This window comes from Syzygium oleosum, unplaced genomic scaffold (genome assembly GCF_021117445.2).
Source record: "Syzygium oleosum isolate NSW1041296 unplaced genomic scaffold, Sole_v2.1 Sole_v2.12, whole genome shotgun sequence".
NCBI lineage: Eukaryota > Viridiplantae > Streptophyta > Magnoliopsida > Myrtales > Myrtaceae > Syzygium > Syzygium oleosum.
Genome location: NW_026607496.1, coordinates 6,147,203 through 6,219,140, shown reverse-complemented (window position 1 = coordinate 6,219,140; position 71,938 = coordinate 6,147,203). Strand labels below are relative to the sequence as shown.

General features: G+C 40.4%; 3 protein-coding genes and 1 pseudogene across 7 annotated transcripts; 2 read left to right on the top strand and 2 right to left on the bottom strand.

The window, feature by feature from the left end:
• Positions 1 to 9,633: 9,633 nt before the first annotated feature.
• Positions 9,634 to 10,339, top strand: LOC115672218 ((+)-cis,trans-nepetalactol synthase NEPS2-like; annotated as a pseudogene).
• A 2,472-nt stretch (positions 10,340 to 12,811) lies between these two features.
• Positions 12,812 to 20,062, bottom strand: LOC115672178 (uncharacterized). 2 transcript variants are annotated; one of them, XM_030593953.2, is made up of 2 exons: positions 19,985 to 20,062; positions 12,812 to 15,138 (listed from the first exon to the last, which is right to left on the bottom strand). In XM_030593953.2, exons 1-2 carry the CDS (start codon positions 20,011 to 20,013, stop codon positions 12,963 to 12,965), a joined length of 2,205 nt encoding a protein of 734 aa, XP_030449813.2. In that variant the 5' UTR covers positions 20,014 to 20,062; the 3' UTR covers positions 12,812 to 12,962. The 2 variants fall into 2 exon arrangements, with proteins under 2 accessions (XP_030449813.2, XP_056172246.1); XM_056316271.1 differs by lacking the exon at positions 19,985 to 20,062 and adding an exon at positions 15,258 to 15,517.
• An 8,057-nt stretch (positions 20,063 to 28,119) lies between these two features.
• LOC115672338 (uracil phosphoribosyltransferase) lies at positions 28,120 to 54,410 on the top strand. Of its 2 annotated transcripts, none has more exons than XM_056316750.1 (12): positions 28,120 to 28,293; positions 28,420 to 28,515; positions 28,952 to 29,030; positions 50,039 to 50,097; positions 51,135 to 51,212; positions 51,489 to 51,570; positions 51,994 to 52,042; positions 52,658 to 52,719; positions 52,915 to 52,982; positions 53,791 to 53,846; positions 53,946 to 53,993; positions 54,072 to 54,410. In XM_056316750.1, the coding sequence occupies exons 1-12, from the start codon at positions 28,153 to 28,155 to the stop codon at positions 54,121 to 54,123; spliced, it is 870 nt and encodes a 289-aa protein (XP_056172725.1). In that variant the 5' UTR covers positions 28,120 to 28,152; the 3' UTR covers positions 54,124 to 54,410. The 2 variants fall into 2 exon arrangements, with proteins under 2 accessions (XP_056172725.1, XP_030449989.1); XM_030594129.2 differs by lacking the exons at positions 28,120 to 28,293; positions 28,420 to 28,515; positions 28,952 to 29,030 and adding exons at positions 48,322 to 48,529; positions 48,668 to 48,763; positions 49,217 to 49,295.
• A 5,781-nt stretch (positions 54,411 to 60,191) lies between these two features.
• Positions 60,192 to 65,821, bottom strand: LOC115672283 (PRA1 family protein A1-like). Of its 3 annotated transcripts, none has more exons than XM_030594055.2 (8): positions 65,442 to 65,821; positions 64,592 to 64,632; positions 64,380 to 64,458; positions 61,291 to 61,377; positions 61,127 to 61,215; positions 60,920 to 60,991; positions 60,666 to 60,812; positions 60,192 to 60,466 (listed from the first exon to the last, which is right to left on the bottom strand). In XM_030594055.2, the coding sequence occupies exons 1-7, from the start codon at positions 65,597 to 65,599 to the stop codon at positions 60,709 to 60,711; spliced, it is 630 nt and encodes a 209-aa protein (XP_030449915.1). In that variant the 5' UTR covers positions 65,600 to 65,821; the 3' UTR covers positions 60,192 to 60,466; positions 60,666 to 60,708. The 3 variants fall into 3 exon arrangements, with proteins under 3 accessions (XP_030449915.1, XP_030449916.1, XP_056172439.1); XM_030594056.2 differs by having other exon boundaries at positions 60,670 to 60,812; XM_056316464.1 differs by having other exon boundaries at positions 60,685 to 60,812.
• Between the last annotated feature and the right edge of the window lie 6,117 nt (positions 65,822 to 71,938).

Sequence of the window (71,938 nt, the reverse complement as noted above, 5' to 3'; positions counted from 1 at the left end):
CCTCAGCCTTATAACGCGATGATCGACATACTATCCAATACAAACTACAAGGCAAGCAGTTTTGAATTGTCTGTGACCTATTGGATCAGGAAGTGTTCGTACAGAACGCTATGATAAGGTTTTATTCTCTCTATGGTGTCTAGCTATGCGTGACATGACCGGGAAGAGATGCCTTTGTGCTGTTAAATAAGATGAAGGAAGCAGGGTTACAACCAGATGCGATCACCTTTGTTGGAGTCTTGAATGCATGTAATCACGCTTGGATTGTGAAAGAAGGTTAGCTTGTTTTTGAGTCTCTCAGAAATTTAATACCATAAAGAAACAAGGTTAGCCATAAATTCGTTTCACTATGCTTCATGAAAAGATAGAAAATCCATTTGGCTTATTTATTCATTTAGCCGTTTGGTCATTTGGAGGGCCATGATGATGATGTCTAGCTGATCTTGTGCCTAAGACTGCCCAGCTTATGCTACAGGTGGTCATTTGGCTATATTTGATGTTAGCATTTGTCATATGAGACTCTTCATCCTGTAAGAGGTACTTATGGTGGCTTACTGTCTCTGGAAGTCTCCTGGTGCAGCAAACTATAGTTGTGCCGAGCTTCCAAGACATGTGTGCATGACTTTCATCAACTTTTCATCAACAAGACATCTGATTCTATTCTGCTAACCTTTTCAAAATGTTTTTAGCACTATTGATTCAAAGGACACTAAGGCCTTGGAATAGAAGGAATGCATGTGCAAGTTACTTTTCTTCTTTTCATGATATTTTAGTGTGCTTATACATTAACGATATGCTTATATTTGGAACCAATATGACTGGAGTCATTGAGATTAACAAGTATCTGACTTTCATTTTTAAAGTGAAAGATTTTGGTGAAGTGGATACTATCTTGGGTATTAAAGTTAAAAACATAGCGGGGGTTATTCTTTGAGCCAATGTGATTACATTGAAAAAATGTTGAATAAATTTGAACATCTTGGTTTCAAAGAAATGAGTACTCCATTTGATTCCTGATAGAAAGTCTTTAATGTGAGTGCTATAAGGTTTTTAATGTATGTGATGCATTGTATTAGACCTGATATTGCTTATTCCGTGTGTAAGTTGAGTACATATATTTGTCATCCAAGTATAGAACATTGGAAATCTATTACCCGAATTTTTTGTTGTTATAGAGAACTAAAATTTAGGACTGTTCTATAATAAATATTCGGTTGTATTAGGAGGATACACCGATACTAATTGGATTACAAGTGTGAGTGATAAACAATCCACTATTAGATGGATTTTCACATTTGATGGCTGTGCTGTTTCTCGGGCGAGCAAGAAACAAATGTGTATAACTCATTCAACTATGGAATTTGAATCATTACTTTAGCAGCAACTGAGAAAGAGGCTGAATGGATTAAGAATTTGTTGTTGGATATCAAATTATGACCTAGTCCTATGCCTCATATTTCTATCCATTGTGATAGTTAGGCTATTTTGGCAAGAGCTTATAATAGCACTTATAATGATAAGTCTACATATATTAGTCTAAGACACGGGTATGTGAGACAATTGATTAAAGATGGTACCGTAACAATTGTCTACGTGAGGTCAAGCAATAATCTAGCTGATTCCTTGACAAAGGCTTTACCAAGAAACATGGTAAATATGACCTCACAAGAAACGGGGTTGAAACCCTTTAATTAAAATCACCAGTAATAGTAACTCGACCTTTTTCTAGAACATCACTAGTCATATGGTTTAATGGGTAAAAACAAGTTACTGAAGTAATTGTTTGATACTGACATGAACCCGAACATGAGAAGTCAGTATTGTCTATTACGTTTATAGGTTGGAGTAAATTCTTAATGAAGTATGGTTCAAATGTGTTAATAGTAACACAAACATATGGTAGATACTTCACCTATATGAGCTTAGAAGTGGTGTCGCTTCTTACGAAAGTTAGGGTTGCTTTCTAGAGAGCTCATGAAACAGGTACAAGCACAGGGCCATAATAGTGCTGAGTAATATAGAACTTCTCGCTGAAACAAGAGGTTATTATATGTGTGGTATGTCCGATTCTATTATTTAAAAGAACAAGTTTAAAGCCAAGCTACTTGTCACTTTGATAGAGTTTTGAGATACTTGCACTAAGTAAAGGTTTAACTCGAAAGAGACCTTTATGTATGTATATTAATCTCACGGAAATTTTGGTTGTATATTTTTAACGTTTTATTTCAATTTTGTTTTACAAACAACGAGGTGCCTTGTCCCGCATCGAAAGGATGTGAGTGCGCACGTGGACGAGATTTGGCACTAATCAACTATCATTTTTTAATTTATTTATTAAATTTCGAATTTATTATTATAAAATAACTGTTTTGTTATATTGAAACAGTGTGACTGTTCACAATAGCGTGGCTGTTATTTTTTTAATAATTTAATTTCGAATTTTTATTTTCTATCTAATGGTAATTAGGCTCTCTTACAACCTTTGAAAGGTTGTGTATGTTCGAACATAACTTCTTCACATTCGAAAGATTGTGTTTGTTCAACGTATAAATATTTCAACATTTTTGTTCATTAAGAAGAACAATTTCTCATTTCTTCCAAGAGAAGTACAGCCATCTTTTCTAATTATTTTCCTTGAGAGACCTTGGAGAAATACCATAATTGCTATCTGGTATTCTCATTGAGACTTTGTTGTATCCTGGAGGATTTTTGCCAGTAGCCATTAGCAATGTTGTGGGGCAAATTATTCCTTAAAGAAAGTGATATCATGCCTCAAAGTCTGACTTTATTGTTCTTCCCGATTCACGTTGATATTTTCCCAACAGTGATGATCACATGTGCGGCACGTTGGCATCTTACGCGTAGACGCTTTGAGTGGCACGTGAGGGCACGTGTAGAGGTTTTCGGCGACATGGTTTGCTGGGTTGGACTCGCTAGAGGATGAGGAACCTATTTATGGTGGCGGTTGTTGACAATATCCAACTAATGACTTTGAATAAGGCACTTATGGACGACGGCGTCGGTGGGTCCGTGGTGCGGCGGTGCGTGGTGGTGCATGCGGCGGCCACTGGAGTTTGTTGGTGACGAATTTTCAGGGTCCGACTTGTCTGAGCACAGCTAGTTTGATGATGGTGTTTGTTTTTCAAAATAAGCAACAAAATTAGTTGAACAGCAATCAAGGGTGGCGGTTCAGTGATGAATGGATACCAGCGCGGCTGTGGTACGTTGCTATAACACAGTATAACTCAATCACCACTTCCTCATACAGCAGTAGCTCTGATACCAAGTTAAGAATAAGCGGAAAAGTGAATTGGGGAATTTCTGTATATTTCTCTATACATATTACTGATTATACATAAGCCTCTTTATAGGCTGTTCTAGATAACTATCTAAAGTAATAAAATATTACAATATCAAATACAATCAATTAGAATCAATCTAGGAGGATAATAATATCTCTAGAAGATAACAACATCTCTAACGGTCACACTACGTTTTAATGAGAATAGGAACGAGATAGCATGTTTTAGATTGGAATCGAATTGGCTCTATTCGAGTTTGTGTTAGTAATGTTCTTTTTCAGAGCATTGCTTCACTTTTATGTGGGTGCTAGACTAATTCTTCCTTAAGCAAAATGGAAAAGTTAAACTAGGTGGAGATTATTTGTAAATAACCTTTTTGTATGTTCATAAGGCATCACAATGAAATCAGAACTATTGGATTAGCCTTTGTTAGATTGACTTGATGTGATAACCCTCAAGTGATGGGGAGACTTGCTCCTACTAATTGAAATGGGTTTCTTTGGGTTAATTTCCTGAGTTATTTGAGCATGACTCCATTTTATAGACAGAAAGGTTACCACTAGTGACCGAGAAGGTCATGGGGTTGAGTTATGGAAACATTCTTGCAGCAATGCGATGGAAAGGTTGCATATGATAGAACCAATATGATTGGAGTCATCGAGACTAAAAATATCTAACTTCCATTTCAAAATGAAAGATTTGGGTGAAGTGGATACTATCTTAGGTATTAAAGTTAAAAACCGTAGTGGGCGTTATTCTTTGAGCCAATGTGATTATATTGAAAAAATGCTGAATAAATTTGAACATCTTGATTTCAAAGATACGAGTACTCCATTTGATTCCAGTATTAAGGCTTTGTTCGTTTCATGGAAAATGTTTTCCCGGAAAACATTTTCCATAATTTTCGGTGTTCAAGGGGCGGAAAATGAGTGGTCAATGGAAAATATTTTCCGGTCAATGAAAAACTTCCTTTGAAAATTGAGGAAAATGATTTCCGGATCCGGAGGAAAGGAAATCATTTTCCCTTGTCTCACGCCCTCTCTTCTCACCCTCACGCCCTCTCCTCCTCTCTCTCCTTTTCCCATCGTTCTAAGCAAAGTAGGGTTTTCATCACCAGAGCTGCTACTGCCTCGCACTTCATCTGCTCCTCTTCCGCTACTGCCTTGCGCATCCTCTTGTCCCATGGTCGGCGAGCTCGAGCGAGATCGAGCCTCGCCTCGCCAGATCTGGTGATGCTCGGTGGAGCTCGAGACTGGCGAGGTGAGGCCGAGCCTTACCAGATCTGGCATGGCGAGGCGAGGCTCAGACTCGCTCACCCGAGGCCGATCGCCAACAACAGCGAGCCTCGTTAGCCTCAAGCGAGCGAGGCCTCGCTTCGCCTCGCCTCGCCAGATTCGGCAATGCTCGATCAAGCTCGAGACCAGCTCAGCAAGGCGAGGCAAGGCTTCGCTCGCCCGAGGCCAGTCGCTGGCCATGATGAGCCTCGCCGGCCTTGGGTGAGCTAGGCCGAGCCTCGCTTGTGGCCGGCGACCGGCAGAGGAAGAAAGAAAGGGAAATAAAAAGGAGAAAAAAAGAAAAGAAAAGAAATATTAAAATACAAAATAAAAAATTATTAAAAATAATTCATGAAGGAAAATATTTTCCATATGGAACAACGGAAAATATTTTCCAAAACTTTTTCAAATTTCAACCGAACACCAGAAAATTGTGTCATTTTCTAGGAAAATGGCTTCTTGGAAAACATTTTTCGAAAAGGTAACATTTTTCGCGAAACGAATGGAGCGTAAATTAAATCATAATACTGGTAGAGCAGTAGCACAACTTAAATATGTGAGTGCTATAGGATCTTTAATGTATGCAATGCATTGTTTTTAGACCTGATATTGCTTTTTCCATGTGTAAGTTGAGTAGATATACTAGTAATCTAAGTATAAAACATTGGAAAGCTATTACCATGATTTTTTTTGTTATCTTAACTAAACTAAAAATTTGGGATTGTTCTATAATAATTATCTGGCGGTATTAGAAAGATACACCAATGCTAGTTGGATTATAAGTGTGGGTGATAAATATTCCACTTCTAGATGGATTTGCACATTAGGTGGATGTGATGTTTCTTGGGCAAGCAAGAAATAAACAGGTATGACTCACTCAACTATGAAATATGAATTCATTGATTTAGCAGCAACAGGGAAAGAAGCTAAATGGATTAGAAATTTATTGGTGGACTTCAAATTATGGCCTAGTCCTATGCTTCCTATTTCTGTTCAATGTGACAATCAGGCTACTTTGGCAAGAGCTTATAATAGCAATTATAATGGCAAGTCTAGACATATTAGTCTAAGACATGAGTATGTAAGATAATTAATTCAAGATGATACCATAACAATTGTCTACGTGAGGTCATGCAATAATCTGGGTGATCCTTTTGCAAAGGCTTTACCAAGAGACGTGGTAAAGATGACCTCAAAAGAAATGGGGCTGAAACCCCTTTACTAAAATCGTTAGTGATGGTAACTCGACCTAATACTAGTAAATCACTAGTTATACTATTTAATGGGTAAAAACAAGTTACTGAAAGTGATTGTTTGACACTGACATTAGCCCAAACACGACAAATCAGTATCGTCTGTTATGTTTTGTAGGCTGAATTAAATCTTAATGAAGTATATTACAAAGTGTTATTAGTAACAGAAACACATGCTAGATACTTCACTTATATGAGCTTAGAAGTGGTGCTACTTCTTACGGAAGTTAATGTTGTTTTCTAGAGAACTCATGAAACAATTACAAGCATAAGGCCATAATAGTGCTAAGTAAATTATGATCTTCTTTTGAAACAAAAGGTTAGTATATATGCGGTATATCCGATTCCATTATTAAAGTGGCAAGTTTAAAGCATAACTACTTGAAACTTTTATAGAAGTCTGAGATACTTGCACTAAATAAATGTTTAACTTGAAAGATACATTTATGTATGTATATTAATATCATGGAAAATTTGACTGTAATTTTAAAAAATATATTTTTGTATTTTTGTTTGGGGGATTGTTGGTAGAGGTGCCTTGTCCCACATCGAAAAGATATGAGTGCGCACGTGGACAAGATTTGATACTAATTAACGATCATTATTTTTTATTTATCAAAATTCGAAATTATATTTATAAAAAAAATGACCTTTGTGTCCTATTGAAACAACGTAACAGTTCATAAAAGAGTTATGATTATTTTTATTATTATTTAATTTCAAATTTTTTTTCTGCCTAACGGTTATTGAGCGCTTCTGTGTTTGTTTAGACATAAAGGTTGTGTTTGTTCAACATATATAATTTTTCAGCGTTTTTGTTCATGATGTAGAACTACCATTTTCATTTCTTCCAAAAGATATCCAACCATTGTTTTCAATTGTTTCTTTTGAGAGATTCTGGAGAATTACTAGAATTGCTATCTGGTATTCTCATCGAGATTTTGTTGTATCCTGGAGGATTTTTGCCAGTAACCATTAACAACGTTGTGGGGCAAATGATTCCTTAAAAAAAGTGTTATTGCGCCTAAAAGTCTGACTTCATTGTTCTTCTTGATTGCTTGATATTTGCCCAACAATATCTTTAGGTATGGTGCAGATCTTGTGTATTTTATATCCGGGTTTTTTTTTTTTTTGCTCAAAGTATTTTATATCTGGTTCGACCAGTGGATGGAGAAGGAATTTGCTTTCTGCGATATGATATTGTTAGAAAACATAGAACGAGACTTGTAATCTGGCAATTTATGTCTGCTGCCAATTGTTGGGAGAGAATCTTCCTAAGCAGGTTGCAGCAAAATTGGCTGTTGCATCTCAAGAAAATATATCTTTAGTTCTTCCTGTTGGACATCCAAGGACAATGAGCTCTTTGGTTTCTACCATATGCACAATGCATGTAAACAAGCGTACGAGTTTTGGAGACATTTGACTATCCATATTCAATTTCGATATTACAAGCCTAGTGCAGTATTTTTCTGGTGATGATTTCTTTGTTTTATGATGGGTCTGTACTCTAGAGATTTCTCCATTCGAATCAGGTTGATGCATTCCACTCTTGGTTTAAGGTCTTCTCTGTTTCCTAATGACCGGGAAGATGATATAGTACTCAGCATTAGGATTTCAGGTTCTACCAGCATCATAAGCTTTGACAATTGCTTGAAGGGTCAAGCTTTATGCAGTGATCTGAGCTCATGCTCGCCCATGATCACCTAAACAGACTCGAGCGGCCGCACTTAAAATGAAGAACATTATCCTCGTGTTCACGTATCATCTGTGGTCCTATAAACATGAAGATGGTCCTTTCTTTGGCCTAATCCCCTGGACAGGACAAACGATGATGGCCCTTTCTTGGCCTCCTTTGTGTGCCATCAACCAAGTGAAAGTCTAGCTCTGGCAGGCATCTTTTGCTATGAAGGTGGTGATAGCTCTGAAGTTGTAACAACCCAGTCCGACGAGCGCGGAGAGTGATCACTCGGGCCAAAGGCCCTAGTAGGCTTTTTAGGATGGCGAAGGGGACAAAAATGAATCGAACTGTTTACCGAACAGGGGAAGAGGGATTCTGAGATATATATGAAAACTAAAATTAACTCAATGAGGTGCCTTTTGTCGTAATGGCAATACTTAGCTTTGGAACTCCAAAGTTAGACTTACTCAGATGGGAGGACTACGGAGATTTCTTAAAGAGGTTCCCACATGTATGCGAAAGGACAAATCCATTAAGCTTGGTATGAGACGGGCTAAAGTGGACAATACCTCATTGGTGAAAGTCATCTTGTTCTCTCAACCTTTCAATTGATGACATATAACCATTTTGAAAGTTCCCATATCATGGTGCTAGGTTTGTTAATGAATTAGCGAAATATCTCCTTGGAACTATGGACATCCAGTTTTTATATATATATCATTTTTTGACAAAAAAAGAAGAAGAGAAATGCGCATAAATCTTACTATTACCATATGATAACATCACTCGTGAATATTGACTCTCTTGTATACTGCCAATAAAATTAAAACTCAGAAAATATAATTGAAGCACCAAAAATATATGGGATTTGCCCTGCCGAGAGACAAGGTGTTGTTGGAGCCAGGAAGTTCCGCCGTCGGCGAGAAGACGAATGTGTAGGAAATAATGATTAAAACTAAAATTTGCACACCCATCAAAATATCCACATGGTTTTGAACTAATACTTTGTGTGCATATATATAAAGGTTAATACCGTAAAAAACCTCAAATTGGTATGCCTGTGACAAATTTACCACAAACTCATTTTTTGACCACAAAAAGCCTCAAACTGGTATAACTATTACAAATTTATCTCAAACTAATTTTTTGATCAACAAAACCCTAAACTGGTACATTTGTGACAAATTTACTATCCATTAAATTGGATTAATAAAAAAAATCACAAACTAATACACCTGTAACAAACGAAGGGTAAAACTTCGAAACTAGTACATATGTTAACTACCACGTGACATTTAACTCAGCAATTTGATAGTAAAATTTAACGGAAACTAATGAAAGGTAAATTTATCATAGGTGTACCATTTTGGAGTTTTTGGAGGTCAAAAAATTAGTTTTGGGTAAATTTGTCACAGGTGTATCAATTTGGGATTTTTTAACTGTATTAACCCTATCTTGACCAAAAAAAAAACTGTATTAACCCTATATATAATTATAAAGACTCGATGCATTATTAATTAAATTCACCTGGAGATACCCCGTCCCCGCTCCATGTATCACGTGGTGTATGTTTATGTACCCTACTCTCACAAGCCAAAATAACAGAAATACTAGTCTAAGAAAAGAAGAAGAAAGAATAAAAGAGTCCACCGAAAAGGTTTAATTTGGAAAATTTTCATTGGTTAACAAATGAGGAAAAATGACTAAACAATTGAAAGTATGCATTATTAATATTGGTATCTATGGAGAAAATAAAAAACTTTAAAATACCAAAATTATACAACGCATATAAAGAAATCAACTTAAGCATATGAATTTCCACATTTTGAGGATATGATCGTAGGTGGTGGCAGTGTCCGGCGAGATGGGGCCGACCATACTTACATCCATCTAGGCCCACGTGAGGAGAGGAAATTCGCCCCATCCTCACACCAAAACCCATTAGTTGCGAATTTCATCCGTCCTAATTAGAGCAATGTAACACGCATTCAACAGAAAGTCAACATCGAATATTCAATGTAAACATACTTGTCCTCAAGTTCTATATATGAAGTGGCTCTGCACCTCACTCGGCACAACTTCATAGGCCATTTCTGTTTTTAGTTTTGCATTCTCTGCCTGCAGAAATGACAAGCCACGCCACAAACAAACTTGACGGCAAGGTAGCTATCATAACCGGAGGCACAAGTGGCATCAGTGAGTGAACAGCCTGACGGTTGGCGAATTACGGCCTTGTATATCATGATTGCCGATGTCCAAGACGAAAAGAGCCAAGACCTCACGACATCCATAGGATCCCATCGGTGCACCTACATCCATTGCGATGTCACAGACTCTTCAGTCAAACGGTCGCCTAGACATCTTGTTCAGCAACGCAGGCATAATGAATAACATCAAACATGACATTCTCGAGTTTGACATACCTGCTTTTGAAAGCCTTTTTGCTGTCAATGTTCGGGGAATGGCCGCCTGTGTCAAGCACGGGGGCACACGCCATGGTGGCGGGGGGCATAAAAGGAAGCATAATTTGCACGGCAAGCATCTTGGCCAGCAACGGATACCGGAATCACATGGAGTATATAAAGTCTAAGCATACGGTGCTGGGTTTGGTGAGGTCGGCGATCAAGCAACTTGGAGCATATGGCATATGAGTGAACTGTGTCTCACCCAGACCAGTGAGAGGATGTTTGAGTCTAGTTCAAGCCTGAAAGGAGTGCTAAAAGCGAAGCATGTGGCTGATGCCATGGTGTTTCTTGCTTCTGAAGAGGCCGAATTCATCGACAGCCATGATCTGGTGGTCAATGGAGGATCAGCATAATGGTGTCACACCCCGTATCCTACGGAAATAGGGGTAGTGACATGGCCGTCCTTCCTCTCGAAGGACGCAGCCTCAAACCATACCCAAAAATCAACTCCCAAATGTTCCCATTAAAAGCGCTCTCGAACTATCGGCTACTGACCGAGGAACCTAAAAAACACGAAAGATGAAAGGAATGAGCTACCACGGCCTAGTGAGTAGTATATTTCTTCCAAACAGATCGAACAATCACTATACATCGTTATAAAATGATATCAATCTCATCAGTTCAAATTCAATATGCGATATACGTAAAATATCGAAAATGTATGATAATTTTCACACAAAACTTTATATGTACAAGATTAGTCAACAAAACTTATTCAACAATAACAAACAACCATCAATGGTCTAGTCCATTGACTAATCTCATCAAATTACACGTCGATGATCTACTCCATCAACTAATTTAATGCTCATCATCAAACTACGGTCACACTTAATGCTGAGACGAAGGCGACCAAGTTTACCCCCCTTGGCTTGGTCTACCCCCTATATCAGCTGGCGGTTCAACCCAAAAGGACGTAACATTATGCATACTCCCCCCCCAATGGGTTCTCATCATAACGATGTGAGCAATATCAACCAACATCTTTCTCCAACAATCCACAATCAACACCAGAAAGCCATTTCATAAAACGGTTTTACAAACCGAATCATATAACCTTTCACAATTCTATTTATCAATTAGAATGGATTTTGTAAAACATTTCGCAGACAAATACGTACAACTTTTGGCAATTCCCTTCGCAAAACATTTAACCAAAGTATTCACAAATGATCATTTCAAACTACTTCATAAGACTTTCCAATGCCTTTTCATTCAACTAAAAAGATAGTAAAAGTTCGATCCAGTTTATGCAAGAAACATGCTCTTAATAACTCATACTATATTAAAACTCTATCATTTTCAAGATATGAGTTTGTAAATTCATAGAAGAAATAGTACCACTCACCTGAAAAAAGCCGAAAACCAACTTACGGTGGTTACTCGAATCAACGCACTCTCATTCCTATCAATTAATTGAAAAATGGTATTCAAAACCGAGTAATACACAACTCTAACAAATGACTCGACTAAACCATGTTTAATCATCGATAAAACGACTTCTACATTCTAACGAGTAACCTCGTTTAAAGTAAACGTTCATCTTTTTCCTTACGCGTATCATCCATTACGCGTAACTCACACGCGAACTTCAGAATTTCGTTCCAATCAACCTGTACTTCGGAATCGATTTTCGTCGAACCCCACGGCTCCGCAATGTCTTAAATTATCATTTCCACAAAAATCATAGCCTAATAACTCCTCAATCGAACCGCGTAGTTCAAAATCGACGTCACTTCGAACTCGTGCCCTTAATCCGAAAATTACTCCAATTAAACGAACAATCGGCTTGATTACTCACCAGGTGTTGCGATTCGTAATTGATTCAACTTGTCAGGACGTCCGGATTGTGAACGTGCGGAAATTTTCTTCGCTCCCTCTTTTCCCCTTTTCCTCTCATCTCCACGATCGCCTCTTAGTTCCTGTTTAATCCGCCGCTTACTGCTTCTTCTTTCCTCTTAGTTCCTGTCTAATGGACTAGTTTATGGCCCATATATTACAAATGGGCTATCGAAGACGAAGTTCTCGACCTGAACCTCAATCACCGGCGGCACCATTAGGGGAGACAATTGCAAACTGATTTTTCTCTTCTCCTTTTTCCAAACCATCTCTCTTTATGCAGGCTGAGAAGTTGCTAAGGATAAGGACTTCAAATTACTGTGGCCACAAGGAGAAAGTGAAGTGTTGGATAAGTGCGTGATATTCAACTTTCTTGATAATGAATTCTAGCTACCTGTCTCTGTACATTCTTTTAAGCACGTGAATAAAAAAACAAAGGTGTTTAATTCTTGATCTCAATGTACAATTGTTGAGATATAAAGATATTATAAATGTTACATTTTGCAAGAAAACAATACAACAATAAAAAATAATAAATAAAGAGATCGTTCTATTACAAGAGTTGTCAATCCCTTGATTCTAGCATCTCCAAGAATTAGGTTGCAATTTATAGATAATTTTCCTATATTTAAATTTTTTCACTTTAAATATTGGGAGAAAGAATCGCAACTAGAAGTTATAAATAGGCAAAAATCGGCCCAGTAAAAAGTTATTAACCACATGCACAAGCCAGCCACTATTGAAACTTATGAATCACTCTAAACAAATTACTAGTCTCATTCTCGCTAATAGACACATACTTACTTTTCTAAAATTAAGAACTTACAAATCGGTTGAAAATTGATTGAGGTAAGGATTTACTAACCAAATCACCATATGTAAAGTTACTAACCACGTGGAGGAGTGGCTAATTGCGATAGGTCTCAAGTTACTAATCACTTTGAGGGACTCAAATTTTCCGTCCCAATTTGACTGGCTTCAGTGAAATACCTCTGGTAAATGACTGATACACAGTTTCATTATTTCCTGACAACTCCAAGTACAACAAAATATCGAAATAAGTCCCTCACCATCTCAAGATGACGAGCTTAACTTATTAATATTACCCAAATAACATTAGGTTAACCAAACGACACATTCCACCGGAACTTCTAGTTCATGATCAGTTTGGTGATGCGTTTTGCTCCGGGAGTTTGTTCTGGCAGAGCTATGCCGAAATGCGCCATGAGAAGCCAAACATGGCTGAGAAGCTCTCCTCCTCTGCTCAAGCTCTCGCAATGTTCGTAGCCTTTGCTTTGGTAAGCCGCCGACATCAGTATTATCGCCCAGACCTTGCCGATCACGTCCCATTTCCTGGGGACTTCAGTCAACTGGGACGCGAGATAGCATGCGTCAAACAGCACCGACATGCTTTTCTCTCCGCGCATCTTCCACGCGGGGAGGTCACGATGAGTACTCACTTTGAACAGAAGATGGCAGACTTTGCACAGATCTAGCGACTCTCGAGACTTGTGCTCTTTGTTGCAGCCGTAACCATCAGTGTGGCGATGTGCCTCTTTCTCGAATAATCTCTTCGCCCACTTGATGACCGATAAGATGCGGCCTTCCTTCTTTGACAACACCGCTTGCTTGTCTTCGAGGTACTTCTGAGCATCGACCAAAGTGTCTTCGTATTGGAACACCCCTATCCCTGTTGGCAACAAGGAAGGATGGAAAACTAAAAGATAGAGCATGTACCGGGAGACCAACTTACTCATCTTGAAGCTCAAAATGTCTTCCAAGATTTCGTTACTGCCGCGGTCCTTGTAGTAACAGAGCTCAGTGGCGATGTGCCAGATGAGGATGCTCTGGTCAAACTCCACTTCCACGCTCCAGAATAGCTCCATGCAGTTTGACTTCTTCAGTACCTCGCGCGCCTCCAGCTTAATACTGTCCAACAAGCTCTTCGATCTGCGGGCCGGTTCCAGATCTCTGACCGTTTCCCGCATATGACTGAAGATCCATTCTTTGACGTTGTTCCTGAACTCTTTTTGACCGATATAAAAGTACTTCTCCACCTTCTTGACTAACCTGGCTTGCCACGGGCACTTGCGGAAGATCCTGTTTCCTTTCTTGGTAGAAAATCTCAAGAGGCTGAACTGGGCCACCGAATTCCTCCATCTTTTTTTCGGGAAGAACCGGAGAAAAATGATGGCAGACGAAATTGTGGATCTCTTTGATTTCTCAAGCCGCCAGCAGTCGACCCAATCGGATGAAAGTGCTAGAAGAAGCGAGTAAACCTCTAAAAGTATAGTCACGCTTACAAGCAAGAAAGTTATACAGATGTCAACTTTGGGGTAATCTTTCTTATCCCGTAAGGAGAATAATACCAACACTGCACAGGGCACCGAGAGACTAATGGCCCAACGAATGATGCTCCAAGCACAGTTCAGCAACTGTACCTTGGTGTAAAGCACATCGTACATGAACCCGAGCTCGATCTCCATGATTGTAAAAGCCGTCACCGAATCCATGTCCAAGTCCATGAAAATGCGGTTACTGGCGACCAGGTCGCCAGAGTTGAGGATCAGGCTCATGAAGACAAGCTTGAACATCTTGAATAATTTATAGGCTTTGACCAGAGTCTTTTCATCATCGGAGGCTTGACCGCTCACTGAGAGACCCTCCGGCGCTGAAAACTCTATGACCTCATCGAACCTGACCTGGTAACCCTCCTCTTTCTTCAGAACGTACTGCTCCATTTTCCTGGGGTATATGGGACCAAAATTGGGAGGCGAACGCATCGAATCTTGAAGATGATCTTTGCTCGCCCAGTACAAACACAATGTCTTCTCAGCATATTTGATGAACCCCACCAGGATCATACCCTTTGCTATCAACGACAGGGTAGACCCTGACAAGGCCATATAGTAAATGTAACAAGCTAGTCCTACCTGGACGCAAAGCCGCGCCAACTGCCTCAACCATAGCTCGTTGTCCGCCAGGGCAAACGCAGTGATCGTGTCGGGCCCGCCCAAGTGGAGGAGAAGGAACGATGCCCAGAACGCTGTGATCTGGCTCTGTGGATCAAATGTCCCCTTCGTTTCCTTGATGTTGGCCAGGCGGTTCGAGAGGACGCCGAGCGTTACGGTTGCGACAGACTCGGCCGATAGGTACATCGTCCAGACCACGAATTGGATCCACGTACTGGAGATGGATTTCCTCTTGTTGCCTTTAGTCGCAAGGGTCAACTGGAGAAACAAGCTGAGGAGGATGAGCAACCGCAGCTCCCACTCCTTCCACAGTTCACGAGTGTTTCGGAGGAGCAGCGAAAATCCCATGGTTGAACTCGAAATGTCAGCACCAAAAGGCGCAACGATCAGGGCGCCGTCTCAAAGAGCGGTCAAATTTTGAATAATATATGAAGAGGACAAAACAAGGCAAAACAACATAAGCCTCGAGATTACCTCAGCATCATCGTCAGAACTGCGACCATTTTATATGCATTAACTTCGGGATAAGAATCAAATTTGGAAGCACATCTTTACCCTGCATAACATTACAAGTAACACAAAAGCAGTGCGCTTTTCAAAACGTCCGCAACACAACACTCGCGACACCACTTTCGGATGCACAATTTTCATGCAATTCTCTGCATTTGCCCAAGGGGGAAGTAAAGCGATAAAATTAGGTTCTAGCATTCGTACTAGCTTGAGTATAATCTACTTTAATTGAGAAGATCAGATTATAGGCTAAGTGTTAAAATTTGGTTTCTCAATCACTGCTTAAAATTAGAATCTCATGAACTTCACTTTATTCATTGTGATTTTCACACTCTGCCCGACACGTATCACCAGCCTGACGCGATTCATATGGAATATAAACTTCACCTGGTAGGCTTGCCATAACAAGTAAAGACACACTAAAAGGCCAAAAGAGGTTGATAAATGCTCACTCCAAGTTGAAGCAATATTAATGCATCGAGTTAATTGCTTTGATTCCAAGCGATTCCATTCATTGGTGAAACTTTTTGGAAAATGTGATCTCTAAGCTGAAACTTTAAAGGTCGTAGCTGCTTATCTGCACAAGATTTTGATCTGACTTTGTGCGGTCCAAAGTCCCTCTCTAACAACTTGTGTGACATTAGAAAAAAATCTTAATCAATTCTGGCCCAGTCAATCTCCTCTTGCCAACCTCCTCCCAGCAAATAGGAGATTTACACACAAAAATAAATAGGAGATTTACACTTGCATCCATATAACTCTTCAAATAGAGTCGTGCCAATACTCTGCTCATGGCTATTGTAATTGTTGTATATTAACCGAACGCCGAAGCTAACTCAGATATTGCAAATTAAGTCAATGCGAGAATGTCAGAGAAATAAATGAGGAACGATAAAGGATACCAAAATTTACGTGATTCGTTTTGAGTATCAATATCTGTATCTATAAGGAGAGCCAACACCGAATAATTCGCTAGTATCCAATAATCAAAGTTTACAATCGCTTACATACTCGAGTATTTTTCATAACTAAATTAAACCCAAACCCAAAATATTTATAAAAAAACAACTCAAATGAAAGTAAAAACTCACAGCACAACATCAACGTGTCTAGAGCTTCCTCATCGTGCACCCACACGAAACGCTGCCTGTGTGTGTTTTGGATTTTCCTTTGTGCGGCGTCTAAGGAAAGAACACACTAGCCACGCCTGCTTCTTCTTTTACTGTGTGGCTACAGGTGGCTACATGAAGGAATCCACAAGCGCTTGACTGTACGGCTATATCTAGGGGAACCTACCTAGGGTTGCTTAATTTTTCCTTTTATCTCAATACCCCTTGGGCCTAGTCATGGCCACGAGCCGGTTTCGGCCCGAAATTAGCCTAGTCAAACCCATGCCCGGCCCGTTAACCGGGCCTGCGGTTCGGAACCGGAACCTGCCCGTGGCCTATAGGCCCGTGGTTCGGAATCGGAACCGGCCCGTGGCCTACGGGCCCAGTTCCGGTTCAAAAAAAAAAAACAAAAAACCTACAGCCTGCTGGCCCGTTGCTAGGGCAGCCTTTGTAGGCTGCCTTGGCAAAGGGCAAAAATAAAATAAAAAATAAAAAAAATAAAAAAGATAACCGTTGCAAATTGCAACGGTTATTTAGCCTTTTTTTTTTCTAAATTTTCTTCTCATTTTTTTCTTATAAATTCTCTCAAATTCTTTCAAATTCTCTTATTCTCTCAAATTCTTTCAAATTCTCTTCTCTCAAATTTTCTCAATACTCTAAATTCTCTCAAATTCTCTTAAATTCTCTCAATTTTCTCAATCCGCGCAATTCTCTCTTAATTCTCCCAATCAATCCGCTCAATTCTCTCAATCCACTCGAAAAATGGCAAGTGGAAGTCAAGTGCCAACTGGCAAAGGTAAGAATATCATGACGGAATCCCATCATTCTTTTGATCCTCGTGATTATGCAGATTTTCAAGATGATGAAATCAACATTTTTCCCAATGTGAAGCACGTCCCGATGCAAGAAAGTCTTCATCCTCATGCCGAAATATCTACAACAAAGGAGGCGGAGCGGGAACTTACATTTGACATTTGGAACCACTTCACGAAAACGGAAAGATTTGATATTGGTCAAAAAAGGTATGATATAATTTGTAAACATTGTGGAAAAATATATAAATATACAGATGGACAAGGATATGGAACATTCAAACAACATCTTAGAAGCAAACATCCAACCCAAGCGGGAATCGATATCAAGCAACAACAAATTTCTGGGTACGTCAATCCTAACACTTCTCCTTTATTTCGTTTTAATGAAAAAACTTATAAGGAAGAATTAGGTAAATTTGTTTCCGTTGAGCATTTGTCATTTAACTTTGGAGAAAGATTTGGTTTTAATCAATTTGTACAAAAAGCATGTGCTCTAAAGCAAGACGTGTTCCTAGAAATTCACTTAAACAAGTAGTTAAAGATATTTACAAAAATGGAAAAAAAGATTTACAAAACTTTTTTATGCAATTTAATGGATGTGTGCATATAGGTAGTGATATTTGGAGTGATCATTGGCAAATTCATTCTTACATGGGTATAACATGTCATTGGATAGATGACGATTGGAATATTAAAAAAAGAGTTATTGCATTTAGAGTTTTCGATGGTAAGCATACGGCAAATAATATCTATAGAATAATTAGGCAAATTTTAGAAGAATATTATTTGCTTAACAAAAATTTTTCAATTGGTTTTGATAATACCGTGGCAAATACCGCTTCAATTGCCGATTTAGAAAATATTTGTAAACCCGCTTTTGGCAGAAAATTTTTTCACGTTAGATGTGCTTGTCATGTTTTAAATTTATGTGTACAAGATGGTTTGAAAACTCTTGATATTTTTCTTGAACCAATAAAAACGGCTATTCAATTTTTATGAAAACATCCCCAAAAAATGAAAGAATAGGGTAGATTTTGTAAAGCAAATGACAAAAAGCCAAAAAGATTTCCAAGAGATGTTCCAACTCGTTAGAATTCTACTTTCCACTTGCTTAGTGAATTTTTTGCATATAAAGATTTATTATGTGCATTCATTTCTAATAATATACCTCAGATTAATTTATACCCGTAAGAGTGGGATATTTGCAAAAAATATTTAGATATTTTAAAGGTTTTTAATGATGCAACTTATACTTTATCCGGTATTTATTATCCTACTACGCATTTATTTTTAGTAGAATGTATTAATATTGTCGGAGTTTTTGAGGAATATGAAAATGATGTTGAATTATAAAATACTATAGTAACAATGAAAATGAAGTAGCTACATTATTATAGCGAAATTCTCATTATTTATTTAGTTGCTTGTGTTTTTTATCCGCGTTGCAAATTATATGGTTTAAGTGATTATTTGCATATGTATTATCAATGTTTATATTATGATACGGTAAATATTACAACCATACTAAGTGAGGTTAAAAACTTAGTAATATAATTATATAATGAATTTTATACTAAATATAATTTAGGTGATATTAGATCTTCTCAATCTACCGAGACACAAAGTGAGAGTACAGGTAAAATTAGTAGAGGGTACCAACTTTTATTACATAGACAAAAAAAGCAAAAGGGAGTAATAGGAAATATTTCTGAATTAGAGATTTATCTAACTGTTTTCTTTGAATTTACTGAATTCGAAGGTAGTACAGGTTTTTTAATTTTGGATTGGTGGAAGAGGCACGCAAGCCAATACCCAATCCTTTCTCTTATTGCAAAACAAATTTTTGCAACCCCTTGTTCCACAGTTGCGATCGAACAAGCATTTAGTGTCGGTAATATTTTACACGAACATCGTTCAAGATTATTTCCAGAATCAGTGGAGGCTCACGCTTGTGTCGATGATTGGACGAAGGCTCAATACCGACAACAAGAGATAGATCAGAATAATGAATCCGGATTCTTTAACGACGGAGATACCACCGCTACCGGTACCAGTACCAGAACGGATAGCGACGACTGAGAGTAAAAAAACTGTTGGAGTTGGCAAATATTTTCGGAGACCCTTGTTTCTCATACCGAGCACGCCCACGTGAGCTTAGGGAAACCGAAGTATAATCCGATGACATGTGACCCTTGCGCACGGAATGCGGGGGTTCGGGGGCAGCACCCCGAAACGGTGGTCCCGCTGACCGGTCAGCGGGCGGGGGTTCCGCTCCCCGGTGAGCCAGGTCGCCAGAGTTGAGGATCAGGCAAATGCGGTGATCGTGTCGGGCCCGCCCAAGTGGAAGAGAAGAAACGACACCCAGAACGCTGTGATCTGGCTCTGTGGAACAAATGTCCCCTTAGTTTCCTGGATGTTGGCTAGGTGGTTCAAGAGGATGCCAAGCGTTACGGTTGCAACGGACTCAGACAATAGGTACAACGTCCATACCAGGAATTGGATCCGCTTACTAGAGATGGATTTCCTCTTGCTGCCTTGAGTCGCAAGGGTCAATTGGAGAAAAGAGCTGAGGAGTATGAGCAACCGCAGCTCCCACTCCTTCCACAGTTCACTAGTGTTTCGGGGGAGCAGCGAAAATCCCATGTTTGAACTTGAAACGTCAGCACCGCAAGGCACAATGATTGGGGCAACGTGTCAAAGAGCAGTCAAAATTAATATAATATTTGGAGAGGACAACAAGGCAAAACAGCATTAGCCTCGAATTTACTTCAGCGTCATCATCATAATTGCCACCATTTTGTAAGCATTAACTTCGGGATAGGAATCAAATTCAGAAGCACCTCTTTACCCTACATAACCTTACAAGGAACAAAAAAGCAGTGCGCTTTTCAAAACATCCGCAACATAGCACTCGCGACACCACTTTCGGATGCATAATTTTCACGTAATTCTCTGCATTTGCCCGAGGGGGAAGTAAAGCAACAAAATCAAATTCCAACATTCATACTAGCTTGAGTATAATCTGCCTTAATTGAGAAGATCAGAATATAGGCCAAGTGTTAAAAGTTTGGTTTCTCAATCATGGCTTAAAATTAGAATCTTATGAACTTCGCTCTATTCACTGTGATTTTCACACTCTATCCAGCACGCATCACTAGCCCGACGTGATTCATGTGGAATATAGACTTCAACTATTTGGCTTCACCTATAACAAGTAAAGACACACTAAAAGGCCAAAAGAGGGTGATAAATGCTCACTCCAAGTTGAAGCAATCTTGATGCATCGAGTTGATTGCTTTGATTCCAAGCTACTTCTTTCATTGGTGAAACTTTCTACAAAACAAGATCTCTAAGCTGAAACTCTAAAGGTCGTAGTTGCTTATTTACACAAGATTTTGATCCGACTTTGTGCAATCCAAAGTCCCTCTCTAACAACTCATGTGACATTAGACGAAATCTTTATCATTTCTGGCCCAGTCAATCTCCTCTCGCCAACCTCCTCCCAACAAATAGGAGATCTACACTTGAGTCCATATAAGTGGAACTCAACCACATGCAAGTGATACTCCAGCTACCTGTATAACCAATTACACATGCTCTCGGTGTGATGCCCCAGAACATCACGTACAACACGTGTTTCTTTATAATTATATCCACTTTTTACATCTTTAACACATCCTCTTGACCAAAATACCAAATAACAAAGTGATGGGAAGGGTTAGGGTCACCTATCTCCTATACTATACTCCCATGCTCAAAAGGTAGCCTGCACAAAAGACAAGATCGTCGTTATAGGTTGATAACTTCCCCCTCCGTTGCATCGTCATCAACATCACCATAGAATCCCCTCATTGGACCAATTAACTCACCGTCAAGGTTTAGGTACCAAGCGACAAATCGCTAGGGAACCCAATCCATCAAACCCACATCAACTCACATTGTAGAACTACACTTGGTATATACTACTTCAGACTCAAATACAAACACACTTTCGTAAACACTCGCGTAATACATAGGAACTCTGAAATGCAAAGTCGGTGGTAGATCCATCCTACACGCCCAGTAAATGAAATCTCTAGTTTTAAGTCAAAAAATCGTCTTACCACTTAACCTAGTACAAACAACATGAATACATAGCAAGAAAATATGTTTGTCAAGTGCATGAGCAAATATTATACTTTTCCTATTATGATACGTGAAGCAACCGAATAATAATGTGGCATAATAATGCTTCACTCATATAAATGCTCTTCTCCTCCCGAACTCTGCCGGGGCATCCCATACAAGGAATCTTAACTCCGAGACATCCCGGTACACCCTTCAGGACATCCCAACCTATGGGGTATCTCGACTCCAAGGCATCCAATAAACCCTCCGAGGCATCCCAACCTATGAGGCAACCTAACACACGGGGTATCGTCACCATTAATTTACTAGTGATGAAAAACATATTCTTCTCATGCAATTCATGATGAATAAGTATTTAGATGCGTTTCAATACATACACTCACATTCTTGCTTCATCGCATATTCGCCAAAGCAATGAATTAATCAAATAAATAAGTAAGAAGCAACATGTGATTATACTCAATAGATGGATATACTAAGAAGATGTAGTTAGCGGTTATGTTCATATGAATATAAGCAATTGAGCGAATGTATTCTAGCAATTGAATTTACTTAGAGAGTGGATATTTTTAGGAAGAGAATCGGATCAGGGGAACAACAGCAGAAGTGCCAAAAGTTGTGTACGGAGCTCACTTTGGTACCAAAAAGTTTCAATCGGATCACTTAAGTGCCAAAAGTTGTGAAAAACGATCACTTAAGTGCCACTTCGCCGGAAATCCGACGTGACATTTTTTTATTAATTTCTCAAGCTGATGTGGCTCGCCGGAGGCTGATGTGGCTCGCCGGAGGCTGATGTGGCATTTCTTTTCTTTTTTTTTGAATTTTTTTTCCTTTCTCTTTTTTTTTTCTTTTCCTTCTTCCCCCTGGCCAGTCCGGCCAAGGGGAAGCTCGCCGGCGAGGTCCACTGGGGAGGCTCGCCTTCGCCGGGCAAGGCGAGGCGACCTCGCCCAGCCTCGCCATGGTAGTGCGATGGCGACGGCCGGCGAGGGCGGAGCTCGCCATGGCTGGGCGAGCTCTACCCTTGCCGCCGCTGGGTGAGCTCGGCGTCGCCCAGCTCGCCAGATCTGGGCGAGATCGAGCTCGCCCGGCCATGGCGAGGGGCCGGTGAGGGCGACCTCGCCCGACCATGGCGAGCGGCCGGCGAGGGCGACCTCGCCCGGCCATGGCGAACGGCCGGCGAGGGCGACCTCGCCCAGATCTGGCGAGGTCGAGCCTCGCCGTGGCTGTGCGACGGCGAGGCTCGCCCTCGTCGGCACTGGCGAGGCCTAGCGAGGGCGGAGCTCGCCATGGCTGGGTGAGCTCTGCCCTTGCCGCCGCTGGGCAAGCTGGGCGACTTTGCCCAACGGCGGCGAGGGCGAGCTCACCCGGCCATGGCGAGCTCCGCCTCGCTAGCCCTCACCGTCGTACAGCCCTCGCCTGGGCAGGGCGAGCCCCGGCGAGGCCGGCCCTCGCCGAGGCCACGACTGCCTCGCCGGGCCTCGCCCGAGGAAGGCGATGCCCCGGCGAGGCCGGCCATGGCCGGTGGCTGGCCTCCGACCACCGGTCATGGTAGAAGAAGAAGAATAAGAAAGAAATGAAAAAAGAAAAGAAAGAAAAAAATCATAAAAAAATATTTAAAAAATTGAATTATACACGTGGAAATACCACGTGTCATTAAAATTTAAATATAAAAGCCACGTATTAAATTTAGTTGGAATTTCTCGCCGTTGGCACTTAAGTGATCGTTTTTTCTCCGATTTGGCACTTAAGTGATCGCCGGCGTAAACTTTTGGCACTTAAGTGATCCAAATGAAACTTTTGGCACCAAAGTGAGCTCCGTACACAACTTTTGGTACTTCTGCTGTTCTTCCCCCGAATCGGATCACACGAATGAAAATATTCAAATTTAGGAAGTGAATTTGAATCAACAAATAAATATATTTAGGAAGTGAATCTGATCACACAAATGAACATATCAGACTCATGAAGTGAATTTGAACAAACAAACGAATGTATTCAGGAAGTGAATCTAATCACACAAATGAACATATTCAGACTTAGGAAGTGAATCTAAACAAACAAACGAATATATTCAGGAAGTATATCTGATCACACAAATGAACATATTTAGACTCAAGAAGTGAATTTGAACAAACAAATGAATATATGGTGGATATTCCTACAATAATTGAATCTGATGTTACAAAAATAAAATTTCCGATGTCAGAAGATTTACAATCCAATTAAGATGAATATACTCAGACAAGTGAATATATTCAACCCGAATTATAAGCTAACTAAATAATACTTAGCTTTATAACTTAAGTATTATCAATGAGCACAAAAAATTCTCGATGTCACATAAATATGTTTATGAAAATTCCAGATGTCATACTCGTCATGTCCTCCAAGGTGTGAATAGTTCTCTCTGACTATCGGCTGCTTGGGAAGGCCGTGCTTGATTGAAGAACGCTGAACTTTCATGCTAGTTGAATTAGGGTGTTCATCATCATGAAATTCAATGCTGTTGCAAAGGTGCAATTTGATTAAATTGCATGTTGCCATGATTGGGATTGAATCCATCCCGTTTGCCTAATTTTCATACACAAGGTCTATCGATCGATTGGATTGGATTCCCTCTCGTTTCCTTGTTTTGAAACGTACCTGTTGGCCTGTCTTTTCTTTTTGAACGATGTCTGATATGGATTGGATTCCTCCATTGTTTGATGCTCTGCATATTTTGAGAAAGACACGGATCAAACACAACCCAATGGAGTTAAGTCATTGTCCGCCCCGTGATGTGACAATTTCATCAAAGGGCGGACAAACGGGATTTTTTTGGTTTTCAAAGCATAAAAAAAAACTATATGTATATTAAAATAGGAATTCATGTGATATTGGGGAAAAGTGCCAAAAAAGTCCTAAACCTTTTGCATTAGTGCCAATTTAGTCCTAAACCTTTTTTTGGTGCCAATTCAGTCCTAAACCTTTTGCATTGGTGCCAATTTAGTCCTTAACATTTTTTTGTGCCAATTCATTCCTAAACCTTTTAAATTGATGCCAATTCAGTCCTAAACCTTTTGTTTTTGTGCCAATTTAGTCCTTCCGGACAATTTTGACCGGAATTTGCCGACGTGGACGCCTACCGGCCGGCGGCCGGTCACCGGCGCTGACGTGGCGCCGACGTGGACAACTTTAATATTATTTTAATATTTTTTGAATTTTTATTTTTTTTCCTTTTTTTTCTTTTTTTTTTCCACTTTTTTTTTTTTGGTCTCTCCCTCCTCCCTCTGGCCGGTCGCCGGTCCGGCGACCGGCCAGAGGCCAGAGGCCGGCGAGGTCGACCTCGCCGGCCACTGGTGAGGGCGGCCTCGCTGGTGAGGGCGAGCCTCGCCTTGGTCGGGCGAGGCTCGAGCCCTCGCCGGAGGCCGCGGCGAGGCGAGCCTCGCCATGGTCGGGCGAGGCCCGACCTCGCCGGATCTGGCGAGGTTGAGCCTCGCCCGACCAAGACAAGGCTCGAGCCCTCGCCGGAGGCCGCGGCGAGGGCGAGCCTCGCCATGGTCGGGCGAGGCCCGACCTCGCCGGATCTGCCCGTGTCGACCTCGCTAGATCCGGCGAGGTCGGGCGAGGCTCGACCTTGCCGGATCCGGCGAGGTCGGGCCTCGCCGACCATGGCGAGGCTCGAGCCCTCGCCGGAGGCCGCGGCGAGGGCGAGCCTCGCCCGACCATGGCGAGGCTCGCCTCGCCGTGGCCTCCGGCAAGGGCTCGAGCCTCGCCCGACCAAGGCGAGGCCCGCCCTCGCCGGGCCAGGCCGCCCTCGCCAGTGGCCGGCGAGGTCGAGCTCGCCGGCCTATGGCCTCTGGCCGGTCGCCGGACCGGCGACCGGCCAGAGGGAGGAGGGAGAGACAAAAAAAAAAGTGGAAAAAAAAAAAGGAAAAAAAAAATAAAAACATTAAAATAATATTAAAGTTGTCCACGTCAGCGCCGATGACTGGCCGCCGGCCGACAGGCATCCACGTCGGCAAAATCTGGTCAAAATTGACCGGAATGACTAAATTGGCACAAAAACAAAAGGTTTAGGACTGAATTGGCACCAAAAAAAGGTTTAGGACTAAATCGGCACCAATGCAAAAGGTTTAGGACTGAATTGGCACCAAAAAAAGGTTTAGGACTAAATTGGCACTAATGCAAAAGATTTAGGACTTTTTTGGCACTTTTCCCTGTGATATTGCATGAAAGAACTTCACCGAAGGACATGATATCCCCACGTATAACCGAACCCTCGTACCTCTAACTTCGATTTTCGTAGACTAGGTGATCTTTAGATGACTAGTCAACTTCCTCCTAACACCTAGAATTTTATCTCCCACGGCTCCTCGGATAGCTTCGGCATTGGATCATCGTAGCTCACCCTGACTTAGGGAACGGAGAACTACAGAGCTTAGAATTTTGGGACGAATTTTCGAAAATTGCATCGGAAACCTTTGCTTTCCAATTCTTCGATTTTCGAACTTCTATTTTCCCATCCATCTTGCCGAGAAACACTCTTCAGTGATTGCGCGGGGAAGCACTACAAGGGACGGCGTCATTGTACGAGCACCCTTAACTTTGAAAAAAAAAATTGACTACCACCCTTGAACTGTGGCATCGTCGTGCAATGAAAGCCAGAACTTTAAGAAGTGACGAATTACCCTCATTAATTTTTATTATTGTTGCAACTGCTAAATTACCATCTGCACAACCGTTAAGTATTACCTAAATATAATTACCTCATTTTTCTTGACCAAAATAACTACTACCAATATTTCTCAGCCTCATCAACAATACATTCTCTCTATTTTCGCAACTTCGTTGACCATGTCATGAAGGTTATTGAGGTCGTTTAAAATACGAGCAAAACCATTTCCACTTAACACTTAACGTCTGTATAGACAAAAAAAACTACCGATTGCAAAAAAAAGAAAAGTTCATGGGAGTAATCCATAACTTTTCAAAAGTTTGGTAGCTATCCTGCGGGAAAAGTGCCAAAAAAGTCCTAAACCTTTTACATTAGTGCCAATTTAGTCCTAAACCTTTTTTTTATGCCAATTCATTCCTAAACATTTTGCATTGATGCCAATTTAGTCCTAAACCTTTTTTTGGTGCCAATTCAGTTCTAAACCTTTTAAATTGGTGCCAATTCAGTCCTAAACCTTTTGTTTTTGTGCCAATTTAGTCATTCTGGTCAATTTTGACCGGAATTTGCCGACGTGGACGCCTGCCGGCTGGTCACCAGCGCTGACGTGGACAACTTTAATAATATTTTAATATTTTTTTGAATTTTTATTTTTTTTCCTTTTTCTCTTTTTTTTCCACTTTTTTTTTGGGTCTCTCCTCCTTCCTCTGGCCGGCGAGCTCGACCTCGCCGGCCACCGGCGAGGGCAAGCCTGGCCTTGGTCGGGCGAGCCTTGACCTCGCCGGATCCGGCGAGGTCGGGCCTCGCCCGACCATGGCGAGGCTCGAGCCCTCGTCGGAGGCCGCGGCGAGGGCGAGCCTCGCCATGGTCGAGCCTCGCCGGCGGCCGGGTGAGGCTCGACCTCGCCCGACCATGGCGAGGTTGAGCCTCGCCCGGCCCGCCGAGCCTCGCCCGACCATGGCGAGGCTTGCCCTCGCCGCGGCCTCCGGCAAGGGCTCGAGCCTCGCCATGGTCGGGCGAGGTCGAGGCTCGCCGGATCTGGCGAGGTCGAGGCTCGCCCGACCAAGGCCAGGCTCGCCCTCGCCAGTGGCCGATGAGGGCGAGCCTCGCCGGTGGCCGGCAAGGTCGAGCTCGCCGGCCAGAGGAAGGAGGAGAGACCCAAAAAAAAATGGAAAAAGAAAAGAAAAGAAGGAAAAAAATAAAAATTCAAAAAAATATTAAAATATTATTAAAGTTGTCCACGTCGGCACCGGTGACTGGCCGTCGGCCGGCAGGCATCCACGTCGGCAAATTCCGATCAAAATTGATCGAAAAGACTAAATTGACACAAAAACAAAAGGTGTAGGACTGAATTGGCACCAATTTAAAAGGTTTAGGACTAAATTGGCACAAAAAAAAAGGTTTAGGACTGAATTGGCACCAATGCAAAATGTTTAGGACTGAATTGGCACAAAAAAAAAGGTTTAGGACTAAATTGGCACTAATGCAAAAGGTTTATGACTTTTTTGGCACTTTTCCCTCTATCCTGTTACTGTGCCAAACTTCATAAGGGCAATCCAGTAAGGAATAATGACATAAACAGTCCCTGAACTTTGACCCAATGTGCAATTTGGTCCATAAACTTTAGCCTAATGTACAATGTGATCCCTGGATTTTTTGTATATGTTCAATTTAGTCCTTGAACTATATGAAAATATTCAATATAGTCCATGAACCTGAATTAATGGAAGGACTACATTGAATATTTTTTATAGTTCAAGGACTAAATTGAACATGTACCAAAAAATCAAGAATGACATTGAACAAATTAAATTTAAGGGATAATATTGCACAAATTAGAAGTTCGAGGATCAAATTGCACATTGAGAGCAAAGTTCAGGTACCGTTTGTGTCATTTTCCCTTCCGGTAACCAAAAAAAAAGAAGAAGAAAAAGAAGTTAACTTCTTGTAAATGGGCCAAAGAAGTAGCCCAGCGGGCTAAAATGCAAAACCCAATTTATTTTTAAGAACTTTCGGCGAAATATCACTTTTTGGAGGACGGAGATGCAAAACTTCAATCAGCCCTCGCGTGAATGCATCTCCCTCTCCCTCTCTCTCGCTCTCTCTCTCTTCAATCTCCGCACTTCAAAAGAAGCTCCAAGCCCCCCTGATGCATGGCTTCCTCCTCGTCTTCTTCCTGCGGCCTCGGCCTCTCCTTCCGGTGCCTCTCCTCCGATCCGCCGCACCCCTGCCCCTCACGCCTCCCTCTTGACCCCAATCCCTCGCCTTCCTCCTCCCTCCGCAGCACCCGCAAGGTGAAAATCATATTTGTCTGTGCGTGCGTGTGTGTGTGTGTGGGTGTTTGTGGGTACGTGAGTGTGTGGATTGCTCGTTCGTCGACGGGGTACAATTGGGGTTCTTTGGTTTTCTTTGTCTCGCAGATCTCCTGCACCGGCACACCGCGGCGGATGTATTTCGCTGTGAACTCGCGCATGGCAACGGAGCCCAAGCCTGCTTTTTCGGAGGACCAGATGCTTGTCAGTTCGCTGCTTTCCCTGCTCTCCAGATTAAGATGAGTGCTGCGAGTCGAATGTTTCCTGATCCGCGTGCTGTTTTGGCTGCTGAGCTGAAATGTGTGGTAACTAAGCCGGGATGAACATCTCAATGCATCTTTGTTTTGTTGTTTGTGTATTTATTTATTTATACTTTTTTCTCTCGACCAACTTGGCAATTTTCGTTTAGAGCTATGTTGTTGCTTCATGGCGTTTTGTCAGTGGCGTCGATTCTGTCGTTTCCATCATCCGTGTGCTGTGTGCTCTATTTCTGAAGATGAGATTGCAGTTTAGTTGCCTTGTGTTCGAAAATTCACCTCAAGTGGCTTTACGTTTTTGTTTTCTCATACTCTTACTCTATGACATGATGGGGATACTTGTTTCGTTTTGTTGGTGAAATTTGTTTGTTGGGTTTCTTCAGGTGTTTGTTTCTCCACATCCCTTAATCAAGCACTGGGTTTCGGTTCTGAGGAATGAACAGACTCCCTGTCCCATTTTCAGTAAGTTTTCCGGTCATTGTCTTAGCCCCTCTTTTGTTGCTATGACTCATGAAGCAACATGAATTGTGATGTGGATCAAGATATCTCCTTGACCTGAAATTTGGTTTCCTTTCTTTATAACTAGAAAAATATGCTTTGCTCTACACGACGAAATTCGGGGACCGTGCATGCTTTTTTGCCATGTTTTGGCTTCTTGGATCTTATGATGAAGAAACAATATTGTGGATTCCCTCCATTTTCCAATCTTTTAGTCCCAACCTGTGTATCACTGTTAAAATGCTCGACTTTCTACAGAATCAGATTGCAAAAATTTCGTGATCAGGTTCATCTTTGTTTCAGTCAAAGTAGTAGGTTTAGGATATTGCTGTTGTGATGTTTTCCTTTATGATATTATTCACTCCCTACATTGAAGAACATCTTCTATCTCTTGGTATTATGGTTTGGGCAATATTTGGATTTCTCTTCAGGTTTTTGAAAAATGTTTTGGCGAAATACTTGGATATCTCTTTAGGGATTCGAAAAGTGTTTTTATGAAATATCTGGATTTCTCTTTAGATATTATAGAAGTGTTTTGACAGAATGGGCCCCAAATCCTTTCGTCATAAATCAAGTTCTATGGAAAAATCAATTATCTCTTTTAGGGATAAGTATGCCGAAAGTCCTAAAACTTGTTGAGAAAGTGCAATCGAGTCCTAAAACTTTCAAAAATTACAATCAAATCATCAAACTTGTTTGACCAATGCAATCAAGTACTTCCATTAACTCCATCCATTTAAGTAACGGAAGATATTGACGTGAAATTTGTAGTATATTTTGAGGATACGTTGTGCTTAATGGACGCCATACCAAAAAATAGGACGAAATTATAAAAAGAAAACAAAGAAATAGTCAAAAATGAAATAAAAGAAAAACAAAATGGAACACGAAGAGAGAGAAGCGGGATGGAGGAAGGGGGTTCAAAAGGATTGGCCAACCGCCGGCGAGGACCGACCCTCGCCGGGCCATTGCGCCTTGCCTGCCGTCGCCTTGGACCACAGCAATTGCACCACTTTCTATCTCTACAGTTGCAAGTCTTTCTCTGCATCAACATTGCAAGTAGATTGGAGGCCCCCATTTGGGTTCATTTCAGGTCGACTCTGGACGTGGATAGTGGCTATGGTGAGACTCGACTCAACCAAGCTCGCCCACCATCGAATAAGAGGTGTCCGTCGATGACGAGGCAACCAGCAAGCTCAAAATTTCAAGCTCTGACGGCGGCACGATAGTTCCTCCACTTACGGTGGCGATATGAGGGAGATAGATTTGAACATTAGGGTTTACTTTCTTGCCCAGAAAAGTTGGAAGGTACAATTTTTATTGGTGATCAATTACATCATCCTAAGTTTGGGATGTTGAGCCAATCCATCTTCACCTCTCAAATATCTGAATCTGAAATGGGTGGATATGCAGGGAGTTCAAGAATCAATTTCAGGGTTTATAGTGACCCGTACATGCTATTTCTCGACATGTTCTTCTAACTTCATTTATCACTTTCTCTTCCTCGCCATTCTCACCACCGCTCAAGGGTCCCTCGCGCTGCCTCGGCAAAGGTTGGACTTTCGTTAGCAAAGAAGGGGCCGGAACGCCTCTTCAAATCCCCCAATCTTCTTTCTCTTCTGGTTATATACTCTTATTTTTTTATTTTTGATTATTTAGATGTTTTTTCTTCAAGTTTGGGTCCTTATTCTGATGTAACACTCACTTGGTGGCACGTCAATGCCATGTGTCTCCGAATTATACTTAAAAAGGCCATGTCAGCATTTTTCATCATTAAATGGAGTTAACGGAAGTAGTTGATTGCACTAATTGGATAAGTTTTATGACTTACTTATATTTTTTGAAAATTTTATGACTCGATTGCACATTCACAACAAGTTTTAAGACATTTTGAGCATTTACCTATTCTTTTTATTATAACTTTTTTTAGAGAAAGTCGTACCCTAGAAGTAATAAACAGGCAAAAATGGGCCTAGAACTTGATTTTCTAAGTAAAAAGTTATTAACCACGTGGACAAGCTAGCTACTAATTTTTGATAAGTTGAAAGTTACTTTTCTCAATCAAAACTTACAGATCAATTTAAAAATAAATTATGAATCTCAGTCTCGCAGATAGATACATCATACTTACTTTCTCAAAATTTAAAAACTTATGAATCGGGGTGAAAATTGATTAGGGTGAGGAGTTACCATAACCAAATGACCACATGAAAAGTTAGTAACCACTTTGAGGAGTGACTAATTGCTAATAGGTCGAAAGTTACCAACCCCTTCGAGGGACTCATATTCTCCAACCCAACTCGGCTGGCTTCAGTGTAATGCCTCTGGTGAGTAACTGATACACAGTTTCATTATTCCCTGACAACTCCAAGTACAACAAAATATCGAAACAACTCCTTCACCATCTCAAGATGATGAGCTTAACTTATTTATCTCACCCAAATAACATTAGGCTAACCAAAAGACACATTCCAAGTGAAACTCCTAGTTCACGATCGGTTTAGTAATGCGGTCTCCTCCGGATGGGTGCACTGTCTGCACTATGCCGAGATGCGCCATAAGAAGCCAAATATGGCTGAGAAGCTCTCCTCCTCTGCTCAGGCTCTCACAGTGTTCGTAACCCTTGCTTTGGCGAAATGAGTACAGCAGCATCTTCGCCCAGACCGCGCTGATCACCATCCATTTCTGATCGTCATGTTGTAACTGGGACGCGAGACGGCACCCGTCATAGAGCACCGACGTGCTTTTGTCTCCGCGCAACTTATGAGGGGGGAGGTCGGTTCTCGTTCGGAGCAGAAGATCGCAGACTGCGCACGGATGGTGCAACTCTCTTGACTTGTGCGCCTTGTTGCAGCTGCAAACACTCGTGCTGGGTGCCTCTTTCTTGTCCTCGAAGTGTTATATTTATAATGTGATCCCACATTTAGGGATATAGTTTTTGAAATAAAACTTATCCGTTGGGTTATGACCCACATTTTTCTTTTAAGTGACGGTTATCTATATACGGTTTTTGTTGAGGTTGATGTTTTGTATTCTGTTATCCAAGAGATTATGAGGCGGTTCCGAAAGGCCCCCTAACGACTGGACAGCACGGGGGTCCCGCTCCCTGGTGAGCTGCCAGGGGTTCGAGGCGGCCGCCCCGACGGGGGTCGCGGGGGCAGCGCCCCTGGTCGCCAGAGACGTTTTATGTTCAGTCATAGAAGGATCTATATGGAAAAGCTAAATATTTTAGGCTATGTGGGATATTTTATAATTTGTGCCATGTAGGGTTTCGCTATATATATTTAGGGCGAAACAGGTCTCAAAAGAGAGAGGGAGAGAGTAAGAAAGAGCGGATGTACACTTTTCTACGTTATTAGTGAAATAGATCTCATCTCCTTGTGGACGTAGATAGGCGGAACATCTCCCCTGCTGAACCACGTAAATTCTTGTGTTGTACGAATTTCCATTACTTTCTTGCATCGTTGATAGGATCGAATTTAGATATTCGACAGTTTTTCCACGTTTCGTACCCCGTTCGGTGACAACTGCCCTTTTCGATAACCGCCTTTATGAGAAACGGTTTATAAGGACGAACATTCATTCCGTAAGGGTAAACATAAGGTCTAACGCAAACCCTCTCAGTCGGTAATACACCATCAGTACGCGAGGGGATTGAGTTAGTAGAGTGCGCCCGTAATCATTGTCGAATTGACGTTGAACTACCGTGGATTTTCAACGAATGTAAAGTTGAATAATGGCTGGAGGTCAATTTATTTTCGATCCTGTTTTTCGCATTTGATTCTAATTGTGCTTGAATTTTGTTCTTCAATGCATGATTAGAATCCTTCAGTTGTTATCCTTGCATTTGGTATCAGAGTATGTTTAGTGCCTCTGTCTTGTTTTTTTGTCATTTTTTTTGGTGTATTTTTCGGGGCTTTTGAGATGAACAGTAATTTAGGTATTTTGGGGCTAAGAGGGAAATCGCCGATTCCGGCTAAATTCCGGCGACCCACCGCTCGACTTTGGACTGGCACGGTCGCGCCGCCGTGGAAAAGAATAGCCCCAAGGTAATCTGGCATATCGGTGATCGCTGGAGGCTAATTGCGCGGTGGAAGTTGCGGATTAGGGTTTGTGCGTTTTGATGGAATTTTGCTTGATTCGGGCCTATTTCTTGGCCGTTTTCGCTGAATTTTGGGTTCATGTGGTTGCTCCGGTGTGTTCTCCGAAACCCATAAATTATTTTGGTGTGAGATGGGTTACCGGAGGAGACCCATTCGGTCCCAGGCGCGGCCGAATGGCGAAGAACGTCAAAAAAAAATTGGATCTGGTCGAGCGGAGGAAGAAGGCGCGTGGCGCCACGCGCGCACAACCGCTGGCACGTGGGCGCCACACACGCGCGCAACTGCAAGCGCATGCGGCTCACGCGCGCAGCAATTGTAGGCGCGTGCGCCGCACGAGCCTGCGCGGTAAAGAAGGCGCGTGCGCCCCACGCGCCCGCGCAAAGGGCAGGCGCGTGCCGCGAACGCGCCCTTGGGACCGGCGAACCCCTTCTTTATTTATTTATTTTTTTTTACGCTTCTATCCCTGACTTTATTTGTTATTGCAATTCTACCCCTTGCCGAATTAAATTTACTCTTTTGCCCTTCATGCATTATTTGTGAATATTTTATGCATGAAATTAAATATCCAGTTATTCATATATTTTAATTAATTAGAGAGTAGCCACGGCATCTTTAATTAATTAAATTATATATTAAGAGCCTCCGGATCACATATGAAAATGGACATTGATTGTAATTAATCTTATTAATATGATGAATTTTATCCCATAGGAATTTTCATTATATTAATTTGATTAATTAGGTTGAAATATCACATTATTTTTCTTAATTTACCCACAAGGATTAAGGAAAGGAATATATTATGATAGTTTCTTCATGAAATATATATGAATCTATTTAAATTAAAAACTTAGCTCACAGGCATTTTTTTTTATGTTATGTGATTCATATTTTGTGACATGCTTTACATTGGTAAAACATGATTTATGTATGTTTTACCTCAAATTTTGTGACATAAGCATGATTGTTTGATATGCAGTTGTGCAACCTGTGAATTTCTCTAAATTTAAGAGTGATGTTCCCATACTGAATGGTGAAAACTATAAAGTTTGGAAGGAGTTAATTCTTCTTCAATTAGGGTGCATAGATATTGATTATGCTATAAGGAAAGACGAACCACCTGCTCCTACTGACACGAGCACTGCAGTTGAAATAGCCCTTTATGAACAGTGGGAGCGATCTAATCGCCTTAGTATGATGTTCATAAGGACTAAAATATCTCCAAGTATCCGTGGTTCGGTCGCTCAGCATAGCAATGCTAGGGCTTTATTGGAGGCCATTGATGCGTAGTTTGAGACTTCAAACAAGACACATGCCATGACCCTGATAATGAAGTTTTCATCTATAAAGCTCACAAGTGTTAAAGGTGTGCGTGAGCACATCATGAAGATGAGGGACATTGCAGCTCAGTTGAAAAACCTTGAGGTTGAGATATCTGAATCATTTCTTGTATACTACATTCTGAACACTCTCCCACAACATATGCACCTTTCAAGATCTCCTACAACACACATAAGAATAAATGGTCAATTAATGAATTCATGACCATATGTGTTCAAGAGAAAGAGAGGCTGATTATGGAATTGGGAGAAAGTGCTCATTTGGCAACACAAGGAAAGAATAAGGGTCACGGCAAGCAGAAAGGGAAAGGTAAAATACATCCCCAAGCTGATATTAAGAAGGAATCCAAATGTTTTTTCTGTAGAATGAAGGGGCATATAAAGAAGGATTGCGTCAGATTTAAGGCCTGGCTCGACAAGAAAGGTAATCCAACCTCTTGTGTTTGTTATGAATCTAATATGGCTAATGTGAGTCACAACACTTTGTGGATTGATTATAGTTCTACAATCCATATTTCGAATTCCTTATAGGGTTTTCAAAACCATAGGAAGCCAGTGGGAAGTGAACAAAGCATCTATTTGGAAAACAAGATGTGTTCGCATGTGGAAGCTATTAGGACATGTAGATTAGTTCTCAATAGTGGCTTTATTTTGAATTTGGAAAGGACCTTTTATGTTCCAAGTTTCTCTAGAAACTTAATTTCAGTTTCAAGACTTGTACCTTTGGGTTACTCTTTTAACTTTTCAGATGCAAACTTCAGTTTATTGTTTAAATCTGAAATTGTTGGAAGCGGTACTTTGTCTGATGGCCTTTTCCGAATTAATTTACAGGACAATGTCTATTATAATGCGATGCATGTTCATGATAATGCTGGTGTAAAACGATGTGTTGTGAATGAAGATTCCTCTATATTGTGGCACCGGAGATTGGGACATATCTCCATGGATAGAATTAAGTAATTAGTAAATGATGGAATACTCGGTACTTTGGATTTCACTGATTATGATACTTGCGTGGACTGCATAAAGAGAAAGCAGACCAACAAGACAAAGAAAGGTGCCAAGAGGAGTACAGATATATTAGAAATCATACATACAGACATTTGTAGTCCTGATATGGACTCGTATGGTCAGAGATACTTCATCTCCTTCATTGATGATTACTCACGTTACATGTATCTCTACTTGCTTCATCATAAGCATGAAGCATTTGATGCCTTTAAGGTTTTTAAGGCAGAAGTAGAGAAATAATGCAGTAAGCAAATTAAGATCGTGAGATCAGATAGAGGTGAAGAATTTTATGGTAGATACACTGAAGATGGACAAGCACCTGGTCTGTTTGCTAAGTTTCTTCAAGAGAATGGTATAGTTGCCCAATACACTATGCCTAGTTCTTCGGACCAAAATGGCGTAGCAGAAAGAAGAAACCGAACTTTATTGGACATGGTGCAGAGTATGCTTAGTAGCTCCAGACTTCCTAAGTCCTTGTGGACTGAAGCTCTTAAGACGGCAGTGTACATACTGAACCAAGTTCCAACCAAGGCTGTCCCAAAGACGCCTTTTGAATTATTCAAAGGTTGGAAACCAAGTTTGCGACATGTACGCGTTTGGGGATGCCCGTATGAAGTAAGAGTCTATAATCCACAGGAAAAGAAGTTGGACCCAAGGACTGTAAGTGGGTATTTCATTGGATATGCCGAAAAATCCAAGGGATACAAGTTTTATTGTCCATCTCATACTACTAAGATTGTGGAATCAAGAAATGCTAAGTCTCTTGAAAGTGACTTGATTAATGGGAGTGATCGATTGAAAGACATTATTCCTGAGAAAGATCATTCAGATACTCAACCTTCCACTTCTAGTATTAGGTTGGTTGTTGTTCATAATGCCCATTCAGTTTAGCCGGCTATTGAACAACTAACTATTGAAGTTCCACAACCTGCTGATATTCATCCGGTAGATCCAGTTGTTCAACAATTACCAGAAACTGTTGAACAACTAGTTGAACAACAAGCTCCTCAGGAGAATGTTGATACAACATTAAGAAGATCTACTAGAATTGGGAAATCAGTAATTCCTGGTGATTATATTGTGTATCTACAAGAGTCTGACTATAATATTGGAGCTGAGAACGATCTTGAAACGTTTTCACAAGCCATGAGTAGTGATAAATCCAATTTGTGGTACAATGCCATGAAGGATGAGATGAGTTCTATGGTATCAAACGAAGTCTGGGATTTGGTTGAGTTGCCTAATGGTGTGAAGACCATTGGTTGTAAATGGGTCTTCAAAACTAAGAAGAACTCATTGGGCAACATTGAGAGATATAAAACTAGACTCGTTGCCAAAGGATTCACTCAAAAAGAAGGAGTCGATTACACAGAGACATTTTCTCCTGTATCTAAAAAAGATTCTCTTCATATTATTTTGGCATTGGTTGCCCATTTTGATATGGAATTACATCAAATGGATGTGAAAACGGCATTCCTCAATGGGGAACTAGAGGAGGAGGTTTACATGAAACAACCTGAAGGATTCTTCTCTAGTAAGGTGAGCATTTGGTGTGCAAGCTTCAGAAATCTATATATGGCTTGAAATAAGCATCCCGCCAATGGTACTTAAGGTTCCATGATGTCATCTCTTCATTCGGCTTTGTAGAGAATATCAGGGATTAATGCGTATACCAGAAGGTCAATGGGAGCAAAATTTGTTTTCTTGTGCTGTATGTGGATGATATTCTACTTGCAACCAATGATAAGGGGTTGTTGCATGAGGTGAAACAATTCCTCTCTAAGAGTTTTGATATGAAGGATATGGGTGAGACATCTTATGTCATTGGCATTAAGATCCATAGAGATAGAACTCGAGGAATTTTAGGACTATCTCAAGAAACATATATCAATAAGGTCTTGGAGAGATTTCGGATGAAAGATTGTTCACCAAGTATAGCATCCATTGTGAAGGGTGATAGGTTCAATTTGAACCAATGCCCGAAGAACGATCTGGAAAGGGAACAAATGAAGAACATCCCATATGCTTCTGCTGTCGGAAGCTTGATGTATGCTCAAGTTTGCACTCGACCTGACATTGCTTTTGCTATGGGAATGTTGGGAAGATATCAGAGTAATCTAGGGATGGACCACTAGAAAGCTGCAAAGAAAGTGATGAGATACCTTCAAGGTACTAAAGGCTACATGCTTATGTATAAACGGACTGATAACTTAGAAGTAGTTGGTTATTCGGATGCGGATTACGCTGGTTGCATTGATTCTCTAAAATCAACATCAAGATACATTTTTATGTTTTCTGGCAAAGCCGTGTCATGGAGGAGTGCGAAGCAAACTTTGACTGCTACTTCTACTATGGAGGCTGAGTTCGTTTCTTGTTTTAAGGCTACCTCGCATGATGTATGGTTGAAGAGTTTCATTTCAGGGCTTAGAATTGTTGATTCTATTTCTAGGCCATTAAGAATATATTGTGGCAATTTAGCTGCGGTTTTTACGGCTAAAAATGCCAGAAGTGGCAGTCGAAGTAAGCATATCGACATTAAGTATTTAGCCATAAGGGAACGTGTTAAGGAGAATAAAGTGGTCATTGAACATGTTCGCACTGAATTGATGATAACCGATCCTTTAACTAAAGGCATGCCACCAATGAAGTATAAGGATCATGTGGCTAGTATGGGAATAGTTCCCATAATGTGATTTATCGTCGTATGTACGACTTTTGTTGTTTGAAACTCTTATTCAGTTGTAATGTTATTCTCAATTTCTAGTGTACTCATTCGGTTGTTTATGAGAATAACGATTATCCTTGGTTCTGGAATAAACATAGGGTTTATTCATTAAGATGTGTTGTCACATATGAGCTAACATTAAAAGAATAAGATGCATTGTGATACATGGAAGATATTACTCGCTTTTAGAGGACATGTCGCCATGATTCATGTGTCTTGTTTCTTTTCTTAAGCATAAGGTTTTCGTGGATTTGGTAATCCGTATGATGAAAATGTTGGGATCAAGTGGGAGAACGTTATATTTATAATGTGATCCCACATTTAGGGATATAGTTTTTGAAATAAAACTTATCCATTGGGTTATGATCCACATTTTTCTTTTAAGTGACGGTTATCTACATACGGTTTTTCCACGCTTCGTACCCATTCGGTGACAACCACCCTTTTCGATAACCGCCTTGATGGGAAGCAATTTATAAGGATGAACGTTCATTCTGTAAGGGTAGACACAAGGTCTAACGCAAACCTTTTCATTCGGTAATACACCGTCAGTACGCGAGGGGATTGGGTTAGTAGAGTGCGCCCGTAATTGCTGTCGAATTGACGTCGAACTACCGTGAATTTCCAACGAACATAAAGTTGAACAATGGCTGGAGGTCAGTTTTTATTTTCGATCCTGTTTTCCGCATTTGATTCTAATTGTGCTTGAGCTTGAATTTTGTTCTTCAATGCATGATTAGAATCCTTCAGTTTTTATCCTTACACGAAGAACTTCCGGGCGTCAACCAAAGTGTCTTCGTATCGGACCTCCGCTATCACTGTCGGCAACTTGGAAGGTTGGAATACTAAAAGATAGAGCATGTAACGAGAGACCAAGTTACTCATCTTGAAGTCTGGGACGTACTCCAAGTTTTCGCTCTGCATCGTGCCGCGGTCCTTATAGTGACAGAGCTCAGTGGCGATGTGCCAGATGAGGATGCTCTGGTCGAACTCCACCTTGTCCACTCTCCATCTCAGTTCCACCTGGTTTGCCCTCGTCAGTACTTCGCCCACCTCCTCCTTATAACTCGCCAACCCTCTGCGTTCCAGATCTTCGACCGTTTCAATCAAGTGAGTGAAGATCCATTCTTTGATATTTCTCTTGAACTCTTTGTCGCCGATGTAGAAGTGCTTCTCCACCTTCTCGTCTAATTTGGCGAGCCTCGGATACTTGCGGAAGATCCTATGTCTTTTCCTGATAAATAATCTCAAGAGGCTAAACTGGGCTACAGAATTCCCCCATCTTTGGTTCGGCAAGAACCCTAGAAAATAAATGGCGGACGAAATTGCGGTTCTCCAGGGTCTCTGAAGCTGCCAGTGTTCGACCCAATCGGATGAAATGGCTTGAAGAAACGAGTAAATCTCTAAAATTATAGTCCCACTTATAAGCAAGAAAGTTATACATATGTCCACTTTGGGGTAATCCTTCTTATCCTGTAAGGAGAGTAATACCAACACGGCACCCGGCACAGAGAGATTGATGACCCAACGAATGATGCCCCAAGTACAGTTCAGCAACGGCACCTTGGTGTAAAGCAGATCGTACATGAATCCAAGCTCCATCTCCACGATCCTAAAAGCATTCTCCGAATCGATGTACTTGAACATGCGCCTACTGGCCTTCAGGTCGCCAGAGTTGAGGATCAAGCCTACGAAGAGAAGCTTGAAGATCTTGAACAACTCATAGGCTTTGACCAGAGAGGCGGCATTTTCTTCGTCGTAATCTTGACCGCTATTCACTGAGAAACCCCCCATCTCTATGACCTCTTCAGTTTCGACCCTGTAACCCTCCGCTTTCTTTAGAAGGTACTGCTCCATTTTCCTAGAGTATATGGGACCTAAACTGGGAACCGGTTGCATCGAATCTCGAAGTCGACCGTGGCTCGCCAAGTACATACACAATATCCTCTCTCCATATTTGATGAACCCCACCAGGATCATACACTCCGCCAATATGGATAGTGTAGACCCTGTCAAGGCCGTGAAGTAAATGTAAGACGCTAGCCCTACCTGGACGCAAAACCACCCCAACTGCCTCAGCCATAGCTCATTGTCCGCCAGGGCAAACACAGTGATTGTGTCGGGCCCGCCCAAGTGGAGGAGAAGAAACGGTGCCCAGAACGCTTTAATTTGGCTCATCGGATCGAAGGTGCCCCTCATTTCCTTGATGTTGGCTAGGTGGTTTGAGAGGACGCCAAGCGTGAGGATTGCGATGGAGTCGGCCAATAGGTACGTCATCCAGACTACAAATTGGATCCAGTTCCTGGAGATGGATCTCCTCTTTCTGCCCTGACTCGCAAGGGTCAACTGGAGGAACAAGCTGAGGAGGATGAGCGACCGCAGTTCCCACTCCTTCCACAGTTCACGAATGTTTCGGGTGAGCAGCAAAAGCCCCATGGTTGAACTCGAACTGTTGGCACCAAAAGGCGCAACTATCAGGGCATCGAATCGAAGAGTGGTCAAACTAAGGATTATATATGGAGAGGCAAAGCAAGGCAAAACAGCAATAGCATTGAATTTACCCCAGCACAATCCTCAAAACTGCCACCATTTTATAAGCATTCACTTTGGGATAGGAATCAAGTTAAGAAGCACCTATTTACCTCGCATAACATCACAAGGAACTAAAAAACACTGCGCTATTTGAAACATCCGCAACGTAGTACTCACGACATTACTTTTGGATACATAATTGTCAAGCAATTCTCTACATTTGCCCGAGGGGGAAGTAAAGCGACAAAATCTGGTTCCAACATTTTGAGTATAATCTGCTTCAATTGATACGATTGGAATATAGGCCAGTGTTAAAGTTTGGTTTCTCAATCAGTGCTCAAAATTAGCATGCTATGAACTTCACTCTAACCATTGTAATTTACACATTCTATCCGGCGAATTTCACTTTTGGTCTGGCACACGCATCACCAACCCAACGTAAATGACACAAATAGGCCAAAGAGGGTGATAAATGCTTGCTCCAAGTTGAAGCGATTCCGATGCATGGAGTTGGTTGCTTCGATTCCAGCCACTCCTTTCATTGGTGAAATCTTATCTCTAACTCGAAACTGCGAAATTCGTAGCAAGGGGTGTCAAAAACCGAATAGAAACCAGAACCATACCGAACCAAACTTAAATTTCATATATTTTCGGTTTCGTTTGGTTATTAGTTCAAGTAATGAAAAAATAGCCAGTTTTTTTTTTTTTCGTTTCGGAGTATTTCAATTCAGTTTGGTTAACCGAACCTAAAATCGCCCTTCTTCTTTATTTTAGCAATTTACACAATCCTACGAATCCCTAATCTTATGAAACCTCACCTCCCTTCGCTTTCGGGAAAAGTGTCAAAAAAGTCCTAAACCTATTACATTGGTGCCAATTTAGTCCTAAACCTTTTTTTGATACCAATCATAACCTTTTTTTGGTACCAATTCAGTTCTAAATCTTGTCTTTGTGCCAACGGATATTGCTGACGTGAATACCGGTCGACCTACATGGCACCGCCAATAATGAATTGGACAACTTTTTAATAATATTTTAATATTTTTCAAAAAAATTACTTATTTTAAAAAAAAATTTCTTTCCTTTTTTTCTCTTCTTTTTTTTTTCGTTTCCTTTCTTCTTCCTCTAACCAATCGCCACTGGCGAGGCTCGCCTTCGCCATCTCTAGCAAGGTCAAGCGCGAGGCCGGCCTCACGGCCATCCGGCGAGGCTCTGATGAGTGCTCGAGCCTTGCCAATGGCTGGGCGAGGCATGACCTCGCTAGATCTAGCAAGGTCAGACCTCACCCATGGCCGGCGAGGCTCGAACCTCGCCAAATCTAGTGAGGGCAAGCCTCGCTAGCCCAACTCGAGGCCACCCTCGTGGCCATTCGGCAAATCCCGCCAGCCCTAGCCTCCAGTCAATCACCAAACCGGCAATTAGCCGGAGGAAGAAGAAAGGAAAAGCAAAAAAAAAAAGACAAAAAAGAAAAGAAAAAATTAAAAAATGAACAAAATGTTCGAAAATTATTAAAATATTATTAAAAAGTTATCCACGTTATCGCCAGCGACGCCACGTAAGTTAGCTGGTATCCACGTCAGCAATATCTTACCAAAATTAGCCGAAAAAACTGAATTGACACAAAGATAAAAGGTTTAAGACTGAATTAACACCAAAAAAAGTTTAGAACTAAATTGGTACAAATGCAATAAATTTAGGACTTTTCTAACACTTTACGCCTCCACCGGACACCTCTCTGCTGCTCCGCCTCTTCTCAAGCAAATTTCTTCTCAAATCCTCCATTCCCTCTCCAATTGCCTCTCCATCCCCATGGTCTCTGCACATCAAGTCACTCCTCAGCGGAATCAAATTCCAAGACTCTTTTTGCTCGGGATCCATCAGCTTTGGAGACCGTCAAAACGAGACGAATTCGCTCTCGCCGCGGAGATCATCGAGCACAGGCAGCTCCAGCTCCAATGACGACTCATCCCTTGGTTCCTGGGGACGCAGGCCGCCTGAATCCTCTCGGCTCTGCAATTCAGGATAAAGTGAACGCACGAGGGACGACGTGGGTTAGGGCTTTCGTGGAGCTGGGAAGGAAGGTGATCAACCGCAACTTGGGTGGCTTTCTTGAGGCGCTTCAGCTTCTGCGGGACTGTGGGACCCACCTGGGTTTTGCCATTTTAAGTTTTGATATGCAAATGGAGGCGTGGAAATATAACTGAAAATCCGAACCGAACCGAATCAAATCAGGTTTTTGGTTCAGGTTATATTCGGTTCATAATTTAAAGAAGGGTTAATATCACAAAAAACTCTAAGCTGGTACACGTGACAATTTTATCTCGAATTATTTTTTTTACCACAAAAAACCCCAAACTGATATACCTGTGACAAATTTACCCCGAACTATTTTTTTGACCAGCAAAAACTCCAAAATGGTACACTTGTGACAATTTTACCCCGAACTATTTCTTTGACCACTAAAAACCCCAAACTAGTATACTTGTAACAATTTTACCCCCAAACTAATTTTTTTACCACTAAAAATCCCAAACTGGTACATTTGTGACAAATTTACCCTCTGTTAGTGTCCATTAAATTATATTAATATCACAAAAAATCACAAATTGGTAAACTTGTGACAAACAGAGGGATAAAATCCAAAACCGGTACACATGTCAATTATCACGTGTCATTAAACTTAGCAATTTGACTGTAAAATTTAACGGAAACTAACGGAGGATAAATTTGTCACAGGTGCACCATTTTGGGGTTTTTGGTGGTCAAAAAATTAGTTCGGGGGTAAAATTGTTACAGGTATACCAGTGTGGGATTTTTTATGGTCAAAAAAATAGTTCGGGGTAAAATTATCACAGGTGTACCAGTTTAGGGTTTTTTGTGATCAAAAAAATAGTTTAGGGTAAATTTATCACAGATGTACCAGTTTGGGGTTTTTTGTGGTATTAACCCTTTAAAGAAAATACACACCTTAATGGTTCTATATGGTTATGATAAACTGAATCAGACCGTTGACACCCCCTTGTAGCTGCTTGTCTACATAAATTTTGATCTAACTTTATGCAATCCGAAATCTCTCTACAATAATTAGTGTGACACTAGACAAATTTAAATTAATTCTAGCCCAGTCAACTTCATCTCATCAATCTCCTCCCAACATATAGGAGATCTACACTTGCAGCCATATAACTGTTCAAATAGAGTCATGCTGACACTTCTCTGGTAGCTATTATTATAGGAGAACTCAACTAGATGCAAGTGAACCTCCCAGCTACCCTTAAAACCAATTACACTAGCTCTTAGCATGTTCTACAAGGTCTGAATAGTTATCTTGACTAACTACTGTTTGGGGATGAAAGACCGTGGTTGATTGAGTTAGAACGCTGATTTGGTTTGCATGTTTTTTTTAATAGAACGCCGACTGATCTTGCATGCTGGTTGAATCAGAAAGCTGATTATATCTGCACACTGAATGAAAACCACACGCCTTTATTAATTGCTAAAGGCCATCATGAAATTTAACGATGTTGTAAAGATGCACGCTGATTGGATTGCATGTTGTCATGATTGCGATGGGATCCGTCCCGTTTGCTTAGTTTTCATACCCAAGGTCTATTGACTAATTTCGTATTGATTGGACTGGATTCATCCTTGTTTCTTTGTCTTGAAACATACCGTTGGCATTAGATTTGTGTCTGTCTTTGGAACGTTGTCTAATTTGGATTGGATTTTTCTATTGTTTGATTAATTCTACTGCATTCATGCGTTGCATATTTTGAGAAAAAAAACGGGTATACTCGACACGACGGAACAAGTCATTGCTCACCCCGTGATGTGCGATGTCATGTAAGGGCAGACAACGAGATTTTCGCATTGTCAAAGCATAAAAAGAAAAACTATATGCATATTGATATAGGAAATCATGAGATATTGCATTGTAGAGCTTAACACATGGATATAGGTTGCCAACCCTTCTCACACATAACCGAACTCGCGGAAACCTCGAATTATGATTTTCTTAGGCTAGTTGACCTTTTAAGTGATCAGTCTACTTCTCCCTAATACCTAGGTTACGTTTTGGTAATTGAGATAAAATTCGAGATAAGATAAATTTTATTTATCCCGTGTTTGGTGCCTACCCAAGAAAGGATAAAGCAAATATATAAGAGATATAACCCGGATAAAATTATCATATCGGGGAGGTGAGATGAAGGTGGATAGCATTTCTAATAACAAACTTGTTAAATTAATAAAATTAAAATAATATTTGAATATAAATAATACTTTGAATTTTAATATAAAAATTCAAAATACCAAAAAATAACAATAAAGTCCTTTTTATGTATTCTTATTTTTATTTATATATTCAAATTTCTTTCTATGTTATGATATAAATTTCATATATATAAATAAATACATTTAGTATTTATATTTATTACATATTTTAGTATATTTTATAGTTTACTATTTAATAAAATTTATTAGAGAATGATGGAAGGGAAAAAATAAAATAAAAAATGAAATTATTAAAAAAGAGAGGGAAAATTAAAAAAAATTAGCAAAAAAAATGAAGTAGGTAAAAGTGTCGTGAGAAATTTTTCTCATCTCCGTTTATGCAATTTTCAGGTTCATTTATATTGATATGACATTCATAAAAAAATAAATGAACATGGTAATAAGTGAAAAAATCCAACTTTATTACCGCGATTTACCAAACAATAGATATGATATAGTAAATTCCTTGAATTTCATATCCTATCCTATCTAATCATATTTTGATTAGAAATCCCAAGGCATGATTCGACAAGTTCAATGACTTTCTTTTCAAATATGGATTCTTCTACAGCACAGCTAATCTATCACTACTTGTTTATTGTCATCATGGTCATATTATTATTCTATTGCTCTATGTGGATGATAGAGTCCTCACTGGTGATTCCCCGAAATTACTAAATCATCTTGTGCAAACACTTGGTCAAGTGTTTTCCATGAAAGATCTTAGCGCTCTTTATTATTTCTTGGGCATTGAAGTCAATCACTTCACTGATGGACTCTTTCTCTCACAACAAAAATGTGCCTTGGATCTTTTGAATCGAGCATCAATGGCGCAATGTAAGCTGATTGCTACTCCAATAGCAACCACACAACCACCACTCAAACATGGTGAAAAGCCCTATGCCGATCCATCCCATTTTCAAAGTATTGTAGGCGCTCTCCAGTACCTTATCTTTACTCTTCCAGATCTCTCGCTTGCGGTCAACATAGTTGGCCAACATATGCGTGCTCCAAGTTGCTCACTATCAAATGGTAAAACGTATTCTGTGATATGTTCGTGGTACTTTACACCTTCGGCTTCACATTTTGTCTTGTAGTTCTCTCCAATTATTTGGCTTTGTCGATGCAGACTAGGCAGGGTGCAAACTCACCCGACATTCTACCACTGTTTATTGTACTTTTCTCGGCTCAAATTGAATTTCATGGTATGCCAAGAAACAACTTACTGTGGCCCGCTCTACAGCTCAAGCTGAATATCGGGCTCTTGCTTCCGCAGTTGCTGAACTCACTTGGATTTCATACATACTACATGACATTGGGATCTATCAACATCAACCTTCATTTCTTTTCTCGAATAATATGTCAGTATTACATCTCACAACTAATCCAAGTTTTTCATGCTCAAACAAAGCACATTGAGATCGATTATCATTTTGTTCGAGAAAAGGTTGCTCTTGGTTTTATCGTAAATCGTTATGTTCCGTCTTCCTCCCAAATTGTTGATAAACCATTGAATCGAGATAGTTTTGTTGGTTTAAGAATCAAACTTGGTCTTTGGTCCTCCCCATTGACCGGTTTTAAGGGGAGTATTGAAGCAACAAATCAAAAAGAAAAAAAATCAGAATGGTTGCAGTGCAAAATCTTCTACCAATTAGCACAAAGATAACATATCAAGCAGAGTATGTACAAGTTGATCATTTGGAAAATTTTTATGATTTGTCTTTTATTCAATTTCCTTGTAAATCAAATTGTATATTTTATCTTCAACTTCTACTATAATTATAGGTGATAATATCTCTATTTATATTGTACAACATATCAATGAAATGTAACGCTTCATCGACTCAATTCTTTATTTTCTCACATAACATCAGAGCTTGAGGTCCTGAGTTTAAATCTTGCCAGGCCACATTTGCCTCCTTAATTAAATATATCCACGCTTAGTACTAGGCAAAAAGTCTAGACTAAACATGAGGAGAGTGTTAAAATAATTAAATATAAAATTACGTCTTCATCTAACAGTTTCAGCTTTTAAAACAGTTGGCAGTAGTGTCACAAAATCTCACATGATCTTTAGGTCCAATTGACCTGATAATGATTGGTGGTGACTTCTAAAACGGCAAAGGCATTTGATCACTATAGCTCTACCTGTTCTTAGGAAACGAAAGACTAGGATTTGGACAATCAGACATATTCTCAAAAATTGCATTAGAAACTTTTTTTCTTTTCAATTCTTCGATTTTCAAATTCCCATTTTCGTTTGTCTTTCCGAGAACTCCGTTTCAATAGGATTGCTCTTCAACTTTTCAAAGTTCAACCGACATGGTGCAACTATGGCAAACTTCGGAGGAGTATCGAGTAACCTCTTGAGGCTATCGCGCAACGATGCGAAAGCTATGGGCCTAATTCAAAAAAAAAACATTAATTTTACCTTGAGTGACAATTCTAGCCCGAACTTTTTTTTTGTCTCATAAAAAATCACTAACTTTCATTTAAATCTCAAATTTGGCCCGAACAATTTAAAAATTTTACATCACGGGGCCGGATTTGGGACTCGAGTAAAAGTTGGTGCTTTTTATTAAGACAAAAAAAGTTCGAGTCAAAATTATCACTCAAGTTAAAGTTTGTGCCTTTTTTAGAATTAGCCTAATGTCACAGGGGGTGGGGGCTGTTCGAGTGAAATCTCTCCATCTAATTAAGTACATTGGTGGGCCTCAAAATTGGACGGACCATTGGACTTAGACCTATCAAAATGAATCATAAACCCATTTCTTAACCCATCTATCATTAATGGATTATAAATAAGTTAGCTATATTCATTAAATGGATTATAAATGGGTATAAACATAATATGAGTGTTAAAATGGGTTATAAATCGGTTGTAAAGTAAATGAGTTTACAACTTATTTAAACTCAACTTATCTTTCTCACCCTCACTCTCTCTCGCACCCACTCACTCCGTACTCTCATCTCAGTTTGGATATGAGTTTCCTTAAATTGAGTTAAATATGGAAGTATTTTGGCAATACGGGTCGGGTATAGATCATTAGATTTTCATGGGTCAAAACAGGTTAAATGAGTCTATTTGGGTCGGACCATTTATGACCCGACCCAACCCACCCGTTTGACAGGTCTATATTAGGCCCAACTACGTAAATGGGCCGAAGAAGGAGCCCAACGGGCTAAAATGCAAAGCCCAATTTGATTTTTCAGAACTTCCGGCGGAATATCACTTTTTTGGAGGACGGAGATGCAAAAACCCAAAAAGCCTCTCGCTTTCTCTCTCTCTCTCTCTCTCTCTCTCTTCAAGCTCCGCACTTCAAAAGAAGTTCCGAGTCCCCCTGATGCATGGCTTCCTCCTCCTCTTCTCCCTGCGGCTTAGGCCTCTCTCTCCGGCGCCTCTCCTCCGACCTGCCGCGCCTCCGCCTCCCTCTTGACCCCAAGCCATCGCCTTCCTCCTCCCTCCCCGGCACCCGCAAGGTGAAAATCATATTTTTCTCTCTGCGTGGGTATGTGTGTGTGTGTGTGCGCGTGTGGGTTTGTGGGTGGGTGGGTGTGCGGATTGCTCGTCCGTCGACGGGGTACAATTGGGGTTCTTTGGTTTTCTTTGTCTCGCAGATCTCCTGCACCGGCACGCGGCGGCGGATGCATTTCGCTGTGAACTCGCACATGGCGACGGAGCCCAAGCCCGCTTTTTCGGAGGACCAGATGCTTGTCAGTTCGCTGCTTTCCCTGCTCTCTAGATTTAGATGAGTGCCCGCGATTCGAATGTTTTTTCTTTGATCCGGCGTGCTGCTTTGGCTGCTGAGCTGAAATGTGTGGTGTCTAAGCCGGGATGAGCATCTCAATGCATCTTTGTTTTGTTGTTTGTGTATTTGTTTATTCATATATTTTTCTCGCGACCAACTTGGCAATTTTCGTTTAGAACTATGTTGTTGCTTCATGACGTTTTGTCAGTGGCATCGATTTTGTCGTTTCCATCATCCGTGTGCTGTGTGCTCTATTTCTGAAGATGAGATTGCAGTTTGGTTGCCGTGTGTTCGAAAAGTCACATCAAGTGGCTTTACGTTTTTGTTTTATAAAGTCTTCATGTTACTCTTACTCTATGACATGTTGGGTATATTTGCTTCGTTTTGTCGGTGAAATTTGTTTGTTGGGTTTCTTCAGGTATTTGTTCCGCCGCATCCCTTAATCAAGCACTGGGTTTCGGTTCTTAGGAATGAACAGACTCCCTGTCCCATTTTCAGTAAGTTTTCCGGTCATTGTCTTCGCCTCTCTTTTTTTGCTATGACTCATGAGGCAACATAAATTGTGATGTGGATCGAGATATCTCCTTGACATGAAATTTGCTTTCCTTTCTTTATAACTAGAAAACTATGCTTTCCTTGCTCTACACGACGAAATTTGGGGACCATACATGCTTTTTTGCCATGTTTCTGCTTCTTGGATCTTATGATAAAGACACAAAATTGTAGATTCCCTCCATTTTCCAATCTTTTAGTCACAACCTGTGTATCACTGTTAAAATGCTCGACTTTCATACAGAAACAGATTGCAAAAATTCGTGATCAAGGTCATCATTGTTTCATTTAATGTAGTGGGTTTAGGATATTGCCATTGTGATGTTTTCCTTTGTGATATTATTCACTCCCTACATTGAAGTACATTTTCTATCTCTTGGTATTATGGTTTGGGCAATAGAAATAGATGGGACCCAATAAACCTACCTATTTCTTCTTCTGGCTTTCTGACAATTGTTTCTGCTGCATTGGATAATCTATCTCAATGTCGACTCTTCTGTATCTGCTTAATCTTCATGCTCTTTGGTCTGTTCTCCTTTGCTGATCCATGCTCGCCCGCTGTACTGTTTGTTCTTCTCCATTTGGCATAGATCAGCACATAAAAGCATAAAGGTGGAATTATGGGAGTCTATATTCAAGATATAATCTTAATGTACTAATTTTGCATGTCCTTGTCCATTACTTGTAGAAAATGCAATGGCTGAGCTGGGGAGGCTACTCATGTATGAAGCTTCAAGAGATTGGTTGGTTAGTCATTCATTTGCACTTGAGTAAAAACTGTTTATATTGTTGTTTACCCTCAACTTGTGGAGTTTGTTTTGTGCTGCACAAACTTTACCTTCCTTTAAGGTGTTCTAGTAATATGTTCCATATTTTTCTTATAAGACATAGCTAAAGGTGCTACTTCTTTAAAAGGAACTTTAAGCCAAAATTTCTTCTAAAACCAAAATTTCTTTGATGTTCCCTTTGGGATGTTCGCATTTATACTTGTGATGGTGAGAGAATAGCCAGGTTTAAGTTTAGTTTCTCCTGAGAGCTATGAAGTATGACCCAAATCAATCTTCTATTTTCTCATGTTCCATTTTGTACCAAGAATTCCTGCAAAATTTGGTTGTCTCTCTCTCTCTCTCTCTCTCTCTCTCTCTCACACACACACACACAAGATAAACAAATTTCGTGGGGCACTTGTGCCAAACCACTTGCTTGTTACTCATTGTAGGCAAGGTGAGGGAGTGACTATTTTTAAAGTGTTTTCTGAAATTAAACGATGGACCAACTGAAGAATGGATGAATAAGCAGTCGATGTGAGCTTGGCACTTAAATTAGTATTGGCATTTGTTCCTTCTATCTGACTGTTAAACCTATGTTATCTTCTATATTGCCTTTATGACTGAGTGGACCAACTCTTCCATCTTTCCAAGGTCTGCTGCTTCATCATAATCATCTTCTTTTTCATATGTATTCACAGTTTATTTCATTGCAAGTATCCCATTTTCCTGTCTCAGGATGAGATAGATGCTCATTCACAACATGACACCCCTAATTCTTCAGAGTACTCCTATCTTCACTGGAATACTTTAAGAAGTTTGCTGTTGCGTGACAGAAAGATACCCCCCATTCAAAAGCACTCTTTTTTTCCTGTCATTTTCTTGTCATTACTAGCTAGGATTCTTTTTTTGACAAAATGCGTGGATCTCTGAAGAATTGTCTTTTTATATTCTTTATGGGGGAACCCTCACTGTACTCACTTCCATGTGTGCTTTTTTTTTTTTGGGTGCCGCTAGCCTACGATCGCTGGGGAGATTCAATCGCCAATGGGTGTTGCCTCTGTTGAATTCATTGATCCGAGGGAACCTGTGGTGGTAAGTTTTCATGTTCGCGACTTTCCTATAGAAAAGATGACATTGACATGTTAATTCATCTCTTGTGAAAATAAATGCATTTGGTTTTCTTGAGAGGGGTAGATTTTGAGTTGGTTGGTGAATACTATAACCATTCTTGGGTCCCCCACGTTAGCCATACATTCTTCACCTAGATTTGCCCAATTTTGATGAAAATACCACAGGACAGGACCTTGTTTTCTTCATTCCATGACCATGTGCAACAGCACTGACATTGGTATTTATTCTCTTTTTCAGGTTATTCCAATCTTAAGAGCTGGTCTTGCTCTTGTTGAATATGCATCATCAATCTTGCCAGCAACAAAAACATATCATCTAGGTTTTCTCACATCCCTATTTGCATTCTAAAGGCATTAAGAGGAGAGGTTTTAGGTTGCACCAGGTGGAGAGCCTGCAATGCATTCTCAGTCCTTTTCGCTGGCCACACACAGGACATGCATGATCTAAGGGCAAGGAATGCATTGGGTGCACTCCACCTGGTGTTTTCTTCCTTTATATAGTGATCATTTGCAAGCATTGATTAATAATTCTTCAAACCAAAAGACAAGCCAATTCTTGGTTATTTAGTGACTCGACTGTCTCGGGAGTGGTAGTGTCCTCCCACCTGTTATCTATTTCAACTCTGATTCACTTTTCTTTTATCTTTTCATTTTGAGTTGATTATCTGTCTGTTTCCCATGAAATGGGTTCAGCGTTGGTGACTTACAATGGGGATCATGACTTTTATTTTCCGTAAATGAAGGTATCAGCAGAAATGAGGAAACACTTCAGCCAACTGTGTATTTGAACAAGTAAGAATCCGCAAATTCATATTTGCACTATGTTTGATCTTTTAAGTTAGGAGGGAAAGGAGGGGAAAGCAAGAGAAAGTCGAAGGTATATTTGCACTATATTTGTACTATGTTCGAATGTGTATTGCTGAAAATGATACGTAGAGAAATGAGCTTAGTAAGTGTAGTTAAATATTTTTGTCATATTCATGTTTGATAATGAATTGGAGGGTACACGTGCATGAAAGGTTAATGTCCCTTCATTTCCTGCCAACTCTATGAGGAAATAAAAAGTGGGGCCAAAGGGAAACGCTTCTTCCCACTTTTATTCTTTTCACTCTCATTTTATCTAGCCAAACGAAAGAAAAGTTTTCCTTGGGAAGCATTTCCTTCTCTACCACTTTCCATTTCCCTATGAACATACAGGGTTGCAGTTTTTCTGTATCTCCTCTTTGTGGGTTCTTGGACTTGTAATCATATCCTTGTGCAAGTCAATTGAAAAACCTGAAATTCACAGGTTTTAGTTGACAATCTCTCTTAACTCTCTCAAATTAGTACACCAATGTGATTATCAGTTGGTTCAATTCTCTTCAACGTCATTCTGATTCTTCCCTACATTTTGTACTGTGTCCACAGGTTGCCTGATAGATTAGCCGATGGTTCTCGAGTATTTGTGGTAGATCCGATGCTGGCAACAGGTATCGTATCCTACTCGTTCAAAGTGTCTTTTCTTGTTTTAGTAGTGTCGGTGATATCTAGGCCATTCAATGATGTAGTTGGCATTATCAAAGTGACAAAATTCACATGTATCTCTGTTAAACCTGGTGTTTGTGGAGATTTTGTTATAGCAAAATTTGTGTTTGGTCTGACACAACTTACCCCATCTTTTGCAGGGGGCACAATAGTGGCAGCACTTAATCTCTTGAAGGAACGTGGGGTCAACAGCAAGCAAATCAAAGTGGTAAAGAATATGTAGTCCCCGTTCTTGGGTTAGATTGTCTGAGCCATTAGTCATATTTGCAAGTTGTGCATTTATGAATTGGTCACAGAAGCAGCTGTATGCATTGTAATCAAAGCATAGTAGATCATGCTGTTCATTGTTAGCTTTAGTTGGTAATGTATAATAAGCAGATTTTTTATGGGCTTTCTCTTTAGAACAGTTTTTTCTATTCTTTCTAGTTGAAGCTTAATTTTTCTCCATTTCATTTTTCAAAGTGTAAGATCACAGATTTACTCGGTGGATGCGCCGTAGGAGTTCTTTTGTTGATTTTTTAAGAAGAGTAAAATGTGCTTGATGGATAGTTGAAGTTTCTAGGTGTTTCATATCCGGCACCATAGAGAATTAGTGCTTGACATGTAGTTGTTAGTCGAATGTGCGGAGACAGCAGACAGTTTTATGTGCTTGGACATGGATGATTGTTAGCGAGAGCAGGAAAATCTGAATAACTAGTTCCCTTGTAGATTTTGTGTTTCTAAAGGTGGGTACACAATCATTTGGGCGACTTCAGCTGTTTTGTGTCATTCAAATATAAAAGGATTGGTTTATTTCTGTCCGAGCTTTTTATTATCTTCATAATATGGAGTTAATATAACGAGACTTGGAAGCATGAAGAGCGCAAAACTGCATTTTTCAGTCAGGATAGTAATACATCTATGGATCTTTCAACTTGACTTATTTTGGTAAAATTTTGTCTTGTGATTAGAGATGATTTCATAGTGTTTTTAACATTGTCAATTAGAAAACTAATTAGGAGATTATGTACTTGCAGATATCAGCAGTTGCTGCTCCTCCAGCTCTACAAAAGCTCAGTGAAAACTTCCCCGGGTAAAAGATGTCGCTTTTTTGCTATCCGAAGCAGAAGTCTGTCTGTTTTAGAGGCTTTTGTAAACGACAAGATTGACCAATGATGTCTGGCTTTTACAGGCTTCATGTTTACACCGGAATCATTGATCCAACTGTGAATGACAAGGGGTAAGAATCAGCTCCCTTTGTGACTTTTTCACAATTTGGTACCATAGTCCAATACAACAATATCTTTTCCTATTTCAGGTTCATAATTCCTGGACTTGGAGATGCAGGTGATCGCAGCTTTGGTACTTAGATTCACATCTACTCATGGTTTAGCTGAATATTGAGTTATTCATATGAAATTTTGGCATGGTGTGCAATTAGATCATTCATTGAGAAATTTTGCTTGTTGGGTCAATCATTGACTTGTACAAGAGGTGCCTAAATTACAAGGCAGATTATTGATGTGGGCAACAAAAAGGTTGAAATGTAAATACCGTATGAATATGTACCAATTTGGTGCGGGCAAGATTGTCATTTTTGCATCTTGAATAGTCATTTATTAATGCCAATTTACAATACACTTGTTGGTGGGTCAAAGCGATATTTCTTGGATGCTGAATGAAAATCTCATTTACTTACCAGTTGTAGGTTAGGATAGGGTTGTTCTACAGTGCCAATCATGAGGTTTGGAATGTGACCTGACAGCAGATATGTAGCGCTAGCTTTTTACCAACCAGGTGGTCTGGTTGAATGATCCTAGACTTGGTTTGCAAACTAAAGGTCATGGGGTTTATTCCCCGTTCTATCATTGGTCTTAAGAAAGAAATCTTGGTTAGTCTGTGAAGGATGACGGACGTTGGTTTAGATGTATCTCCACTCTTAGGCTTCCGCACTCACACTTGGTGAGGATGCCGTGATGAGCTTGCTCAATGTGCAGTCAGTGCTCCGTAGCGTCTTAATTCTAGCAAATGGGTGGGGTGGATCCCAATGTCGTCCAAACACTATGGCAGCCAAAAGAAGTAGCACTTTGTTTTGTTCCATCACAACTCAGAACGCATCTGACTCCACCTCAGGCCTCACTTACCAGCTTTTGCGTCTGGCTTTCAGAAGCTTTGGGCATTACCTTGATGGCTACAGATGACTAATGTGGTGTTTCTTTTCTCTCGACGCCTGTGCTACATGCCTAGACAGCTGTAGTGGCATTTGTTCGTGTCTATGCCGTGTTAATTCGGATCAACTACTGTTGGCGCGACCACTGCCCCTTGATAGAAATAACGCGGACGGTGATGGCCTGTCGCTTGCCCTGTGTCATACTTGCAATCCACCTCGCATGACCAAGAACAACCCTGTTAGAATTTTCTGAACAACCTGTGCCATGCTTGGACCGGAACTCGTACTCTCAAACGTATGAATCAAAACAACTTAGTCAGATATTGGTCTCTAATGTTTCAAATATACGAAATATTTAACAAAACATAGTGTTTGTAACCTATAACACCTCAAGTGTTACTTTACCAACTTCTAATAGTCTTTCGTATCATTGGTAGATCCTACATCAGCAAATAAGATAAACAAAATCAAGTCTTCCATGGGATGAGGTCATTATGTAATACAAAGTTAAGGGTCAAGATCGAAATGGAACAATATTTTTCTTATGGGTATAACACAAAATGGAACGAAGAGATTCAGACAAATTACGTAAGAGTCACTTCATAGCAAATTAGCTCTCCGGCGACCGCTACTTGCATACTCGATTGCTTTTCTATACTTTACAATCGTAAACTAACAATGCTTTAATCGTAAGTGAATCATGATTGGGCTTGATCCCTCCCATTGAAATTTTTCACTATGATTGAGGATTTGAAACAAGTTTGATTTACTTTCTTTCATTTGTGTCTTCACTTGCTTTCAACTTGGTGCGCGGCTATTCACGGACCAACCGTTTCACCCCGCCCACGAATAGTAACACGGGAGGCCCCTGAAGTTTTTCAATTTGTGCAATTTTGTCCACGGACTTCTTTTGTGCATTCAGGTCCTTTTTTCTTTCTTTTTAAACTATATTCTTACTCTACCAGTCATGCTAATATATGGATTCTTTCGCTTCACACATATAAGATGCTTCAAATGCAACCAGTGTTGGCCTGATGCATTTGTGCTTTTGTACATGCCATTTGCAAAGTCAAAAGCCAATTCTTTAGCATATTATAGTGGAAATAGCAATTTTATCCAAATAACAAATGCTCTTGAAGGGTTTAAAGTGGGTTAACTAGGTGGATACGGATTTTCATAAGTTGGATTAAATATGGAAGTATTTTAATAAATGGGTTAGGTTGAGTATGGGTCGGATCTAGTATGAGTCATTAAATTTGTATTATATATAAATGAATCAAAATGGGTTATATGGATCAATTTGGATTGGACCATTTTCGACCCGACCCAATCTAGCCATTTGATGACCTTATATATGTAGACTCACACAATCGTCACATCGTCATAACCCTAATTTCACTTAGAGTGCTATTACTCATGGGCCTGAATCGCGTCCACTTTGCTACCTGTGATCCTTCTTCCGGCAACATGTCAGTCGTGGGGTTCCTGATGATGAATTGAGATGTCCATATTTTGTCTCAAAATGGTGATGGAAGCTTTGAAATGGAAAGATCATCTAACTCCCTATGGTAGAAACAGAAGAAATCCGCTCTCTGCCTTTTCCTTCTCTCTTCCTTCACCAACACTGGGCACCATTAGGGACTAGACGATGCTGTGTTCTTTTAGCTGTGTGACTCTGCGCGGTTGGATTGGAAATGACCGAGGAAGGGGATGAACATATCCGTCTCACTGCATTCGTTAGACATCAAGAGCCTTGAAAGACAGCGGAACAGCAACACGACTCAACATCTACAGTCCGGCGGTTAGTTGCCTTACCATTATAGCTCGGCTGCCATTTCCCTTCAAGCAGGAAATCTGCCTAGTCTGAGTCAAATACAAGTCGGGTGGACGGTAAGGATGTCCCAAAGCATCCTAGAATTCCCTTCACATTACTACATACATATACGCATGTGAATTGTCGTGTTCAATTAATAACTCGGTACATTCACGCTAAAGGCGAATCCGGATTTGTATGGCAACGGTCGGACATAGTGGTACTTGTCATGGACGGTGAGCCGGCGTAACTTTGTGTAACCCTAATAATCAGCAGGTTGAAAGCATATAAAAAGAGAAATTAAGGGCTATTAACAAGTTGGTTTTGTGTTGTTTTTGCTTGCATGTGGATCAGAATGATAATCACAAATCCACAGGATGCTACAACATCCAATGCCCGGGCTTTGTGTACCTTAATCGTCGAGTATCACTTCGATCCTATTTTGATAAGATCTCAGCCTACGGCAGGATTCAGTATGTAGTGCGATTTGCTATTAGGCAGGTGAGTTCAACACATCTCTATTTACACTATTCCACTTCTGTTCTGCTCAGCTACTGCTTTTACTGGATGTGAAGAGGTTAATACATTTGACGAAACCCTAGAAGTTCAACCATATTTTCACCTATTTTATGAAGTTTCCTACTTTTAAAAGACGCTTGAAATGCTTTGCTTAATCTTGATGGTCAGTCCATAAAGAGCAAACTTCGATTAGTTCTCCATTTTTAGGTGTTCATCTCATGTTCTTTACTCGTGTATACTCGGGCGCATGCAATTTTTTCAGGACCCGACATCACAAGCATGGTACTTGTTCATGAATAAGATCCAAGATCCGGTTAATTACTGGCCGAAGGTGATCATGGGGGCGGCAGACACTGCGAGATGGGGTGGATATGTATTCTCTGTGCCAAACGACGAATCTACTCCTCCCATGGGCAGTGGCCATTTCGAGAACATCATGTACCACAGGACATGTTACACGTCGCAGATCACCGTCGTTAACGGCACCCAAGATGAGGTGCTCCCCAATTACACGCACATTGTACCAGCAGAGTCAGGCTGTTGTTGAGAAGGCGATAACTCACGGAAATCGGATCCGCGCCAACAATAAAGCTTATGAAATTTTGGTTACCCAGTGATCGGTTCTGTTTGCCACACCGTCCATTGCAGGAATGAATTTGAGATTTTTCCAAGAAACGTGACCGGTTGGAATTACAAAACCAAGAAAGCCAAAATGATGAAGAGGAAGAGGAGAATGAATATCCCTATTTTCAATCAAAAAAAAAAAAGAGGGAAAGCCGCAAAGGATGGTATTAGACACCGGCGTAACCGCCATCGCAGCTGCAGCTGGCGCTTCCACTGCTGGCGTCGCTTTGCTGGGGAGGTTTGGTGCTGAGACAGCAACAGGTAAGGCCAATCAGCAGCATGAATCCCCAAGCAGAAGCTAGAGCTTGTAACCATTCCCTCATCCCCTTCCTTGCTCTTCTTTAATTGAACTGACGTTGGTCTCAAGCGAACCTGTTTCTAGCGCACAGCTTTATACGCGTCTCTTCATGGAGATGGGATTTCAGGTCACACGGTTTTTTTTGCTTCTAATGGAACAATGGCATCTTGTCCTTTGAACAAGAGAATAATCCCATCTCGCATCCTTTTAAAAAGGTCCGATGCCAGACATCGAATGGACCTTCCTGTGCAAGTAATAGCGTGTGTAGATAGGCAAAAGCTCACTTGCCAATAACTTTAATGCATAGCTGCTTTTGATTGCTAGTACTTTGAAGAACTTCTTTTCGGAAAAGGAGTCTTGTGCGATGGTATCGATCAAGAAACACAAAAGAAATAATCTATCAAGATGAGTTCACAAACCCGACATTCTCTTTAATGATATAAGAAACTCACAGGGATCAAACACATATTGACGCTCGAGTGATTTTCAAACAGCAAGTTGGAAACTACTCCGAAAGAACCCATTAATTGATCGCTGAACATCGTCGACGATTATTCAACCTTCATTAGACAGGCCCAGGTCGAATTAATTGAAAAGTGAAAAGAGAAAACTCCACCAAAAACTATAAGCAAGAAGAAGAAGCACGTAACTGGGGATTTGTCAAAAGGGGTGTGGAAGGTGGACCCTTCCACACATAGAATTTGAAAGGTGAAAGTGTGAGGAATCGAAAAAGGGCATTGAATGATAAGATCAATCCACAGGAAGAAGGCCACGTTCTCAAGAAAAAAAGGGTAAAAGGAAAAGGAGTAGTTTCAGTTCACCAGGAAGAAGTACATGTGCTTCCAGCAGATCCTCTCTCTTTTCTCTTTCTTTCGAAAAAATTATCTAAACAGTCCTAAACCAATTATATTTTTATCAATTCAGTTCTAAACATTTTAATTTTATCAATTGAGTCATAAATATTTTTACGTTTTGCTAATTAAATCCATGACATGAACATCAGCCGTCCTTTATGACAAAACCAACACTGACGTGAACAATTTTTAATATATTTTTGATTTTTCCCTTCTTTTCTTTTCTTTTCTTTATTTTTGTTTTTTTATAACTTTGGCCGGCTAGGGCAACGTGGCCGAGCCAACTCTACTCTTACTATTGAGCCCTCGCCCTCACCAAATCTAGGGGAGGGCCATGACGCCCTCGCCTATGGCCAGTGATGGTCGGCGGTGACCTTATCGGCTAGAGTTGTTAAAAAAACAAAGAAAAGAAAAGAAAAATAAATAAATAATTCGAAAAATATTAAAATATTATTAAAAATTGTCCGCGTTTGCGCCAAATTTCCAGCCAAAAATGACTAGATTGACTCAATTGGCAAAATTAAAAAGTTTAGCATTGAATTGGTAAAAATGCAATAGATTTTAAACTTTTTGGATAATTTTCCCCATATACATCAGACATGCATTGTATCATTTCCAAATCTCCATCATTGGATTGATATCGTGATCGCAAACACCGTGGTGTTGCCCCACCAAATGGTAATAAAACCCAGTCGACTGTCAAGACTCGAAACGTAAACGATGGAAAAAAGTTCCTTCAAGAATACACATATGCATGAGCAAACATGAAAGGTCCCCGTCGACATCTTAATCAGTATTTCTTTTGTTTGGAGACAGTATGCCACGAAAAGAGAGTCGATAACCGAAGATGTGTATTATCCTGCTCGGTCCAAACATGCACACAGCCATCTGATATAAGCCGAGGGAGGATAGGTCGTCCATGTCATCCATGCTGTGATAACTAAATCAGAGTTAAACTGAGATTCGGATTCTAAGAAAAGCATACGCGAGTCACTCGCTCCAGACACCATCCAACTGATCAGCAGGAAATTAACTTGAATGTAACAGCATTTTCTGCCTCTAGCTTTTCCTTTATCATAAGCTGAACGGAAGAACCACGTTCACATTTTCTTTTCTTTGTAGTGGGAGGGATCACAAAAAAGCAGCCACCTCAAACATAGTTCATGAACCAGGTTTCCATTAACATATCAAATCTGCGAGAGCTCTAACAATGTATTCAATTATTGTTTCTCTGATAATAATGTAGAGGACTAGTTTTCTTTACAGGACAAAGTTCTTACAATTTACATCCCTTCCATTATCAGCTAGAATCAACAGCCTTCACCTGACAATTCCAGACTCCAGCAACCTGAAGGTATCATAAGAGCAGTCGGTGCCATCTCAGCAGATCACCAGTTTGGCATAAAAATCTATTACCAGACTGGCTTGTTGGAAGCTGTTAAAACGACAGTAAAAACAATCAACTTTCAGCAACTCGAATTTGAGCTAAATATAAAAACAACTTAAAATTGAGAAGGCGAGCAGCTTATATCCATGGATGCCTTCAAAAAGTAAACAAATGTAAGCTGCATAGTCGTTGAATCACGACGGCATAAGACTGCAAAAGGGTCATAATAGAGTAATTAGAGACATACATACAGAAAACACAGCAACCCGTTTCCCAGTTACTCTGCTTCATTAAAGGTCGCTGTAATTGCGCCAAACTGCACGAAACTCTTCACGAAATGTATTTAGGCGTGCTTTCAGGTTTGGTGTTCTGAAACTTGCATGAAGGACAGTGGCTGAAAAAACAAGATCGCGACAAACGAAAATAAAAAAAGAGAAGCTGCTAGAGGCCAAATCTGTGCTAGAGAGAAAAAGAGAGTGAAGGAGAGAGAGAGAGACGCACCAAGGAGTCCAATGGCAAAAGCCCAGAGGACAGTCAAGATTCCACAGGAAACATACCAAAGCATGAGACTCACTGAGGAGAACAAGAAGCAGAAGGGATTAAAGAAAGGAAAAAGGAAAATGCAGTCACCATATTGCACAAAATCCCAAAAAACAAAATAAAAAAATAATTGATCGTTAAAAATGCAGATTATAGTTTAGCACCAACCAGAGGCAAATATCGAGACAAACACCCAGCGAGGCTGGCCACATATATGAATTGATCGTTTTGCTGATGGACGTCCACGAATAACAGGTCTGCAGAAGAATGTCTAGAGATAAGTACAGCTTTGAAATATTTTAGTCGGTACAATCAAAAAGCACTTAACTTACATAGGTGAGGGCCTCAATTTGGCAGCAAAATGTGGTGAAAACTGCCTCACAGTCCTTGTTATCTTGTCACTGAAAGTGCCTGCAAAGCTGTACTAAAATCCTTAGCATGACAATTAGATTCAAGTTGGGCACACCAAAGTAGAGGACAACCACCTGGAGAATAGATTTTGAGCAATGAGAGAGCAAATTAGTGGTGCTCCACTAACTATATATTTATATCCTTGCAAATTTTAATTGAGGGAAATAATGGCAGAGTTACAGCCTGTAACATACTGTTAGGGGTGAGCAACTTGGACCGCCCAAACCGGGACCAGACCGGACCGAACCAACCGATGGGTTTGGTCCGGTTCTCGAGACTATCGGTCCGGTTCCCGGTTCCAAGGGGGAACCGGACCGGACCGAACCGACCGGACCGGACCGACTATTTAATATATATTTTTGTTATTTTTTTCTTTAAAAAAATTAATAAAATGTGAACTAAACTCTAAGTGAACTTTATTATCATAAATTCATTGATAAAAATTAGTAAAATATGAATTAAACCCTAAGTGAACTTCGTTGACATAAATTCATTGACAAAAATTAGTAAAATGTGAACCAAACCTTAAGTGTTTAATAAAAAAAAAAAACTAAACTCTAAGTGACCGGTTCCATTGGACCGGACCGGCCGGTCCAGTCCGGTTCCCGGTCCTAGAACCAACCGGTCCGGTTCGCGGTTCCCAAAATTGGGAACCGGTTCTCTCGGTCCGGTTCCCGGTTCCACCTTGGAACCGGACCGAACCGGGAACCGATCACCCCTACATACTGTAGCTGCTATTACAGGTACCACCAGCCATTATGACACAGCCACTTAGACTTTCAGCAATGCAATTTGTAATCACACTGTTATAATAGATAGTATTAGCCTTGGCACAAGCCATTACTGTAACGTCACTGCCACAACCCAGTGTAATTTAAATTAAAACGTTCAAAAAGGCCACTAATTTGAAATGGAGGCGTTGTATGCCTATGCATATTGGGCACAAATTTATGGAACCACCTTTTTTTCAGAAAGAAAAGGCGAAAGTTCCATCAATGGCAAATCAGAGAAATAAGGTACTGTGTGGGTATTTCCTATAGCTAACCATAGCAGTTAGACCTTTTAAAAGCGGAACCATGGATTTCCCTTGGTATTTTGGCAAACAACTCTCAATTGGCGCACCGCCCTTATTAAGGCACCTTACAGTAGTTTCTAGAAAGATGCTTCATTCACCTTCAAGGTGCTTTAGTGTCAAAACATATGTTCTCAATGCATGAATTATCACTAGCAATGTTTTATGAGATCCTTTTATGTCACAAGTAATTAGGGGAGTTCAGCATAAACAAATCAACCAGCTAATAACACGACAAAAATCAAGTTTTATGGGGCTAACCAGTTTAACCTGTTTCGACACGAATTGACCCATTTAATCTAACCTATTGCTTTTGAAGGACAACTCAGTTAAACACTTTTTGCAATGTTCAGGGTTGGTTAAAAGACCACTTTATCAAAAGTTAGTTGACTTTAATCACATATACAAAGAAATGAGAGGTTAAATTTAAATGTGTAGGGGAATATAAGAAACCCTCATTTATAATGCTCAATTTCAAATTCCAGTGACCAAACCACCCTAATAACCTGCCAAGCCCATTTTGAGAGAACCCAAGCCAATCAAACTCCTCCGTCTCGTTGTCATCCTCCCTCTGACGAAAAGCTCTCATTTATGTCATCCTACGTCACATGACCCACATTCTATCAATTTCTTCTTCGGCGTTACAAGAGAGGAGTGGGAATGCTCATAACTCAAAAGACGTAAACTCTTCTCTAAACAAAACTCTTTGCAACCAAACTGTGACTTTGTGAGATACAAACTAATGGAGTTTTTAATATTCATTGGTGTAATACCTGAGGTTGTATACTTGTATAGTGCAAAAACATGTTGCCATGTTAACATATACAAACATGTTTAATTTATAATACGTGTTTGTATACAAGTTAATTAGCGTCATGTAGTTGTATCGTCGTACCGTGTGATATTAAAATTTGACATAGTCACCGTATAGTCGTGTTAAGTTGTTACTAGTTGGCATGTCAGTCATGCCATTCCATGTGAAATGCTTCCTTACCCACGTTGAGTCCATGATGAAGAAGTTTCATAGATTTAATAAATGTATCGTGTTCGAGTTAAGAAAACCTAAGATATTCTCCCATACTGACACATGATCATGGCAACACAACATCAATCGCCAGCATGGGACCTACTCTGCGATACATAATTGACTACAGACATATGATCATTACACTTCAACGGGTCATTCCATTCAAACTCTTAAAAAGGAAATAAGTTAGTCGGCCTTAGTGATCCAACAGTGCCAATGGGAGGGCCGTTGCTCAATGGATAAGAGTTACTCTAGATATCAGGCTGATCTTCCCAAGTGGGTCTTTTACATTAGAGAGTCCCTTTTAAAAAGATTATCCTTGTCTTTGTTTATGTCTCAAATGGGAACAAGTACTACAATTCGTCCCCTCCTATGTATCATTCGACAATTTTCACGACATTTGCGAACAGAGGCCCTTATTTTCATAGTTGTCATTCCTTAACTTAATTCTAATTGTTTATATTGTTCACATGACTGATAATGTCTTTGTAAAATTATTACTAGTCTAATTATATCGGGAAAAAAATCGAAGTACGGTTTGAATTGAAGCATTCCCATATAAAAATCTATCTTATAAGTAGGATACCAATCAATGAATATTTAAATGAGACATATACCACAGCTAACAAACGAATGTATATGGATCGACCACGTAATTAGCTATGGCCCACAACATCACATCAACAGCAAAAGGACTCCGCACAATATGCATTGAATGGTCTCAGTCCACTCTTTGAAATCAACCAGTAGCAGATTAATAAACGCCCACCCCCCCCCCCCCCCCCCCCTCCCTCCTCATCCTCACCCTCTCAACCCTCTCTTTTCTCTCGCTCTCACTAAAATAGAAAAAACCGGAAAAGAAAGATCATAAGTAGAGCATAGATAGAAGAAAGGAGAATAAGATGGATCACCTGTCATTTAGACATGCAGTACTGAGAGCTGTTAAAAGAGTAGCAACTATGGCAAGAGGCCTCCTAAGAAATCCCAATCCTGTAGTTGACAATCAAATTTGACAAAAGGAAGAATTAAATGAACAGATAGTTATGAATCTTTGATTGCATGCATGCAAACACGTGTGATGTGCAGAAAGAAACATAAAAATCAAGTTGTTACCTCCACTCACCTAGAATAACCATGATCATGATGAAGTAGTTTGTTCGATAGCTGCAAAATAGCAAAAGGACGTTATGATCGAAAGGAAAAGAATCGGTATAGAGTAGCAATCGCCTCATGCAAACACCGCGGCACTGGTATAGTGGAAGCAAAAATATCTGGCGGAGGAAAGAAAAACACTACAATCATTCATTTTCTGTATGATCAATTACTCAAAGTATCTCTGGAATCTAAACTCAAGAAGCTGACTCCAATATTCGCATCAAATTACATGCCCAAGATATCTCCAAGGATATGCAAAAGACCAACTATACCGCGAAGAAATGATCACCCAGAACTCACAGATATGTTCCTATAAACACTTTGTCCAACACCCCTGCCACTCTTTCCGTCGGCAAACAGGGGGCTCATCCACCATTGTTACTTTACCCAAAACACGTACTGAACAAACACAACCCATCAGGAGCATCAAACTGATCTCAACAGGACACCGCCAATCACGACAATGAAGAAAACAATATGCTTCAAATAAATAGATGCATACAATTCAGGTAGCAATCAACAGAAACTCCGCAGGGAAATCGCGGAAATGGCGTACAATCGCACACTCAAGTCAATCTTCATCATTTGCTGAGGAAAAAAAAAGAGTCTTCTCTTATCATTCAGCGAAAAATACAATTGCCAACATCCCACGAATCCTTGATGATACAAAAACTAGAAAACCACAAGAGACATTTCATCACATTCCTCGAATTCCGACGCAGCCAGATTCAGTAACAACCGGCGAATCCGGAAGCATCGAGGCGACGCAAGATCAAAACGAAGCAGGTCGCGAGAGGGAGGTGGGGGAGGACGCGTACTAGTAGAGATTGCACTTGAGGCGGCTGCTCCACTTGGCGTACGATCTGGGGAGGGTGAACCTGGAGAAGAACTCGGGGAGGGGGCGGGGCGGGGACGACCAGTCGACCTCCCGGAGCGCGTCCACCAGATCCTCCGCCGTCACCGTGCCCCAATCCATGCCGGCGGCGGCGGCGGCGCGCGGCCCGGGGGGGGAGGGGATCTCGCCGTCGATCGAAGCGGAAGCGGAAGCGGACGGCGGCGAGGGCAGGGGATGGAAACCCTAGAGGATAGCGACAGGGCAAGCGATCGGAGGGAGAGCGGGGGTTGGGGGACTGAATTTGCGAAGAAGTCCAGCGAAGCGTTCGATCGCCTGTTGGAAATGACCGTCTATCGATGCTTCTGCGTACTTGACTTTGCCCTAGAAAGCCAGGGGGCGAGCGGCACAGGACCGGATCAAGGTTCCCGTTAAAACTTACTAGTTGAAATCGGTTCTTTAGAGCTTGGAAACTAACGCCTTTGCCAACTTGCCAAACAGTTAAAATTTTTATTTTTTTATTTTCAAAATCAATTTTAGAACAAAAATTTATTTGATAAACTTTTTACTTCCGGATACAAATTTACAAAAAATTATTCCCAAAATCAATTTTGGAACAGAATCAAAAAACTACTTTTTTTTAGCTTTTTGATTCTGAGAACAAGAATATGAATTGGAAAAGAAATTATTTTTGTTCTTCTTCTTCTTTCCCGTTCTTTCTGTTCTTCTTTTTCTTCTTCATTCTTTTTGCCTGGCCGACCATTGGCCACCTGCCAGGCCAGGCAAAAAGAATGTGTCGCGATCGGCGACACAAGCGAGGGTCCTCCTCGCCCAGGCCGCCAGCGGCGAGGGTGGCCCTCGCCTGCCTTTTCCAGCCCTCGCCCAAGTTGCAAGCCTCGAGGGTGGCCCTCGCCGACTCGGACGAGGGCTGGAAAAGGCTAGCAAGGGCCACCCTCGCCTAGGCCGCAAGGGTCCAGCCCTCGCCCTCGTCGGCGAGAGGGACCCTCGCCTGTGGCCAGTTGCCTGCCATGGCCGGTGATCAGGCCATGGCCAAGGAGGAGAAGAAAAAAAGAAAAGAAAAAAATAAATATTAAAAAATTATTAATAAAAAGAAATTTTGGGCCGTTACCAAACGCCTTCAAATGCTCAGAATCAGTTTTCGGGAACAGAATAAAAAAAAATCATTTCTAAGCAGAATCAATTCCCGGGCACAAAATTGTTGCCATGCGCACCCTAAACATGCATGTTCTGAAACTTGAAACTTACCCCCATCACGGGTTTCAGGATCTACACGGTCTCGCCTGTGTTTTTGATTGAACGATTGCAGCGAATCACCACATCTAATGACCATCAACTTACCGCAACTCATGTTTAGACAAACGAAGAATATGGAACGTACAAAGTAAAAGCCTCATTTATGAATATTGCTGGAAATGAAAATTCGAACTAGTGGTTTCAAATTACACACTTGTCATCGGACGCCATGAAATACCTCAGGATTGTGCGAAGACATAAAACAAGAAAATCGCAAAGACTTGTTCCAAATTTTAGATCCAGATTGTTGGAAGCGGTTCCCCAATTTTTGAAATCTAGAACCTGCCATGCATACTCTGGAGCCGGATCAATTCCCGGTTCTATCCTGCAACCATAATCTCCCCTATAAAATGCCTCAAATTTGATAAATTCGAGTCAATGAAATCTAAAGTGACGTCCATTTCTCGAAATTTCTCCCAGACTATTACTTTGTCCTAAAATATCTTATGAACTTGGTCATTTTAAACCAAAAGATAAACCAAAGATCCCGAGCTCTGGGAATCACGATCGACAAATTATTGTGCACTTGTCACATGCACGTTTCGCGTCTTATAATTACAAGGTCGTTGCATTGAGTCAAAAAAGTCTTTCAAACATCATTTTCTAGAGGTGTTGTAAAAACAAATTAAGTCGAAATCAGCTTAAATATTAAGCTCAATTCAACTCAAATGTGATTGGTGCGACATAATCTAGAGGGAAAGTAGCACAGGATTTTAATATAGATCGAACAGTACCTCAAATATCAACTCTCACTGTTTTTAACCCATAATTACATCTGATAACTCACATACAGTATAACCCTCACAATATTCCCACGAAAATTATACATATACAAAAGATAAAGTCCTCGTCAAGCCATCTCTAGCACGTTAATAAATACAAGTCTAATTTGGACTCTCCTTGGAAAAGACGTTGGATCCGAGATTCTCCGAATAGGATGGACCAAACTTCGCATATTTTAATTCAGATCAGGTTTTCATTCAACGAACTCAAATTCGAGATATATTTTAACAGATTTCTGTCTTGGCTCGACCTTTGAGCCAAGTTATAATGGCTTTGCTAGAACCTAGACCAGTCATACTGCCATAGACGTCTTCCAAGTCCAAGCCACTCAGCATTACCATAACGGTGGAACTCATCAAAATGTCAACTTCACCGGCACTTTTAGCTACTTTACAAGGATTTTTCAAACACAACCTCCTTTATCAACAACAAAGCTAAAGCGTTATTGAATCCATAGTTATAAAGAGATCGAATTTGCACCTTGTAAACTCGATATCTATAATAACTATTAGCTTTACAGGCTTTACCTCGTTACAAGCTTCGTCTAGGTTGGTTATCGTGCTATCAATTACTACCATAAGTTTCTTTATGCAACTCCATCTTGAGCGCAACATCAATCAAATCTGTATAATCACTCTCACAAACACTCGTACCCATAAACTACCAAGACTTGTCAAATACAACTTCTCTGCTAACAACAAGTGAATCTAATTCCAGCTATCAAAACATACAACCCCACCCATCTTGTACATAACTTAGGAATGTGCATGTTCTTGCCCTCCCATTGAGTGTACCTTCACTTACTCATCCAAAACATGAGCAACCAAATATCCTAGGAGCAAAATAATCGACAATATTTTATGACCACATTTTTTTAGGGATTGAAAATCCAATGGCAGTTGATGGAAATTATTTACCACGTAGCATGGGGTACTAAACAAATCCACTAGAAATCTCTTAGCTATATATATTGATACTAGAGAGCATTTTATAAGCCTTCTTGAGTAACATTCAACTCATCAACTTTGCAATATGTTGTGATCATTAGCACTTGTGCGGTGTCTCATTATACCTTTCTTGTAGAATTACTTAACAGTTCTTAGAAAAATTTAATGCTATTGTTAGTCCACACATACTTGATCATCTTGTCAATGTCTATTTCAATCAAAGCTCTCAACTACCTGATCTTAACAACGGCATCAAATTTGTGTTTTAGCAAACATTTAGGTCTTCTTCGAGTAGTCATCCACAACTATTATGATAAATCAAGCATTATTCCTCGACAAAAACTTTGACAACCCTACAAACATCCAAGTGAATCGACTCTACAATCTCCGTGGTTTATTTGATAGCCATACTTAACCGCACTTTCATTATTTGCTCGAGTTACAGCATATGTAATACATTTAGTTCTTCGCCACATAATCACATAGTAGATTCCTCTCACTCGAAATCTCCAAGCTTCTCTCACCAATGTGTCTAAAACACAAATGCCACGAATTCAGATTCTCAAATGAATGCATTCGATGTTTCTGCGACAAATTCCATCACCATCTTCGCTTATACTCATAAAAGCCACTATGCTTGATTCTTTTCATTATTACTAGGAGACCTCCAATAACTCTAGAACGCCAGCTTCTTAAGTATACCAACACCCAACTAAATCTAAAGTCCTCCGAGAAATCATACTCTTCTTCACTCCAAAATGTGCCTAACACTAGCTATTGTTCTCATTGAACTGTCATGCATTCTGATTTTGAATGGCCCATAATCACACTTGGTGTTGTTCCCAAATTACATATTGCCACTGTCCCTACTTTGATTAATTGCAAATCATTTCATGTTCAATGTAGTGTAGAATGAACTACCATAATCCAACAATCATTCGTCAAATGACGAATTCTTAGTGATAAACAAGACAAAATCAACACTATCTTAATAGCTGTCAGCTACGACTACAATATCATTGCACACTTAATTTTAATTTCCCTGCATTTTTCATTTCTTAGCTTAAGACAATCCTTTCTGACATGCCACTTTCTGCAGCAATGCCAACAGAGCATCCCACCAATCCTAGATTGACTATATCTATTCGAGTTACTACTATTTCTACTATCACGAGCATCAGTACTTCATCTACATTCACCTACTAAACTAACTGACACAACTCCATTGGATTCTCTTTGACGGATGTCCTCACTCGGAATAAAATCAAGAACCTCATCAAATGCTAACCCTAAAGAACTACTAAGAGAAGTAGCAGTATCACTCCAATCATCAAGCAATAAGGATGATAGAATCAAAGCATGTAATTCCTTAGCAAATTTAATGTCAATCAAACTCGATTGATTGATGATCACATTTTATTCGTTAATATGCTTAGAAATTGAAGCATATTTGTCCATCTTTAAGTGAATCAGATGTCGCATTAAGTAGACTTTATTGACCGCAAAGGGCTTTTTGTACATACTTGATAGAGCATTCATCATTCCCACATTCATCAGTCCTGCAGTAGTCTTCTCTTTCACAATATCAAACACAATATTAAAAGCCAAGGTCCACCACCAAATAACACACTAAGCTTGTCTGTTTAACATATCCCAATCAACTTGTTTCATTGACTTTAGCTTCTCCCTAGAAATGGGCAACTGCAAATTCTTTTGATATAGATAATATTCAATCTACATTTTCTAAAAAATAAAAATATTTCCCATCAAATCGTCGATTTTTACTTTTCCTGCTTTTGTCACTATCGATTTGCCTCAACTCAGTCCAGCCTAACTTTACTACCAATTTTTAAGAAAACAAGTGATCCAACACAATAATAAACACAACAAAAAACAAATAAATTGGATATCGAATTTTTGTGGTTTGATCAATGTGACCTATTCCATGAGGATTCTACAATAGAGAATACAACCTCACTTGAGTTACTTAAACATTCACAGTGTTTTTTAGCCTCCAATTATACTCGATAACTCATAGTGTTTTTAGCCCTCATAATCACTCATGAGAGAATCTCTCAAATTTCACAAAGGAATACACTAATTTTACAACACGGTGTTTACATATACAACACTATAATTCATCAGGATGTAATGCAGGAACGACACCTTGGTGTTATGCCGAAAAACAGCCCCGTCGTTGCACAATAACGGCGCCTCTTGAAACACACTTTCGAGGCACACAAAACAAACAAAACCCAAGCAGTGATATCTATAGAAGAAAACATCAGACCCTCGTCAAGCCGACTCCAACACGTAGATTGATTTCCGTGCTTGGTATCTTCACTCGGTCGATCAATACGAATCCCATTCGGACTTTCCTCGAAAAGACATTGGGTCCAAGATTGTTCTTATAGAATGAATCGGAATGTGTAACAAGCTTTACTTAAGACATATTTTAACATGTGGAACTTAACATTATAGTGGAACCTCATTGAGATAAATATTTGAAGCTCGACAGCTCTGTCTTCCTTCAATTAGCCTCTTAAGCTACCTAACTAAAATAACTGCAAGCAATTCAATATTCTTTTTTTTTTTTGTCAGAAGAAAAGACTATTCATTGATATCTAGTAAAGACAGAACCCACTTTCGGGGTCTCAAAATAGAGCAGATCTCTAAGGGCCTGCAGAGGACGGGTCAACCAATGTTCAGTGAGTGCTTTTTTTCTGTGTGTCTTAACTACCCAGTCTGCCACACTATTCCTGGACCTATTACAAAACTGCAGTTTTATGTTGGAAAAGGAAGACAGCAGCTCACGTGCTTCACTGAGGAGAGCACGATGTTCCCACAGCATACCTTCTGGAGACTTCAAGCTGTTGACCAGATTTAGGCAGTCTGACTCCAGAATTAGGTTTTCACCTGCACGAGGAGAGAGGAATTTGAGGGTTTCCACCATGGCTAGGCTCTCGGGCAAGCAATTCAATTCAATATTCGAGCAGCTAAAATCTTGTCTCGAATTTGAAACTAGGGAGAGACCACTAATGCTATCGATCCCCTCTGGGAATTACTATTACAAAGGCGGCACACCGATCGTGGAATATTTGATTTGTACCGTAATCGGATGTCTCTTGTCGACGCAGCAGAAGTAGTTCAAAGGTTCGATCGTATAAGAAACATGCGACCTGTATGACTAGGCTAAACTGATCCCTCTCTTTTATGTTCGAAAAACTTTTCTTATTTGACTTCCTTGTTAAAAGGATAGGCAATTTACGGCCTAATTCCATAAAAAACCCTAAACTTTAGGGTTAGTCCCGATTATATCCTGAATTTTTTTTTGTCTCAAGAAAAACCTCAAACTTTTATCCGAGTCCCAAATCTGCCCTACAGTTATAAATCCATTCAATTAACGTCAGAAAAATAAAAATAAAAATCGAAAAAAGCT

What these genes read in the sequence shown, in the direction of transcription:
- LOC115672338 (XM_056316750.1), top strand. Translation starts at nt 28,153, where the DNA reads ATGGCTTCCTCCTCGTCTTCTTCCTGCGGCCTCGGCCTCTCCTTCCGG. An exon ending in AACAAAAACATATCATCTAG is followed by an intron (nt 51,571 to 51,993) that starts GTTTTCTCACAT and finishes CCGTAAATGAAG; the next exon opens with GTATCAGCAGAAATGAGGAA. An exon ending in CCAACTGTGAATGACAAGGG is followed by an intron (nt 53,994 to 54,071) that starts GTAAGAATCAGC and finishes TTCCTATTTCAG; the next exon opens with GTTCATAATTCCTGGACTTG.
- LOC115672283 (XM_030594055.2), bottom strand. Translation starts at nt 65,599, where the DNA reads ATGGATTGGGGCACGGTGACGGCGGAGGATCTGGTGGACGCGCTCCGG. An exon ending in CTCAAGTGCAATCTCTACTA is followed by an intron (nt 64,633 to 65,441) that starts GTACGCGTCCTC and finishes GCTATTTTGCAG; the next exon opens with CTATCGAACAAACTACTTCA. An exon ending in ACTGCATGTCTAAATGACAG is followed by an intron (nt 61,378 to 64,379) that starts GTGATCCATCTT and finishes ATTTTAGTACAG; the next exon opens with CTTTGCAGGCACTTTCAGTG.
- LOC115672178 (XM_030593953.2), bottom strand. Translation starts at nt 20,013, where the DNA reads ATGGTGGCAATTATGATGATGACGCTGAA. An exon ending in ATTATGATGATGACGCTGAA is followed by an intron (nt 15,139 to 19,984) that starts GTAAATTCGAGG and finishes TGACATTTCGAG; the next exon opens with TTCAACCATGGGATTTTCGC.